The following is a 64,047-nucleotide window of genomic DNA, read 5'->3' on the forward strand; positions in this document are numbered from 1 at the left end:
CAGCTGCTTGCCCAGGGCTGGGTCTAATTGGGGTTTGAGTAGCTCCAAGGATGGACACTCCATCATCTCTCTGAACAGCCTGTGCCAATATCCTCACACTGTCCTTAGATATCTTGTCCTGGCCCCGGGCACCACAGAGCACAGTCTATGGTGTTCATACTCTCCCATCAGGTACTTGCACGTACTGTCTGGATCCACCTCAGCCTTCCCTTCCTCCAGGCTACGCTTCCCCCAGCACGCTCCGTGTAACAGATGTTTCTGTCCCTTAATCTTCTTTGTGTCCCTTACAGTCTTAGCCCAAAGCACGCATCACCAACTGCTTAGGGGGGAAGTCGTGTAGCCAATAGCAGAGCTCTTAACTCTGTCCTTCTCCTCCTCATCCTCTGCGCTGATGTGAGGTTTGTGCCCCTGAGCCCAGGAACCGGGTAGCCTTACACCAGCCTTGGGACGTCCAGGCTTTCCTTCTATTCCTGCACTCCCTCCCCGAATCCTTGGCCATGGTCTCTGAGATCGGGACGCTGCAGGCGGAGGGACCACCTCCACCTCCACCTCCACCTCCACCTCCACTTCCATGCACACCACACCCGTTCCCTGCTCAGTCTCCCTGCAGGGGGCGCTCTCCATCATAGGCAACCCGTGGCTCCGCCCCGTTCTCGCTTCCTGCTCGCGGATTGGTTGGCTGCCCTGCCACTCAGAGCCGGAGCGCGGCTGGCAGGTGGTGGCTCTCGCTCAGCCAATCGCAGCGCAGGCCGCTGGGCGGGGAAAGGGCGGGCCCGTCGCCATGGCAGCTGCGCTACCGCCCCAGACGCGTCCCGGGTTAAATCCCCGCCGGCGCCGGAGCCGGAGGAGTTCTTGCTCCGCCTGGGCGCGGAACCAGGCGGGATGATGCGGCCGCGCCGCGAGTTCGACCCGAGCTCCGTGTGGGCGCAGCGCCTGCGGCAGCTGGAGCAGCGGTTGCGCGTGAGGGGGCGCGGGGCGGGGCCGTGGCGGGGCCTGCGGGCGGGCACGCGCTGCGGGGCGGCGCCTCGGCCCCGGGCTGGAGGGCGGGGAGGGCGCGGCCGGGCCCGGCCGATTCCTAGGCGGGCATCCCGAGTGCGGCAGTGCGGAGCGGCTTGTTAGGCGCCCGTGTGTCGGAGCAGCCTGCTCCAGCTGGCGCTGGGATAGAAGTGGAGTGTCAGAGTAGTGAGCAGCTGTCCGCCGAGTAGGGCGGGCGCTCGGTGCTCTCGGGAGGCCCCCCCTGTGCTGAGGGAGCGCCTGGCGTTGAACGCCTCTAACAATGCTGCTGCCTTGGAAATGGAAACTTACGTGCTTATGGATAAATAAATAAATAAAATAGTGCTTTTCTAAGGAGCACGGTCCTGGAAAATGCCAGAAGGAGGTGGTTTCGCAAAGCAAAAGCGCTTGAAATTGTGTACCTATGCGTTGCCACACAAGCAAGCAACCTAACAGAAAAGATAGAAATAAAGGAATAATAACAGTTTATCCTAATTTTTGCATGCTCTTATACAAATACTGTTGTGATTACGAGATGGGGGTAGGTAGTCTATTGATCTCAGGAGTTTGAGAAACAGTGGAATATGGTAACGAAGGCTATCACAATGAAACTATATTAATCAGGCTTGTGTTTTTTAAATTTTCATTTTTGTGTATTTGGGTGGATTTTGTTCCTTAGACCAAAGAAGAAAGAATAGTTGTCCTGGAAACTGAAAATGCTGTTCTTCATCTAAAACTTGCAGAGGTGACTGGTTTTTTGTTTGTTTTTTTTTTTTTGTTTGTTTGTTTTTTTGTTTGTTTTTTTTTCCCCATAAAGAATTCTTGTGTAAATAGGAAAAAAAAAAACAAAAAAGCACAGAAATATCTGCCTTCCTCTATTCAGGTTTTGCCCTCTTTACCAGTTGGGAAAAGTCTCTGAACATCTAAGGCTCAGCATCTCTTTCTTTTCAAAATCATGAATGGTAGCAATAATAATAGGCTGATTAAGTAAATAGAAGTCAGCTTGAATTTCAGTATTTGCTATTGTTTTAAATCTAGAAAGCTGAACTGAGATAATGACTCTGGAAGCATTAAATGTGGAATATTTCTTTCTCCTTACAGGAAATATGTTTGTCTAAAAGACAATGGCAGACTTTTCAGGAATGCTTTTTAGGCACAATTGGGATGATGCTTTGAAAGGAACTGTTCGCAGAGTGCAGGAGAGACATTTCTTTAGGAGTAGACTTACCAGGGATGCCCTGCTGTGTGTGTTTTAGTACTGGTATTGTTGCACATTTGCCTTGTCACACAGCAATAACTGGATGCCCTCATTGCCTTGTATCCCTCTACAGAAGCATAGGTTATTCCTAGATCCTCACTGAAATAAGGAGAAGCCTGTGATAATGTTTGGGGCCTTCAAAGGTGGGGGGGGGTGGATTTCAGAGATCTAAAGAATTTTGAATATAGATGTAGGCTGCTAGAGCAGAGCCAGCTGTCAGTATTAGTGGTGGTGGAAACTGTTGGCCAAGAGTTTCTAATCTGGGCTGAAACATTAACTGCTTGGGTGACCTCAGGGAAGCCATTTGCCCTCCCTGTGGGTTTGCTAACTCCCGTGGATAAAAGTGGGTTTAACATTTTTCAAAGTCTAACTGGAAACAGGCGGTATATCTGAAATGAGTTTTGCTAGGTATACAGAAGAACACTAATTTATTCTGAGGAAATATTTTTATTATCTTTGTTCCTCTTTACCATATTCATTGAAAGCCTTAAGTATTTCAGCTGATTATTTTTTATCCTCACAAGCACAAGAAATCAATTTTTCTAGTCAGTAAGGTATATCAGATATAGGAGGGAGTTGTCTGTGTATCGGACAATGAAGTCTTGTTTTTCAAATAGAGCACTGCTTCATTTTATTGAAAAATCTGCTGAAAGAAATGGTCACCTACACAAACACAAAGAGTTTGGGCAGTGTTACCACCATCGGTCAGGAACAACGTCAAATTAAATCCTTTGCATTAACCTTGCACTAATGGTTCTTGCACTGATTCAGGCAGTTATTTAAATACACTTTAAAAATTTGCCTCTTCTTGGTTAATGTGCCCCAGCAATCTGAAAATGCGAGCTGAACTGACATCTGCGAAATAGTTTTACCTTAACTGAAGACTCTCTATTAAAAAAAAATACTAATTGAAATTAGTATTATTTAAGGTTGTGCAGTATTCCACCATATGTCCTAATATTCTACAAGCTCTGCTGGTGAGAAAAGCTACCGCCCTTGACTGTCTATCCCTGATCCTTCAGATCTGCCAGTGGAGCTGCCTGAGTGATTGAGCTGTAACAAGTTCAGTCACTGGAGCCAGGGTTAAGAGAGGCCTTATTCTTAACTTGCTAATTGGATTCATTTTGTTTGGAGTGAGTTGGGAGGCTTTAGAGACAAATTTATGAGGATTGCCGTAAATTAGGATTTGCAGTGTAAATGTTTGTCCATAGGTTGCATCAGTCTTATTAAAATGTTATCTCCTGCTACAGATCTTCCCTTAGTTCCTTGAGACAGTGATGAATTTCAGCACTTCTCCTGTGTTCTGCAGCCTGGTGTATTGTTATCCCAGCAGCATGCTGGAGGGGTTGTTACTGCACATAGGCACTCAGATTTCTAGGTAGTTCTCCTTTTTGCCTTGCTTTTTCTGTTTGGAAGTCTGTTTATGTACCTGCATAGCCCTTGCTTTTACTAGCAGTCATTGAGGTCCTGGTCCTGCAGCCTTCTTTAGGTAAAGCCAAGTCTGCCAGAATGGATCTGATTGCAAAACTGAGAATTCACTTTGGCGAACACTATTAAATAGTTCTGTTTCACTTCTGCTTATAATAAAGCTGACTATAAAAATGTTTTAGTCCATTTTTTGCTTTTATGCTCAAACACAGGTTTGCAAGTGCTGACCTATGAATAACTCTGGTGAATGTTAAAACTATATTAGTGGAGAAAACCCCAAAATCAAGGCAACATTTGCAATAAAGATGAACTTAATAGATGAAGTGATGCAATGACAGTAGCATGAACTTTCTGCTCTTATCTTAGTGTTTAGAAATGTGGAGGGTCATGGGGAATCTGTGCAGATGGTGCAGATTAGGTGCTAAAAGGAGGTTTTAACTACCCTAAGCTTACTTAACAAGGCTTGAGTACTGCAATTGCTTATATACATAAGCTTATTTTCAGGAGACACTAATTCTGGTGCACTACTAGTGTGCATTTTTGTGAAGCTGTTTGTGAATATTGCATCTGAGTTACATGAGTCTTGAAAATCTTTAGATTTTCAGAGTGTCTAAACACTGTATAGAATCAATCTCAACATCTGGGACGTTAAAGCCTGTAACAATTAAAAAAAAAAACCAACCAAATCTCTTCCTGCTATTTCTTCTAAGAACTTTTTGTAATAGTGCTAAGGTGGTGCATTGTTGTACAGAGCTTCCACTTGCTCCAGGATGTTGTATTGTTTTTGCCAGTATCTCCTGTAGTTAAACTGCAATTAAATGTTTGCTTTTTACCTATTATCAGATGATTAGAATTGAATCAAATCCATTGTGAGTAGATTTAGTTCTTTCATGTCTTTTATTGTACTCCTCTATGCTTTGCTAATTTAAATAACAGGGAATTACAATCACAGTGTGAATAAAATGTGGTGTGAGTAAAGTAGGATATAAGTCAGTGCAAGAGACAAGTGCATTTCAATAATAAAGAGGTAATTGATACTGGTTAATGAATGATAAATGTGAACAGGTGGCAGGGGAAAATAGCTGAATTTGCAGTTCATTTTAAGCACCAGGACTGTCAGAAAATTACAAAAATGCATTTTTAAGCGTTATGCAGATTCTTCTATATTGCAGAATTTCACAACAAGTCTCTACCGAGATGAGTCTTCTTGCATTCAAGCCTGTAAATATTTAATGTTGCATCATTTCTATTTTCCTTTTGATTTCAACATCTCAAAAAATTCTCAAGTGGCCGTAAAAATTGCTTTTGCATAATAGGTAATTTTAGACTGTTAGAAAGCATTCTTCTCCACAAACTTGAAAAATTGCTTTGGTTGCTGTAATCTCTGAAGGGCCAGAGTAGGGTTTTGCTGGCTCAGTTTGGCACCGTGGCAACCCCACTGATTGTAGTGGAGTTGGTGTTGTCAGGGGGCACAAAGCTGGGGGCTGTGTGTTACCCATTACTTCAGAACTTCAGCAGTTAACATGTATATGTTTGTCTTTGTTCTGCTTCACATCCTTCCACGGTGCTTTCTGCATTAAATCTTGTTTCCAGAGACTCTTAATGGACTGTGTATCTAGCCCTTTTCCCTAAGTGAAGGCACAGTTTTAACCTTTTAGATCCACATAAATAAGAGAGTTTAGGTACTGCAGAAGCATTTTAGTAATGTGATGCTCAGGTTTATGACCGAAGAAAGTAGAATTTTGTGATGTTGGTCTGTTACCATGAGGTGATTCTTCACATAACTCAGAAAAAGGTAAAAGCAAAGAAATTAAGTATTGGCAACATCCTATGTAATCAGATAGATGAATTACAAATATTTACAGAGAAAAAGGGGACAGGATGCAATAGGAAACATGAGTGCTTTAAGTGATTTTTTTGTGATCTTTTTTGAATAGTATCAAGGGTTGGCTGGAAGAAGCACTAATGAAGTATTGCAGCTCTATGCTGCTCATGGCCAACAGATGGAATTTCAGAAGAGTTCTGTTTTAACCCAGCTGCATGGAGCAATAAAGGTAAAGGCATTTAGTAATAATGTAGATATAATCAATGCCCTAAATATTTACATACTTATCAAATATAGTAAACCCCAGAAAATGGTGTGATATGGACCTGATCTGTGGCTTTATTGTATTCACAACAGGGCTTACAGTGGGGTGTGACAATGATTTCATAGTGGTTTTGCTGTAATAGGCTACAAAGTCACCTGAGAGGCTGGTAGAAATGGATGGTCCCAAACTCCAGGATCTTACATATAGGGTGCTGTTAATACTCGAGATAGATATTTTTGTAGACAAAACTTTACAATTCCCCATCTGACTATCATACAGACATCCCTGGAAACGGTAATTGTGATATACTTTAGCCAGGTAGGCAAATCCTTTGAAAAAGGCATTTGAGAACTCCACTGATTACTAAGAGTTCTCTGGCAGATCTCACAAGAACAGCAGTTTGCTGTATGCTCACTCAGGTTTTAATTTTGCATCAGAGAGACTGAAACTGTTCTCCTAGTGCCAGTACCATAATATCTGCCTTTGTCAATGTACTTTGTGAAGCTACAAATATCAGCTTTTCTCAGGGCAGCAATGAATGCCTGCATAAAATGACCAAAAAGTATCTCAGGAAAAAAATCTGATTCTTAACAGACAAAGGATACAGCTGAACTGGAGCATTGTTGGACTAGATGATTGTTGTATGGACCTATACTGTTTTATTCTAATTATAGCAGTTGTGCTTTGTAAATTTTTTAGTAGTATTTTACATTTTTGATTAGCTAGAATGGCAGAACTGCTTGTGATGCAATACCAGTGGATCGAGGTAGTAAACTATGAGATGTCAATGAATATTAGGAGGGAGCAAAGCTCTCTAAATGAAAGTCTAGATGAACAGTCATACTATACCCATAATAACAAAAAGATACTCCTTCCCATTTACATTGTATGGCTTTTGAGAGTGAGAAATGCAATGATTTTGTCCCTTTAGTTTAGATTGCCTTTTTATCATTGAAACAAATTAATTAATTCAAGGTCAGTACCACAGTTAGAAAAATAAAATGTCACAGAACATGTAACACTTTGTAACATAGACTGACAATAAAATATCAGTGTTTCTGTGGCATAAGGTATTGTTAAGTTCACCTTAGAGATGGTTTTATGTGTCCATTTCAGGACTTGGATGTCAAGAACTTTACTAATCCTAAAATCAGGTCAATTTGTTTTTATTTAAGTGGACTTGTAAGTGAATATAGGCTGATCTTACAAACATTTAAAAGACTCATCATGTATATTACGCTGAATTACATATGTAATACAAATACTTTTCTGAACAACATCAGTTTCTGGGTTTTTTTCAGAATACATCTGTTGTCATAGAACATGCCTCAACTGAATCCTAGCAAATACCTTCTGATCCAAGTGTGGAAAATGAAAGTAAGGGATATATGGATCACAATTTTTCATTGCTAATTCTGGGTATGACTTAAAAGTCGACAGAGCCCACACATACTTATTTTTGTCTGATGAAATAACAAAGAGACTTGGTTATACTTGAAGCTGTGTTACAGTCAAAATAGGTATGATAAAGTGATAAGGATCCATAAAATCTTGCTGAAAATTTTAGGAAATTACATTGCTAAATGTTTTGCAGGATTCTTCTCTAAACATACTGAAAGGTATTCTCTTGAAGGCTTCCTTTCATCAAATAGAGGGTTCTTCTTGCCTGTGATGTCTCACCGTAATAATTTTGGTTGTTATATTGATTCTTCTTAACTGCTGGTTCTGTGTCTTTATAACATATTTTTCTTCTTGCTGAGAAGAGACTTAAGCAAGACCTGAAGAGCCTTCATTCATTTGCTCTTGAGCTTTCAAAAGGCTTTCAACTTGAAAGCAAGACTTGTCTTTACCAAGTTCTGGCAGCAGTCCAGGGGATACAGCTGCAGAATGAAGCAATGCAAAGTAAGACTCATTGCACTTAGATTTCAAACATGTAACATCAACAATGTAATTGTTTAATGTTACTAATGTTAAAAGGTTGAGTTTGATTTTTGAGAAATGTGTCACTAAAATTGTAGCATTTGTTTTTTGTTTGACATTAAATCATGAAGGAATTCTGAAGCATTAGAAGTACTGCAGAGGTTATGACTGATAATTTGAATTTGTCTTTTGTGTGGATTACAGGTGCTATTAGACTGCTGCTGAGTTGGCTCAGCTGTAAAATTTTAAAACTGAAGTTCTCAGGCTTGTTATCTTGGCTATTTTAGAAGAGCCAAATAAAGAATGCATTGCTTTATAAAGCTGAAATTTGTCTGCTTTTGACTGTACCAAGAAAGGGCTTGGATTATTTCAGAGGTTCCTGAAAATGCTGCCTGAAATTAGGATAGACTTGATTTTTAATATTTCTGTGTATTTATTGAGAAAAAAAAACACAAAAAAACCTTCAAAATCAAAAACCAGTTGCATCTGCTGGACTCTAGATACTAACAGCACATGGATTGCTGTTTTGGAATTCAGACACTTCCTTGTTCACGTATACATAGGAAAGAGAACCAGTGCACTGGTACACTCTGCCCTCATCCCTGAGGATTAAGTGTATTGGTCCTACACCTGAATCCCATGGTGTGGAACTCTGCAGTTGCTTTCAATATCCTTGATTCTGGTGAAGCTCCTACCAGGCCTGAGAATCACATGACACATGCAATGCTTAAATTGTCTGATGTGTAGCAGCCTGGTGAACTACAACAGATACACATATTTACAATCAGAGGCCCTTTGTGATGCTCTGAAATCCATGTGCCACCATTTAAAAGATATGGCTTTTTTCCTTGAATTATTTCATTTTGGGACTGATTTGGTTCTGATGGGACTCCTCATGTCAATAGCAACAAACAGCACTCTTGGTGATGGGTGTTTACAGAACTGATTTCTGTATGTTAAGTACTAAATTATAAATAAAATTTATTTGATTACTGTATTATTCTTGTAGAGAAAATGCTCCTTCAAGGAAAAAATTCCAAAGTTGAAAATTAACTTTATCTGAAAAGTGAAGTTTTCTCTTATTGGAGCAGGGGTCTAAATGCACAGATATAAGATTGAGTTTGGCACTTGAGCTACTGTGGTGTAAATAATAAGTAGTCTTCAGAGACCTGGCAGAATTCCGTTGACTGTTCTCAATTTGTATTTCCTGGTGCATTGTTCTTTGAAATCATAAGTAGGAGAAACTTCCCTAACTATAACAAAATTACCATCCACTTTGGTGGATGACTTTTGTTTTGAATTTGGCTGGTTTTCAGTTCTCTGTCAGGTGTTTTAGATGGAGATTCTATTGTTAAGGTTAAATATGACCATTGGAATTGCCATCCTTAAATTACATGCAATCTTTTGTAGACAGAAAGCCCTAAGTATATATTACCAGTTTAATCTTAAAATAGACATTGAAAACAAGGGAGAAAATTACAGAAGAAGCATTTGAGTAGATAAATTTCAACGTTGTAGTTGACTGGCAAGAAGCATTAAGAACCCCCAGGAACTATGGGGACTGCTACACATCCATATCTCAGACGTGCTGTGGCTGTGCTAGATTACGCTACTCCTATTTTTCATGTTCCTGTTATGGAACTTTGTGTTATGTGTGTATATCTCTTTGTGAAACCACACACAGAACAGATCAGGGATTACTTTTAGACCTTTGTTTGACTGAAGAAAAAGTTGTGTGAGCACATCAGAATGTCTGGTGCAGCACTGAAGGGGAGGGAATAAAAAGCTCTGGGACTGTCGATTGAAGGAAGGACACTGTAAAGGTTACAGTCCTGAATATGCTTGCAAGACATCACAACTGTTAGACTGATGTTACTGTGATCAGTAACATTTAAACAGAGAAATTGCTGGCATTCCCAGCTCCCAGGAAATTTCCATATCAATCAATGAAATGGGCGAAGGATGGGGGAAAGGGATGTTTGTAATGGCTGCATTCATGTGGTGACTACTTCTCTTGCCTAATGAAGAGTGTGTCACTAGTATTTTAAAACAGATGTACCCAATGTCTATCCCGAGGTTAAGGATAAAAATGTAACGCCTGTATAGCTTGCATTTGATGCCAAGCAGAAAAGTAGGAAAATGTTAAATCAGTGTTTGTATTTGTAACTGCATAACTACTTTCAGAAAAAAAAAAAAAAAGTTTAGAAATACTTTATGCATCAGGAAACTTTTTTTCTTTCAGGACTGGAATGACGGAAGAGTACCCTCAGCTTTACCTTACTGCTTGTTTCAGAGACTTAGGGAACTCAAAGTGTGTGTACACAAATATGTAAATGGAGATACTTATTGTGAAGTTACTTAAATAATAAATGAAATATTACTTATGTAATCAATGGACTCTAACCTTGTGTTTTAAAAATTACAGTATAATTAGGGGCCAGTGACGGTAAGTGGCCCTTCTGAAAATTTATGGTAACATATTTACATGGGATGCTCCAAACCAAAGCATGCTCATGTTACTCCATTGGATACTCTCTTGCTGGATACAGAAGAAGGATTTTTCATAGTGAAACTCCTAGACATTGATTCCCCAGCTATTAACATTATGCTTCCCCTGCATGCATGCACTTGTTGACGAACACTGTGAGCTGGAGATGAGCAGCATGGGTATTAGAAAAAAGAGATCTTAGGAATCTCTAGTGTACACATGTCCCTTGAAATAATCTGTTTTTTAGTCTATACCAGAGAGATTAAATTGTATGTGTGACCATGCTGAGATACTAAGTCTGTTCCTTGCTCTGCAAGGTAGCACATACTGAGGCTGGTGGCCATATGGCTAATTCAGCTCTCAGACCCTGGTTTTGACTTCTTGATACAATATTGATTTCCCACTGGGATTCCTAAAAACTTGCTTTTTACACAAGCTTATAGTCGCATAATGTGTCTTCTGGGCTGTATGTTTGTTTTAGGCCTGCTCAGTGTTAATACAATTGGGTGAAATAAAACGATTTGTCAAGTTAGAAGGCTTTTATAATGATCCATAAAAGTCTTTTCAGTTTGGTGAAAGACTCCCTAAGGTTCAAATGGTCCATCTTTTCTATGAATTCCTCATGGAATGATGGACCTATCTTAAAGGGGAACCTTACAACTGTTGTAAAGGATTAGTAGCACTGTAAGTGAGGCTGAGGGTAGATGACAGGGTAACTTCTTGTCAAGTAAGCCCACATGAGTCTAATAAATGCAGATGTGGTATGAGCTTTGCAAGTGACAGCCCCATCTAGCAGCAGGCTGCTTCAAATGTACGTTTCAGGCTTTGCTGGCAGATAACATCACTCTGATTAAAATGACACATATGGGCTGCCTTTAAATATCTTACATTATTGATTGCTTTTCAAGACTTCACATGTATAGTTGTGGTAATAATTTGTAGCTTCACATAGCAAGAACTATGATCAGATTTTTCATAGATGTCTAGTAAATCAGAAACCAAGCCTCCTAACTGAAATTTGGTAGAAGTTGAGAAGGTTTGTGCTTATATTTCATGAGGTGCTACTGGACAACTCCTTTTGTAAAGTCATGGAGTTTATATCTCTGAAACTGCTTTCTTCTAGTGTTTCAGATAAAAGCTTTTGATCTTGAGCAGTCGCTACAAGAGGTGACAGAGAAATATGAGAATGAAAAGCAGAAGAGGAAGGTTCTACATAACAGCTTAATTGTAAGTATGTTTAATAACAGAACATTGACTTATTTTGTTGGAATTATTCCCATAATTTCCTCACCAATATAAATAGAGAATATAATTCACATGGATATATCACTTGCCCCAGCTGTCTATATATGATGTGTTTATTTGCTGAGGCACATTTGTGTTTTAGTAAAGCCACTTCTTTCTTTTTACACACGATCTTCCAAATGCTCTCATGTGACCTGTTGCCATAAGGAATATCATCCATTTTGAATAGTGGACAAAAGTTGAGTTTCATTATCCTCTTCTCTAAATTTTCAGCTTCTGAAATGGTTTTGAAATTCTTAAAATTAAATAACTTGATACTGCAAAGTAGTCATTTTTTTTCCCCAAATACCTCAAGTTGTATCCTGCTCAGCCATTAGTGATGGGGTCATTTGAGATTAAATTTTTCCTGTTTGTGCTTTAAATTCACTCTTCCTCCCCTCCCCACAAATGACTAGTTTTGGGTGTCCTGAATCAGGACCTGATTTTTAGAAACACAAGCCTCCTTCAAACAAATTTTTAAAAAGTTTTTCTAGCTGGGACAATGAATCACTTTGTTAAAAAGTACTTACCTTCTAAATTTTGCCTTGTGTTGCAGTTTACTGAAAGGATATTCCCCAGAGCAATGGGGTATTAATACCAGTGGTCAATAGTCCTCACAGGCCGGCTGTGTTCAGTCATGTTATAGGTAAAAATAAAAATAGACCCAGTAGTAATAAAAATTAAAAAAAAAAAAAATTCGCGACCATATTACAGTCCCAACAGCCACCAATCAAAAATGACAGCGCAGACCCCGGGATACAGGCTGGGTGAACGCAGATTCGGCCTCCATCGTACTGAATCCCCCTCCGTCCACACTTGCTGCTCCACAGGGACAGTTCTTATACTCTTTTTCTTGCCTGCGGCAGAGTCCCTTTGTCTCCTTTCAAAGTTCATCATATTCATGTTGGTTTCTTTCTTCACTCGAAGCTGCACAAAACCTCATCTGGGAGGAGACTGATGTTCCTCCTCTGATTCCCGGAATCCTGTATTCAGGTGGAAGGTGTTGATGGCCCTGGCTATCTAAGATGTGTATCTTCATGGGCCATCACCACTGGGCATCCACCTGAACAACCATCTCCTGTGCAGCCGAGTTTTCCTTTGTATGTTAATGCCGTGTTCCACCCTTGTCAGCCAGCAGTGGTTTCGCCATCCTAGGATTAAACCATGGTCCTCCCTTAATAACATGTTTAATACATATTTCTGTATTTCATAGGCATGAATTTCTACCATATCCCTAAGAAGTCATACAGAATGAGAACTGATCACCAACAAAATGGAGGAGATAAACATGTCTAAAATGTCCTACAGTAAAAAATCAGCTACTGGCTTTTTAATCATGTAGGAATACAGTGGAGAGGAAAATATACAACATATTTTATATTCCACATCTTCCTCAGGACTGGTGGAAGAGAAATGGAGTGTGTAATGTCTGTTGAGTTAATGCAAGTATCTGAAAAAGTTCATGTAAGGAGGAAGGAGAAAAAGGAAGGGAAGGGGAAAATGGCTCAGAGGTTTTTATTTTTGTCCATGTGACCTAGAGAAGGCTATACAATTCCAATGCTCTAAAGAGCTCATACTTCCTCAAGTACTTTGTCCTACCTTACTATGACAAATTATATTGATTCTATTTTTTCCCCACAGAGTCTAGGTCTGTGATGTGGTAAACACTGGCTTTCTTACACATGCTCATATCTGTTCGACAAATTTCAGTGTATTTATCCTCTCCAGTAACTTGTGTTAAATACAGCTTAATATTCTTATCCCAGGAACTGAGAGGAAATATCAGAGTCCACTGCAGGATTCGACCATTGCTACCTTTTGATGATGGTGCTGGACCTTCACAAGACAGGTAAACTGTTTTGATTGTGTTAGAGCCTATCTGACTCAATAGTTATGTTTATATCAGAACAACTGTGTCCTTGATTTTTCTGGTTTTATGTGTGTGGGGAGACAATGATGGTGTCATAAAAACTAATTGTTGTTTTCTTTCTCCTGCTAAATTGGCTCTAGCCAATCTTATCCCCCTGCCTAAAAGTCCAACTTAATAGAAAACCATAGTTGTTCTGCCAAGGCAGGATTATCCTTGGCTTGGCAAAAGTAACACAGCTGCAATCAGTTTAGAGTGTATTCACTATCCTATACAAATTCTGGGATGCAGTAATGTGAGAGCTGCCAAAAGTCGTGGGTAGAGACACACACTCAGTGTTACAATTGTTTTGTAATGCTGTAGAATACATTGGCTGTCACCACAAACATTGGTAATTCTACTTCAGTCTAATTGGGCTCTGCATTCCTAATTTATAAAACATTTACTGTAACTGATGCGTCAAAACATTGCAAGATCCAAAAGGAAAAGAGGGACTAGATGCAAGTATCTGCTTAACAGGCTGAATTCTCCATAGATGACTAACATGAAAGAAAATAGGGATTGAAGTGTATTCAAAGAAAGAAAGCAAGAAGGGGAAAACTAGGTGGGTGGCTAGAAACCAGTAACATAATTTGCTTTATCAGTAAATAGCTGATTTGGGGCTTCTTTTACTTTCACTGCCTGGTATTTCTAAAAGAGTACATTCAATGTTTTAAAGTTTATTAATTTTTGACAAAGTTTAAAAAATATTGTTTTAATTAAAGCAAAGTCAAAAATAACAGGCAAGATATTTCAAGAAGCCTGAAGTTGAAACTTGCATTAGCCTATGCTTGGTACACCTGGGAAGGAACCCACTCACTTTTTTTTGGTGCAGTATGAAATAGTGCAATCAGGTGCTGACTTGCAGTGTAAAACAGGATGGACTGGGCCAAACAAATAACTTTCATGGGTAAATTTCTAAATGTATCAAAAAGTAATTTAAATAACACTTATCTGTAAAACTATGGACCGATTTTCCAAAACCTTGCACACATAAATAGACTTATACACCTTAGTAATCCCAGTCAGTGTTTGGACTAATCATGGATTCAAGATCAAGGACAAATACCTGAAAAGAGGGTGTTTTTCACTTTAATTTTCTAAAGTGAAAGCCTCTTGTTGCAAACTCATGAAACAATCACAAAATAATAGAATTGATTGCCATGTGCATTCATCTTAATTTGGTTTGTTCTAAATGTCTTTTCTAAAGCAGAAAATTTTGCTTGATTGCACTTAAATTTTGCTTGCCTTCACTTTAATTTGATCTTTACTCAAAATTAGCTGTGATGTTAGTATGTACATAGGGTGCAATAATACTGGCAATTCTGAAAGGTACTCTTCAGACAGTGTGTAGTTCACAGACACTTTAAACATCGTTTTTTCTCAGCTAAGTGGAACACTTATGGTTTGAAAGGTACCTGTTCTTCCCATTTTTTCTTCCTTTACAGGCAAATAAACTTTTCAGAAAAAGTGGCATATGCAGCTGATGATGTGAGTATTTTATTGTGGAATTCAACAGTACATTCACAGATACGACAAGAAACAAAAGGGGCATGAGAATCATGAGTTTCAAAAAAACCAAAACAACAAGGCCAGGTGGTGCTCAGATTTGATTACTCGTGGGTGCAATGGCAGGTGGTTTGTGCTATTTTCATCCTGACTCTTTGTAGTGATAATAGCTTGGAGCTTCTGCTGGGGCAGCCATCCTTTAACCGGAGGTTGAATGTTTGCAACAGTCAAACTGCTGCTAACTTCCTGTTGTCAGTCCCTTTGAGCCACTTGTATGTGCTGTAGCTGTTTCTAAAATTACGTCAGGTTTTTTCATATTTCACTATTGCAACACAGCTAATGCATTGGGACAGAAATCTGATACCTTGTGAACCACATCAGCCTATGTGGTGCTGCAGTCAAGCATGTTAAAGTATCCTGGCTTAGATTAATTAGAGGAAGAATGGTCATTGAGGTTGCAAATCCAAATGGCATTCCAGGATTAACTGAGGCCATTACCAAGATATAAAATTTAAAAAGGCATAGTAGTGTGAGCTAAGGTCAGTGTATTAACTTGGGTTTTAATTTTCATAACTGCCGTAGTTCTTTTGGCTACTTACATGGTGATGAGCCAAATTCTCTGTTATAGTGTAGTGCTTGATATATTGCTGAAGTGACCTACAGTATGTTATGCATTTAAATCTCCCAAATTATACTTTCATTAGGCAGATCTCACTTGTATAATACGGATAATTATATATATATATATATCTGTATCTATATCTATATGTCTGCAATTAGGTAACTAATGGAACTCATAAAGAGATGAAGAAAGTAAATATATCAGGAGATAAAAACCAGGGACCTGTAATGGTAGACATAGTATTCTGGATATCCTGACACATTTATTGTACTATAAAATACTGCAGCCATTTCTGACCTGTTAAATTTTATTGCATAAGGATGAAATTAGGCATATTTAGGAATATTTAGGTTTTGGATTATTTCATATAGATATATGATGTATTACAGTATTGATATGTTTACAGGCAAGGCAGTATTGGCTTACTTATGCCAATTTATGAGTTTTAGTTTGTATGAAAGAGTGACCTTCAGTATGATAATCTTATTAAATATTTCAGGAATATAAATATAAGCACGGGATTGAGAAATGAAATTTGTAAAATGCTAACTTCCTGGTTTTGAAAAACACAACATAGACTCCAAGTGTTTTATTGGTTTGCCTGGACATTCACTGAGTTAAAATACTTGCCAGTTTTAATCAAACACCTGAAGTCTTTGTTAGTTTCTTCATATGAATTTATCTTTCTTTAAGAAAAAAAAATGTTGCAAGAATCCTTCTTACAAAAAGCAGTCGATTTAGACTAATCTTACAAAAGTAAAGGAAAATAATGTTTGTTCCCTGTTTACTTTGTTAGCAACTGAAGATGTTATGCTAGTGGCTAAGATAAATGTGCAATTTTCAGATTAAAATATGGAGCTTGACTTGTATTGAGCTTTTAGTTGCAACACAGTAAATGATTGTATTTCTGGAAACAAGTTAACCATTTCCCAGATAATGATTTAAAGGAAATTTTAAATTAAGGTGAAGGAAGACTGTGTGTGGTAGATGAAATAAATGGGCAGGAGATCTTTCTCCTTTTTAATGCCTTTATTAAGAAGAATCAGCTCAGGTGGGGAGAAATCGACGGGTTGTGCCCACACCGCCGTTGCTCCCAGGCGTGGCACGAAGAAGGAGGATGATGCAGCTTTGTCCACTGGTCTGCAGACAGAGCTGGGGACTCTGTCCTCACGGGAGAGTCGTAGAGTCCTTAGCTTGTTTGTTTAACACTCCGGGATGTCTTCTTAATCAGTATCTTTTCAGGTTAAGGTGAGAAACAAAAAGGTTCAAGCAGGTACGGGACTATGCTCCTATCCTTAGACGTTACTTAAGTCACTTGTTGGCTCGTGATTTTAGGGGTTCTTCTTGTAAAAACTGTAAAACTGTAAAAAAACCCAGGGTGCAATGCATTTCTCATTTGCATGTTGGCTCTGGTGTCACTGCCCATTCTCTTTACCCTGGAGGGTTTCTCGTGGTGTCTTTTTGGCAAGCGGCCAGCATCAGGGGAACAATAGTTAATCACCGGCCATTAACGGGCGATTAGGGACTTTTTCTTTGGCAGCACACCCAAAGAAGTCTGACTGGTTTGACTTGTTGTTTTTTTTTTTAACTCTGAAACTTAAAAAAAAATACAACTTTCTATTCATAACAGTAGAGACGCTGAGTTTATTAGTTTTGCTTTTTAAATCATGACTGCCTCCCCAGAATTTTTTTTCCTGAAAATATTTTGTGTGTAGCATAATCAGGCAGTTATTTGCCATGATTATGTTAGAAAGCAGTGCCACATTTGAGAACCAGATTCATGGAGACTACATGACTTGCATTTAGTCTCTGAGTGGGTTTTTTTGTTTAGAAATTCATATAATTCTTAAGATGCATGGTCTTTTCTAACATATTGTTCATCTTGTGTAGAGAAACATGATTCTGATTTTAAGTCTAAAAAAGCTTAAGATTTTACTAAGTGTAGCAGAAGAGTATTGCATTTCAGTTTTTGAGTTACTTGAAGGTTTTTGAAGTTGTCTTTTTTGCTGTCCTGTGTATGCTCAGCTCCTCAACATAACAACTGTCTGAGCCTTTCTTCTGAAGCTTATTGTGCAATAACTGTGGAGAGTGAGTACATACCACACATCAGGTTGAACCACTCCACACAGATTAGGACACTGAGCAGTGCTGGTATTGTCAGTACCCGAAGAAGCTGTGAGGGTAGTCAAACATTGGCACAGGTTGCCCAGAGAGTGTTTGGATCTCCATCTTTAGAAACATTCAAAGCCTGACTGGACGTGGTCATTACAAATGCTCATATGAAACTTCTGCCTGTTAACAGTCAATTCTTTTGTTTCTATGTTATGCAAATAGTGTTTTTTTTCCTCTTATTTCTCACCTTAGAGCAAGCTTGTCTGCAAGTATATTAGATATCTGAATCAGAAATTTATTCTGTCATTCTATATATTTTGCATTTTTTTCCTTTTCCCTTCCCCCAGAGCCTGTTGGTTACTGATTCTATTAGAATTTTTGTGTCAGACCATTTAGTTGCAATGTTGTACTGACATCTGTACTCGGCTAAATTTGCCAGTACTGGGGTGGGTAACATAGCTCGTTCTGTAGAGTAAGTGTTTTGTCATCATTAGTTTGATAATTATACATTTCTATTCTCCAAAGAGGTAGTGTCCTGGATTAGGGCAAATCTGGGAGAAAACCTCCAAAAGGGGGCCCCCCCAGAAAACAAACCCACACTGCCCCTCCCCCCTACCGGTTCGGGAAGGATTCCTCGGAGAGAAGTGGAAAGAACCTGTTTATTTAACAGGCAAAACATCCCCAGCACACAAATGAACAATACTGAATGACAACACTCTTTCACTGATCTGAAAAGGATGATAAATTCAGAAAATCTCTCCCGGGAGTGGTTGCTCAGTTGTCAGTCCCTCTGGCACTGGGGATAGCTGCTGCAGCCACAAGATGCAAACTCTTGGTGTTTCCCAGGTCCCAGACTGGAGCAGGTTTGAGTGGTTCCAAAAAAAAAGAAAGGAAAAACTGTCCAGGGAAAGATTTGGACTGCTTAGCTAAACTAACAAGCAGAAGCAAAAAGCAAAAGCAAAGCAGGAGCACAGCAGAAGCAAGAGCAAGAGCAAAGCAAAAAAGCAAAAGCTGCACTATGTACTGCCCCATCTCTGTGTCCCGCCAGCCATGGGGGAGCAGACTGATAACAAATCAAAACAAAACATTCGCTCTTCAGAGCCAGTCTTGAAGGCACAGAACATAATATCCAGTATAAACAGAACAAACGATTGGGGATACAATCATCATAACATCATCCTAGGACAGGTAGAAATACTCATAAGCTCAAAGGAAGAAATTTGATGTTTATTAGCCTTCTGCACACTGGAAAAGGCTAATACTAACATATAAAAATAACAACATGTGATTGTTATTTGGTCAGCTCTTTATAATTTCAGTCTGTGGCAATACTTATTTGAAGGCCACTAGTTCAGCACTCCAACCCTCTTGTCTGAGGCACATTAGGCATTTCAGCACTCCCATCAAATGCAGTAATGTAACCACAGGTTAGTAAGCTAGAAAATCTCTGAATTGGATGAAGTGTGCTGGAGAGTTTCTACCCAATTTGTTGTAAACTCCCACATCTTTTTCTTTGCTTTTCTCAGCAATTAAGCAGCATTTGCTATGAGTAGCAGAAGAGCACATAATTTGCTAGCTAAGCTATGTCAGACTGCTGTAATTGTACTCTGGTAATAGTTTAAAGGGCTGTTTACATATTTGTCAGACTTACAAAGTTACTGTATAACTCATCTGGAAAGCGCATTCCACTAAAAATTCACTGAATTCTACAGATTGTTGTAGTGCAGCTCATTTTCTTAGTTGTGGACTACCATGTTATTTAATAAAATGTGCATCTTTTGCTTAGTTGTAGGCAGAGCTATCTATGAAATCAATCTGAAAAGGCACTGTCAAAATTTGCCCAACAATAAAAAAAACACTCTTTTTTGCAATGATTTTTTGCCTGTATTGGCAGTTGAGGAGCTTGCGTTTACTTGCCTGTGCCCTTTCTAGGTCCAATAAACAGTTCAGGTAAGGGTTTGGATCTTTCTCTTGAACTTAAGTGCATCTTTTGTGTTGGTTGTTATTTAATAACCTGAATGGCTTTTGTTATAAATGAAAAATTAAAAATAGCCAATTTCAATAAAAAAATTAAAAATAGAATTTATTTCGCGACCGTAATACAGTCCTGACAGCCACCAATCAGTCGGACAGCATACCACCCCCGGGAGGTGATGCGGGTGAACGTGAGATTGGTCTCTCTAGTACCAGTTCTTCCCCATCCACACTGGCTGCTCCGAGGCAGCAGTTCTTATACAGTTTATTTTGCCCGCGGCATAGTGTTTTGTTTCTTTCTAAGTTCTTCATATTCAAGTTGGTTTCTTTCTTTGGCTCGGGCTGCACAAAGCCTTCGTCCGGGAATGGAAGAATACACTTCCCCGATTCCCAGAATCTGGCATTCAGGTGGAAAGTGTTGATGGCTCTGGTCATCTCAGGTAGGTATCTCATCCAGGCCATCATTGCTTGGGCGTCACTGGGTGCATGTTTCTGTGAATGCCCATCTCCTGTGCAGCGAGGTTTTCTTCACATGTAAATGTGGTGATGCCTCTCATCTCATCAGTTGGGCATCTGCCAAGGTTTCGCCATCCTGGGGAAGAATCTCTCCCTCCCCCTCTGTGTACCAGCCATTTATTTTATACATATATATTTTATACATCTTTTATTTCCACGAATTACTAACCATATTTCTAACAATTTCCTCCCCTCTTTTATCAACACATTAATTCGTGGATTATTCTAAAAATTAACCCACGTGTTTTATTTTTATCTTTTTAGTGAATCTATATACATACATGTGACTTGCCTTTTAATTGTCCTGAGGTATTTCCTGGTATTCCCTGAGTTCTGACCTGTTGTGCTCAATTTGCTTCTCAAACTGAGCTAGGGCGTTAGCTGCCCATTTATGTGGAGTATCCTCCTCTAATTTCATAATTTTTGACACTGGGTTAGTTTTCCCTGTTGCAAGTTCTGAGTCCATTGGCATGGCTGTGATTTAGTCCCTTGTACTACTGAGTGTATCAGTCAGATAAAGCAAGGGATCAGACAGGGTAGGAAGATGACTCCTGCTATGGAACAGAGAATAAAGAAGATTAACTTCTTCCACCATGCCCCATTAAACAGGTTGTCCCACCAGGAAGCATTTAGGATCGAGTTCCACTTCTGGATGGGCACATGGACAAACTCTTTTTATTTCAGCTGCAGGTCCTTGGATAGTCTCCCCATAATCATCAATTTCAATGTAGCATTCAGACTCATTGAATTTGCCACATACTCCCCCTTCTTCCCCTAATAGGTAATCCAATGCTATTCTATTCTGGTAGACAAAAGCCCTCATCTGGGAATGCTGCCTTGATAGTAATGCCAGGGCATCTGCAGTGTGGTTGGATACGATTTCTACCACTGCCTGGAGTCTGATTAACCGGTTCAGGAGATATATTGGGATACGGTAACCCCAACTACCATCCTGAGCCCAGGTAGCAGGCCCATAATATTCGATAATACATTCCACGGGCCATTCCTCTTCCCCCCATTTCTGGCTACCTTCAAAAATTGGGAATTTTTTTCTTACATCTCTCTTTTGATGGTCCAGGGTCTCATATAGGGGAGCCCCTAGCGAGCTGCTTTCCAACCGAGGCAAGGTGAAAAAAGCTGGCCTGATCAACCCCAGGGTGCATGACCCCTTCCATTTCAAAGGCAACTCACTATATACTTTTTTCCCACAAATCCATTATATTCCGTTCAGTGCTTTCCAATTCTTTACCTCCCTTGGTCTATCCCAAAAGTCTCTTAACCCCCCTAGGGATTGGAAAGGGTTAGCCCCAGCCTTCTTGTTCCAGCAGAGTCCTATCCTTTCACTCCATTTGCATTGGTTATCTTTCTTCTGACTCCAATACCCTGAGGGAGGTTCTGGTTGCCACCTTTGGCTTTTGTTATCTGAGTTTACGACCAGCTTGGAAATGCAGGGAATGAAACCTATGATTTCCGTATATTCCCTTCCTTCCCTACTTATACAAATTGTCCCAGTTACTCGCTGACCCAAAATCCCTCCCTCGGGTCATTGAAATAATCTGGAAATTTTGGTATGATTCCACTTTAACAGCTGTTCTGGGGTTAACCCTTCTCCTTTCAATGGCCACTTTTCGGCCAATTTTAACCCCCCACATATCCAGCAATTTGTTATACCTAACTCTGTAGCGATTTCCTGCATGAGGTCTACGAATAAGTTTTTGTCTGATGCTGGCAGACCAAACTCACTATATTGTTTTTCCAGTTGTTCATAGTGTTCACTTAAAGTTTTTAATCTTTCCTGCTCGATCCTGCGTTTTCTCATTTCAGATTCCTGCCTTTTTAATTCTTGGGTGACCTGTTGAATTTTACTTTCAGGGTCCACCCCTTCTTTATTCCGGGAAAAACAAAAGGTTTTATCATATTGGAGGCAAGCTCGATCATCGTGATCTTCGAGTAAACCTATGATGATCAGTTCATTTCCCAAAGGAATCTTATTCTCGTATTTTAGATTCTCCCCCACCCAATATGTTTTTCCCCCCACTGTACATGTTCCCAGCTGTTCATTGTTATACCATAACTTATTCACCTGATAATAACCCACAAAATTGAGTCCATCCTTCCCCCAGACCATACAGTATGATTGCACTTATGGCATATTTGAATCTTAACAGGTTCAATACCACGCCTTTTTCTTATATGGATTGACTTACCCATTCTGGACGCTACCTCTTGCGAGATGCAGGCTTTTTCCCCCTCTTTCAGACAAGCTCCATATTGAGTGCTATTTAATCAACAGTACCTGCATGCTGTGCCTTTAGTGCAGTCTCTAGAGGTGAGGTTAGGTGAAGCCTCCGCTTCACCCTGACCATCCTCGGTGCAAATTTTACAAATCCGGCTGGGGTCCCACCAATTCAAATCGGTTTGGGTTTCGGCATATGCGCTAGTCCTGAGGCACATGACTAGACTCAGGCTCATGAGGGTTACTCTGACTGTCATTCCTCTGCCCCCACTCTTGCCCACTGGGTTGCCACCAGCGGTGGGGAGAACGATCTTCTTGGCAGCAGGAATTAATATGTTGGAGATCATAGCTGGCCCGAGCTGCGTACTTTCACTTAAAAACTCCCCACAGGTTGAGTCTTACTGGCTGGGCACTGCAGGGTACTTTGTTCCCTTTCTGGCACTTGATCGACAAAATTTGGGCCCGATATTGAAGTTTTCCCCCTAATCCGTTCTGAAAAAGCCTAAACCACGGTATAGAGTCTGCTTCAATCACTCGCAGTTCTGTGAGGAGTGTCAAGAATAGGTTAGTCACACGCACTTCTTGGTTAAAACAATCTTCCCACAGACCCCTGGGCCTCACCCCCCTTTCACAGTGAGCCACTCACGTTATTTTACAATAATAACACCTAAACGATACAAATGGGTGACAAGGGCAATCCAGCTCTTGGCATTCTATCTGGTCAATCTTGGTCATTAGCGTGGTCTGCACAGAGTTAGCTTCAGATTTCCAGGAGGAGAGATGGCCTCCCACTTGGGTGTGTTCTTTTGAGATTCCACTCATTTGACTCTTGATGCATGCATCCAACCCTTTTCAGCTGTATCTGTGGTCGAAATAACAAGAAAAGGTCCTTCCCAATGAGGGGATAACGGTACGTCCTTCCAGGTTTTTATAAGGACGTGGTCTCTGGGTCAGACGGAATGAATGGAAAAACCCATAGGGGTCCCCTGCATTACAATTCCTTGTTTTCTTAGTTCTTGTAGGTTCCTGTTAATAGCTACCAGATAAGGTCTTATTTGCCCGTCCTCAATTCTGGGGTGTCCTATTGGCATTCCGTGTTCATAGGGCATCCCATATAACATCTCAAAAGGTGATATCCCTGTTTCTGAATTTGGCAGAGTCCTGATATTTAGTAGAGCTAGCGGTAGGCATTTAATCCAGGACACCTTGGTTTCTAATATTAATTTTGTTAACTGTGCTTTAAGTGTTTGGTTCATCTGCTTGACTTGACCACAGCTTTGTGGGTGCCAAGGGGTGTGATATTCCCAGCAGATCCCCAAGGCTTCTGCCATTTGCCTTATTACCCTAGAGATAAAATGGGTGCCTTGATCTGAGTCGATATATTTTACCAGTCCGTATCTAGGCACAATCTCTTCTAACAATATTTTCGATACCACATGTGCGGTTGCCCGGGAGCTAGGAAATGCCTCTACCCACTGTGTTAGTTTGTCTACTATGACTAGTAGACATCGGTACCTTCCTACCTTTGGCAGATCAGTGAAGTCGATCTGGACCCTTTTAAAGGGTCGATATGCCACCGGTCAGCTTCCCATTGCTGTTTGTTTTGCTCGGTTCTGATTGATTCTCTGACATATCATGCACCCCTGTACCTCTTGCTTGGCTAATTCATATATTCCTTTACACCCAAGGAATCTTAGAACTGATCCACTAATGCCTGGGTTCCCCAATGGGTCTGTGCATGTAACCTTTTCAAAATTTTCTGTGTGTATTCCTTAGGTACTAATTCTCTCCCATTGGGTAATTTCCACTTGTTTCCATCTAACTTTCCCCCTATCTTTTTATATTCCTCAATTTCTTTTTCAGAGAGGTGGGGGGGAAATTCCCGTATTTCCTCCTCACAAATCTCTGGGGTACTTACCGGTAGGAGTGCTGCGTGTTTAGCCTCCTGGTCTGCCAGATTGTTACCTCTTGTTTTAAACTGAGTTCCCGTTTGATGCCCTTTCACATGTACTATAGCGATGGCTTCGGGTTCTCTTATAGCTGCCAATATTTGTTTTATCAATTCTTCATGCACTAGTCCCTTCCCCTTAGTGCTGATCAGCCCCCTTTCCTCCCCAATTTTTCCAAATGTGTGAACTACCCCAAAAGCGTTTTTTCAGTCTGTGTAAATGGTTCCGATCTTACCTTTTAGCCTCAGCAGGGCTCTTAGCACCGCGTACAGTTCACACGCCTGAGCCAACCATCCTGCATTTAGGGGACCTGATTCTACCGTCTCCCCGGTTACCCCATCTACGATAGCGTGTCCAGTTTTTCGTTTTCCCTCTACAATCCGGGCTGATCCATCCACGAACCATTTTTCCCCTGTTTCCAATTCTTCCTCCTCCAAATCAGGTCTGATTTTTGTTTGCAAGTGGACTATCTCAGCACAATCGTGGGTGGGTACATCCGAGGCTTCCCCGTATAAGAACTGAGCCGGGTTTTGGGCTGTTGTGGTCTTCAATTCCAAATCATGAGAGTGAATCAGAATAGCCTCGTATTTCAGAAGCCTTGCGTCTGTGAGCCACTTCTCTGCCTTCTGTTGTAAAATATTCCTGACACTATGTGGGGACTATACCTCTAAAGGAGCCCCAAAAGTTGCTTTCTTGGCTTCTTCTACTAACATCGCTGTGGCCACTATAGCCTGGAGGCAAGTGGGCCACGCAGGCTGACAGAGTCTAATAGCTTTGATGCATAACCCACCGGTTTCCTTGATCCTGCCCAGTTTTGTGTTAACACCCCATACACAGTGTGATTACTTACATCTACAAACAGTTGGAAAGGTCTTTCTACATCTGGCAGACTTAATACCGGAGCTACTATGAGAGATTCTTTTAGTCTTCTAAAACTCATCTCATCCTGTTCATTCCACTTAAGATTTTCTGTAGTTAACTTTTCATACAAAAATTTTACTTTTTCACTGTATCCCTCAATCCATTGCCAACAGAAGCCCAAAAGTCCCAAAATCTGCCTCACCTCCCACTTTGATTGAGGTGAGGGCAGGGAGATAATCCCTGCGATTCTCTCAGGATCTAGCTTTTTCTTCCCCTTTACGAGCCAGTAACCTAGATACTTTACCTCTGGTTCCGTAAATTGGAGTTTAGTTTTTGAAACCTTTAAACCTCTATTTCCCAGAAAATTTAACAGGGTTAAATAACAGGTGGTTATCCTTACCCCTTCTTCATTAGGTCCTGCAATCAGTAGGTCATCTACATATTGCAGCAGCTTGGTCCCTTTTATTGGGACAAATTCACTTAAAAGTTGTTCAAGGGCCTGACCAAACAGGCGAGGTTAGGTGAGTCTACAAATCCCTGGGGCAGGGAGGTGCACCGGAGTTGCTGTTTATGGTTTGTCTCCGGATCTTCCCATTGAAAAGCAAAATAATTTCGGCTTTTCTCTGCCAGAGGGCATGTCCAGAAAGCATCTTTCAAATCAATCACACTGTACCAAATATCCTCTGGTGAGACATTATTCAATAGGGTATATGGGTTGGGGACCATGGGGAACAAAGTTTTAGTCTTTTGGTTTACTGCCCTAAGATCTTGTACAAGGCGATAGCTCCCGTCCGGCTTCCGGACCACCAGAATGGGAGTGTTATGCCTCAACATACAAGGTTCCAAGGTCCCCTTCTGAATTAGATCGTTTATTATGGGTTTCAACCCTCACCGACCCTCAAGGGGTAATGGGTACTGTTTTACCCTAATAGGATCCTCCAGCTTTTCAATTTCTGTACGGATAGGTTCCATTTCCAATTTCCCTGCCTCCCCTCCTGTGTGCCATAATTTGAGATTGATTTTTCCCTCATCTTCTGAGGTCAGCTTATATAGACTTACCACAAGCTGTGATTCCTGCACTATCAAGCTTATGCCTAAACCTACCATTAAGTCTCTCCCTAACAAATTATAATCGGCCTCTTCTACCAGCAGCATATTCCCTAAGCACATTTTATTCTCAGATTCCACCTCTACATTTTTTATCACGCGTACCTTAAAGGGTTCCCCTTTTGCTGTGATTACCATAATGGAATCTTCACTCTTTGAACACCCTTGAGGTAAACGTTTTACAGTAGTTCTCTCTGCACCTGAGTCTACTAAAAACATTGTTTCTTATTTCTGAGGTCCAATCCTAAGTTTTATCAAGGGTTCTCTCGGTGTTACATACATCAAATTAAAAAGCCCTTGACACCTCTAGTCCTCCTGGAGCATCTTCTTGTCTTTCATTCTTTTCTTGCACTCTCTTTGGAAGTGTCCCTTCTGTCTGCCATAGTAGCACTCCGGTGCCTCCCTCTGCCGGGGTGCAGGTTTCTTCAGAGGATGCGTGGGTTTTCCCGAAGGTTTCCAAGTACGTGCCGCTCCTCTCACGGTGGGATCTTTTTCTTGTTTCTGGGCTTCTCGGACTGCTGCTACTAGGACCTTAGCCTGAACCTTTTGCTTCTCATCCTCCCTTCGCTTGTATACCTTTTGAGCCTCCCACAACAACTCTTGCAATGGCTTTTCCTGCCAGTCCTCTAATTTTTCTAACTTTCTCCGTATATCCTCTCATGATTTTGCCACAAATTGTGTTTTTAATAATATGGCTCCTACCGGGGAGGCAGGGTCAGTACCCGAACACATTTGGAGACCTCTCCTTAGCCTTTCTAGCTAAGGTAGGAGTCTCGTTCCTCCCCTGGCATTCCCCCAAGGCTTTCCCCAAATTCTGCCCCTTTGGTACCGCCCCTCAGATACCTTGGATAACCATATTCCTTAGTTCTATCATCTTTTGTCTATCTTCCTCTATTTGGGCATTCCAGGATGGCCTTTGGTTGGGCCACTTAACCTTCCCGGTCCCCCGTGCAGATTCCTGTGTTCCCAATCCTTTATTGCAGCCACTGGTATCATATCTCGCTCCTCAGCATTAAATAACAATCTCATAATAGCACACATATCATCATACAAATAAATGCTATTCCCCAAAAATTCATCTAGTCGCTCTGCCACCCCCACAGGATCATCCATGATTTTCCCCATCTCCTTTTTGAATGCCTGCACATGCCCTGAGTTTATTGGTACGTTTACATAACCAGTGACCCCTGGAGCAGCTGGGACCTCTCTGAGTGGAAAGAGTCCTGGCTGTCCCTCCTCGTCTTCGCTGTCGTCTGCGTGTACTTTCCGGGTCTTACATCTTGTGCAGCTGGCGGGTGCGGATTCCTTTCCTGTTGATGGATGTGTCCGTGCAGTGTTCTCCTCGGGTTGCGTGGGAGGAGGTAGAAAGGACAGGGTCCGTTCCGATGGGGAGGGGTTCGCTGGTGCTGGCTCCTGTGGGACTTCGGGCGGCGGTGCCTGCGGTGTTACCGGGCACTGTCCAGGGTTCTCGGGTTTGGGGAGAGGTCCGTACATCTGAGGTTTGGGTACGGGGGAGGTAGATTCTCCAAAGGTTCCCAAGTCTTTACCGACCCCGTTGGCTGTTTACACGCTCTAACGGGGAACAACTCGACATTAGCGTACTCCCATATCCGAGCATATTCCATTTCCTCCTCATTAGATCCTTCCTCAAACACAAACTCCCCTAATGCCCTACATATTTCCTTATTAAACGACCTGAAAATGGGCCAAAAATACGTTTTCTGATTTCTACATCAGCCCACTTCTCCATACAGTAGTAGACTGCCTTTTTCTTAGATTTTACCCTTCTAGTAGGGCAGTCTTCCCAGTGTTCTAACATCCATCCCAGAGGACTGTACCTTGAAATGTCAGGGAGATCAAACCTTCTCTTTCTCACTGGTTTATCAGGATTTTTTTCCTTGATTTTACTCCTTTTCAACCCCATGTTTTACTCCTTACTTACCTCCTTTAGGCCTATTTAATTGCAGAATTGCCTTTTTCCTTTTTAGTGGTATACCGAAAAAAAGCTTTTGCTGACCTACTAATCACGTAGCGAACCAAACTGCAGATGTTTAGTCAACAGACTAGTGAGCTCTCTTACCTGTTCCCTGGATCCAGCGAGGTCCCATCATTCCTCCCGATCCAGCCAGCGATCGATCAAACAACCCCCTTTTCCCTCCCTTTCAGCTTCCCGGGGCTTTTTGGGTTGGTGTGTGTGTTCCAAACGAGCTTTCCACTCGCTTCCCCCGCGACTGACCACTTTCCTCGCGGAAGAGTGGAACTGCGATCTTGGGGTCCGCACTCACTTCGTGATATTTATCACGTCTCATACAGACTGGGTCACTCCCCACTCAACCACGCAATACTTACGGTTCGTTTTCCTGCGTGGATTCTTCGTGCACGTTGGTTTTACGAGTAAAAATAGCCGTCTTCCGGAGAACTATCTCCGTCCTCGAGAGCTCTGGGCCTGTTCCCACCTTTTGATTGTGGCTTACTTTTTTGGCTACCAAAAAGTTCATTTTATCTGATTGGTTCTGATGAGCTATCCCAATCTTGTCTGGCCGCTGAATTCAGCGGGGCGCCGCCTGGACCTCGAGAGGGGACCCTGCAATCCTTACCAGATCACGTTGGGGTCACCAAATTGTTATAAATGAAAAATTAAAAATAGCCAATTTCAATAAAAAAATTAAAAATAGAATTTATTTCGTGACCGTAATATAGTCCCGACAGCCACCAATCAGTCGGACAGCATACCACCCCCGGGAGGTGATGCGGGTGAACGTGAGATTGGTCTCTCTAGTACCAGTTCTTCCCCATCCACACTGGCTGCTCCGAGGCAGCAGTTCTTATACAGTTTATTTTGCCCGCAGCAGAGTCCCTTTCTTTCTTTCCAAGTTCTTCATATTCAAGTTGGTTTCTCTCTTTGGCTCGGGCTGCACAAAGCCTTCGTCCGGGAATGGAAGAATACACTTCCCCGATTCCCAGAATCTGGCATTCAGGTGGAAAGTGTTGATGGCTCTGGTCATCTCAGGTAGGTATCTCATCCAGGCCATCATTGCTTGGGCGTCACTGGGTGCATGTTTCTGTGAATGCCCATCTCCTGTGCAGCGAGGTTTTCTTCACATGTAAATGTGGTGATGCCTCTCATCTCATCAGTTGGGCATCTGCCAAGGTTTCGCCATCCTGGGGAAGAATCTCTCCCTCCCCCTCTGTGTACCAGCCATTTATTTTATACATATATATTTTATACATATTTTATTTCCACGAATTACTAACCATGTTTGTAACAGCTTTTGAGAGCCTTTCTTATGGTTTTGCAAGTTCACTGCATTATACATGCTCTAAAGCCTCATGAATTGGTGACTGCTCGAGAAGGGCCTTGGACTTCTTGGTCCTTAAAGTTGTCACCTTGTCACTGTGGCCCTCCAAGTGTCCACTTGGAGTCACCCAGCTTGCTCCGGCACAGCGGACAGCGGGAGACACTCTCCCATTGCTCGGGAGGTTGGGAGGGCAGCTAAGACTTTTGCCTTACACGGGCAAGACACTGAGCAGCACAGGTAAAACGAAGGAGGGGGTTCAGTCCAGGTTTATTGAGGGAATATAGCAGAGGAAATCCACAATGCAGGGAGTCCAGCCAACAGAAATCCAGCCAACAGAATACACGAGGTGCCCTGTGCAACAGTTTATAAACTGGGGAGGATACAGGGGCGGGGCGTGCCCATACACCAGTGGGAGTATATGGGGATGTGGAGATTGGGAACACAGACAGTTGGGAGAATCATTAGGGGTAATTCAGGGGAGGGACCCCGGTGCCTAAACCTGTCACTTGACGCCCCTGGTAGAAGTTTCTAGAGAGAAGGGATGGGCTGCTGAGTGATGGACAGGACACTGGGGATGGGTTGAGAGAACGACAGAACACTTTTTCAGGGAGTAGCGGGTGTAGGCAGTGAGATTTACAAGGGGGAAGAGGGAGGAGCAACAGGGGAAGAACCATTAGTAACGGAGAAAGTGGAACAAATCCAGGTATAATTTATCACAACTAAATCCTACAAAAACACAATACAACATTATCTGATACATTAAGATTGAAGAATATTTGGTTTTGTGTGTGTGCCTGTGATATTAACTACAGGTAATCTACTTTTTTCTCTTAGGAAACTGTCCTTGTCAAGTGTAGTCGTCCTGGCCATGTCTCAGTAAACAAGACTTTTCAGTTTGAGAGGTGGGTAGTACTGTGTATCAATCTGGAAATCTGAATTGCTGGAAGATTTGTGTAGTGAAGACAAATATTTTTAGTAGACATTAGCTAGAGGGTAATGCTCTTTTTGGTTGCAATTTTTGAGTAGGGCAGGTGGGAGGAAAATTCCTGGGGTTTTTTAATGTGGTAATTATGTCCTCCTCCGGACAGAATAATGCATTTCAGGGAATAGATAACTCTCAGTTAACCCTGCTAATACAGCTGAGTTTGAAACCTTTATAGAGACTTGACTCTTTTCATAACATGAGTAGCTGTCCTGATTCCTGCAACGTGTTGCAATGTAGCAGAATGTCTTAAAGGTAAGGAAGCCTTGTTTGCCCTTCAGTACTTAGAGGGAGCTCATAAGAAAATGGGGCCAAACTTTGCATTGAAGGGCCTATTGCAATAGGAACAGGAGTAATGGTTTTAAACTAAAAGAGGGTAAATTGAGACTAGATATAAGGAAAAATATTTTCAGAATGAATGCGGTGAAACGCTGGAATAGGTTTCCCAAAGAGGGGCTAGATGTCAGATTCCTGGAAACATCTGAGGTCAGGTAATATGGGACTCTGAGCAACTTGATCTAGTTGATGTCCCTGCTCATTGCAGGGGGATTGGACTAGGTGACCTTTAAAGGTTCCTTAAAACCCATACAATTCAATGGTTCTATGAATTGAGGTGGATTGCAAGGTTTCAGCATTTGATATAGAATTTGGCAGAAACTGGACTGTGCACTTGTACGAGTTGATGTTCAAACAGCCTGACCAGAGGCAGGAAGGCAGAGCAGTGGCATGGGAATCAGTGCTTCCCAAGGGAAAGGCTACAGTGGACTACTTTCCATATTGAATGCTTGAAAATCCACACAGATGAATAGGATTTTGAATGCACCATTTGTGATAAGGGTTTTAATGGGACACTGGAGTCACTGCCAGTCTCTGTCAGTGAGACAGAAAACTGCTGGGAGTCAGACTGAGGAGTGTCTTCTATTCTGTTGAAATAGTGCTGACTTGGACCTCTGAAAACAGGAATGAAGAGTTAAATAATACAATGAGAACTCTGCAAATGACAAAATACAAAATTTTACTCCAATGCTTTTTTTTAATGCAAACTTTGAATCTGTATATTGCAATGACTCAGGAGGCTGTCTACCCTGAACCATGATGCAAAACCCTCTGGAAACAGAATACAGGAGGACAATTTCATGCTTCCTTGATTTAAAGTCAGATGTACCTAGCATGAATTATCTGTCCTGGTTTAAATTTAATATGTGAGCCTTTTCAGCTGAAATTCCTGTAGGTTTGCTAAACATTGTTAGATTTTTACCCTTTCCTCAAGGCGTTCTTGTAAAGAGCTGCAGTTTTCTACTCACAGGAGAATGGGGACTGCTGTCGTGCAAGCCACCAAGCACCTGAAAAATCCTGAGAAAATGCAGATCATGGGGAAGCTTTACTGATCCCACAGGTTATAGGACATCTTTGATTCAAGGCATAACAGATCTCTTAGGGTGTATGGCCCCCTCACATGTTGCTAAGCTACTCAAAGTAGTTCCTTTCACTCTTCAGCTACCTAACCCAGCCATATCAGTTGAAGTAAACACAGAATAATGCTGGAATTCAACTCTGTAGAGAAGCACAGTTAATGGTATTGACACACTACTCCAGAGGTGCTGTGATTCTGGAAATGTGGTGTAGCTCCTGGTAATCAGGAAAAGGGTTAAAAAAATGTAAATCCCCTAAAGAATGCAATTCTCCAGGAATGTTTTTTTAGTGTCCCAGTACAGCTATTTTTTTTATAAACAGAAAAGCATATGTTTCTTATGAACTCTAAAATGTTTATTTTTTTTAGCAATGTTTTATGGAACTAATAAATGTCAAAATATTTGATTTCAGCTCAGGAAGAAAATTCCAGCTTTCAACATGTTATGCTTTTATAATTTTATTGGCAAATCAGTTAGCAAAATAAAAAGGAAGCTCAGAATTTTCAATGTGAAATTCACATTAATCAGTGCACAGGGACAAATCTATCATTTGAGTAAAAATACATGGGGCTTTAGAAAGGGATTCTTTGGATTTGCACCATCTTGCATGGTTTCAGATAGCTAATGAAGTGGGTGTCCATGCTTCAGCCAAGATTGTGGTTACAGTGTAGCATAAACTAGTTCGAGACTACTTTAAACCACTTTATTTCAGTATGGATAGCATTTGAACCGCAGCAACCAATAGTGGCAGTAAAAACCGTTTAGGAAGTCGACTGAATATTTGAGTTGTTACTGTAACGTGGAATCACATGCCTTTCCTCAGGTCAGCTACCGAAGCCTGGTCCTGCCATAGCTGTACTGACCCCAGCTGTAGATGTGCTTGGAAGAAATGGCCTCAAGCTGAACTAGGGCTTAGGTGTGTGTCCAGCCTGTGCTCAGGTTGAACGTCAAGATTTTCTGCACAGAAAGGGTGCTTCAGCTCTGGAACAGGCTGTCCAGGGAGGTGGCGGAATCACCATCCGTTGAAGTGTTGGATGTGACACCTACTGTTATGGGTTAGTTGGCAAGGTGGCATACAATCAAAGGTTGGACTTGATGGCCTTGGAGGTCTTTTCCAAGCTAATTGATTCTGTGATTCTACTTTGCTGTGCAAATGAACTGCTAAGACTGATTGATTCTAGCCTGTGTTGTGGCCAGTAGCAATATGTTTGCTTTCTTAGGCAACAAAAGCCATCAGCAGTGAATGTTTTAATCATTAAAATGACTTTCTTAGCGTTTTCTCTTTCTTTTTCTTTTTTTTTAAATTTACATAGTAGCTCTGAGATGTTTTGATTTGCAAAGAAAAAAAATTTCAACACATACTGAGTTAGAGATCTAGTTGGTTAAGATGGAGAATTGCATGCTAATGAATATTTCATCAATTGCAGACAGATGAAGCAGAGAAAAGTGTTTGGAAGTGCTTATGCTGTTTTATATTGACCTTGCAGATTGGATGTGCACAGTTTACTGAAGAATATGCTCATGTGCATGCAAAGCAGGGACAGAGTATTCAGCGCCTGTGTCCTTCTGGTCTGAGCTGTGCCACATCCCTGCGTATTTGTTGGTTTCTCAGTGCACTGTGATGGCACATCAGTGCAATGGCAATACAAGCAGTATTTGTCTATCAAGCCAGACAAGTGCTCCTTTCCTGATTAAAGAGAGTACGTGTTCATGCAGCTTACAATTAGACTGTGGAACACGTTGCCACAGGATGTTGCTCCGGGACAAGAATTTAGCAAGATGCAGAAAGAAACTGAATGCTAATTCTAATAATATTTTTTCAAAACAGAGATTCAACTCATATTTCAGTTTTGAGGCCAGTATACAGCTTTTAAGGATTAGGATGATGCACAGAGATGAATTATTGTGTCGCTGGCCACCGTATTGTTTCTTGCTCCTTCTTCTCACTGTTGTCAGGAAAAATGCTGAGTTCAGTGCATTGGCTCCAATTCTGTATCTGTTTATCAGTGATCCTTCTGTATAATCTTATTTATGGAGATCATAAATACAAAAAATCTATTTGTGCAGTCTATAGACTGTACCAGACAGATCATGGTCAGATATACAAAGAGGCTTATGTAAATGCTGAAGAGCAATACTTTGTCTTTATTTGGTTAACCCTGTAATGTCCCATACAATCTGTGGGATACTGTTAAGTGAAGTGTACTGGTGTACTGTATACACAAAGAAGTGACTACACTTTGTAACGTTGGCTGCTACCAAAATTCCTGTTTCTAATTAGCCATTTTCTGTGAGCTATAAAGAGCATATATCACCTATTGGAAAACAGAGCTAGACAAAAAAAAAAATCACCACAAAAAGATAGCAGAAAAAGAAACTTTTTCAAAAGGTAAACATTCATACCTCAAATATTTAACTGTGGGTAAAGACATTCATGTTTTAGATTCTGTTCATCTTGTATAAACAATAGGTGCTGCAGGCTGTAATCTTGGTGAGGATACATTTTTGGTGTGCTACAGGAGAAATGAATGAGTTAGGATATCCATGTTTTATGATCAGAATTTCCTCTCTGATGATTTCCTATTTTCAGATTTTGATTTTATGTTGTACAAACCTGAAAGGGTTGGAGGAAAGATTTCTTTGAAGATAACTGTTGGTTTGGCTTTTTTTTCTTCTTGCATTCAAAAATTTTGTCACTTGTTTCAGACATTGTATTGCCCCAAGTATTGAAATGTTATTGTTCCTTTCTAAGAGGTAGAATAACTCATGCAATTTAATTGTCTTCCATTCTGTTTAAACAGGTCTTCATTCCACATCATTATGTAAAAAAAAGTCTTCTTTTGAGTGAGAAGTATTGATTTCAGAGTTGGTATTTCATCTAGGGATGGAAATACCTTAGGCTGATACTGCCCACAAAGATAGTACATCCTTAAATATGACCTTCAGAAGCATTCTGATTACTGCTGTGCCACTGAGTCTTCTGAGACAAGTCCTCAGCAATTTTGCAGTCTCTGTACCTCTTTTTTTTCCCCCCCCAAACTTTACCCACATCTAAAGGTTATTACAACCTAACCACTGTCTTCCATAAAGTGATATATACGAATCCCAGGCAGCAGGGATATTTCACATTCTAGTAGGTGTGAAAAAGTTACACTGATCCAGTACAGCCTAAAAGAAAGACTCTGTGGGCCAGAGGCGCAGGCAGGAGGTCTAGGATGAGCTCAGTCCACAAGGATACACCTATGTATTGTTCTCCCCAAAACACATCAGCTGCTCCCAAAATGTGAGTGAGGACTTTGGAGTTCAAATTTTCAGTTTTGTGTCACAGAAATGTCAGCAGGTCCCAGATTATATGTCACTGGCTTACCTTTTGTATGGTCTGTGTTCTTGTGACAACATTTATATTTTTCTTTGGTTAATCATTACACTTTGTTCCTCAGAGTTTACAATGAACTGGAGTCTCAAGATGCAGTATTTGCAGATGTGTCCCCTTTGCTAACATCTCTCCTGGATGGGTAAGTTAAAAAGGTTGCACTAAGAAAGCTAAAGCACAATAATCTGCTGAAATCTGTCAATTAAAAAAAATACTTAATAATGGTGATCTGGTCAAGTTTTATGTCTTTGCAGTTCCATTTTCCTGTTTTCTTTCTACTCAGCACCAAGCGAATGCTGTTTCTCTGTATAAACAGTGAAAATATGGTTTATAAAATTTAGCAAAGCAGACAAATCTGTAAAAATAAAAAAATCCCAGTTTTTTCTTCTGATCTGCTCCTGTCAAACCGATGCTTCTAACGGAAGATGTTGTCTTTTTTCTTTGTGTTCTTTAGGTTATGCTTTATAACTTTGCCAGTTGCAGGCATTGTATGATACATCTTTTCCAACAGTGTGTTCACTGTGAACATTGTGTGCAATGTGAAGGGCCTGCCAGGGCCACTCTCTGTTCTGGTTTTAGGTCCAGCAGAGGTGGTGCGATCGATTCCTAGTTGAACCAGAACTGGGCATTCTCAGTCATTCTACTGCTCCTTCAGGCACTGGGGTAAAACAGAATTTTGGTTATAATACAAAACTGATCAGTACCAAGCACTAACAAATACATGGAATTACTTCTAGCTACTGAAGCTCATAAAGTGTGATTTTTCATAACTACTGAGCCAACTTAAGCTACTGTTGAAAAGAGGCTTTGATGTACATATAGTTATAATCCTTGAGGCTTAAGCTGAGTTTTATACAGAACCTTTTTCCTGCTCCTTTTTCATCCCTGTTCCAATACCGCTTAATTATATGGTAGAGCTGTCATGGACCTTTTGCTCCCTGGAGGGGAAAAGACAGTCCCTTTCCATTCACAGTGGCATAGTTGAACAATGGGAATCCTTGTTCCCAGCAGCCTGCACACTGGAGTTTCCAAGGATCCTTTTGTTAAAAACATTCTAGAAGAGATATCTAAAGATACTGTGAATATTGGGAATTCCATATGCCACAGAGAGGCCCCCAAGGGCTCCCTGGCTGAGGGAAGTCATAGATTCCATTATTCTTGTTTACCAGTGATGAGTAACCTCAGTTTCTTTAGCTGACCAACCTAGGGACGACTATGTTGCAGGAGTTTAAAGAAGTCTTAAAAATACTGCTTTCTCTCCCTACTTTTCCTTTTGCAATGATCATAATTTTGCCTTGGTTGAACAGGTCCCTTAAGTGACATATCTGATCTGTACCTTGATCTGCTGTACTTCCCACTTCCTAATTTTTACGTGAGGAGAGTCCTGTCCTAAAAGCTAAGATTTTTGTATTCAGTTAGGAAAAGGTCTGTTATTGAAAACAAAAGACCTGTCTTGTTCTCCCAGAAGTGCTGTTTAAACAGAAGCAGATTCTCAGGAAAGGCAAGTCTGTGCATATGAGCACAGCAGCCTTCCCACTGTAAATGGGAAACAGACATACTTAGTCTGAACCTTGAACCTCTTTTCAGCTCCTGATTGTTTTAGTCTGGGTTCCAAAGTGGTCTGTAACAACTTTTAGCTTGAGTAGAAGGGAGTGTTCTCTCATTTTCCTTATTTTTTCTGTTTTTCTTTCTTAATGGATTGTTTGATTTTTCAGTACAAATATACAGGAAGAAAAGATTGTTCCATATGTAAACCAGACAAAGTATAGCAGGCTTCAAAGTTTACTGTGAGCCATACAGGGCCAACAGGGGAGTAAGATAACTTTTCTTTTCTTTACAGCATTGAAGAATCCAAATTATTTATTTTAAAGAATTAATTTCTCCTCCTTTCATTTCCTTTAACAGTTTTCTCTCCTAGGGTAACTTTGCTAGAGTGAACACCCACACTCTTTTCAGGAGAGAAGTGCTACAAAACTATTGGTATTTTAGCTTGACAATATTCTAGCTAAACAAGAATATAACAGTTATATATAATAATAAAGTGGAGAAGGAAAAATATCAGGGCACATAAGTGAATAATAGTGAAAAATCTTCAGGCTTCTCTATTTGAAAGCTTTGTGCTGGATCTAGAGCTAAAAAGTCTAGCTAAAAACAACAAAATTAGTGTAAGCTTTTCTACTGAGTTATGTCAGCAGTGAATACTTCAAGAAATCCCTCATTTCAGGTTTACAGCCCTGATTGCTATCACATTTAATTTTGCTGTAGTACTCATTGTTTTCAATTACAGTTATATCAACTCCTTTACTTCATCAAATCTATGACTAGACTATTTTATACTCTGCAGTGCATGCTAAAATCTGAAGGGACCTACTATAGATTCATTGACTGCAACTTTGACTTCACATTCCCAGAAACAGTACCCAGGTATTTTCCATGTGGCTTATCAGCTCACACTTTTTTCTAACAAGTGAAAGCTTTCAAAATAATACTCCTGAAATAATTGCTTCTAGGCATGTTTAATATGCATGTAAGTATCTCATGACTTGAAACCATACATTTAAAACAATTAGATGAGAGGCGGTCATTGAAATATGCTGGCATGTGCTTGAAACTATATTTTTGATGTGAGGTAAAGCATCAGATAATCAAAAGCAGCTGTTTCAGGTCTGCCCACAGAGGAGGTAGCTTAGGCAGTGAAATTTTATTCCCTGGCAGAAAACGAGCAAGCCCATTCTTGCAACTCTAGTATAGCAGAAGTTTTTGCAAGCTGTGAAGCACTTCTTGTGTAGTTTCTGCTAATGTTGTATCTCTGAACAAATGAGATATTCCAGGGAGAGAGCAGTCCTGTCAGCATAAATGCACGTCTTCCAAGGCTTGGCTGGGACAGTACTGTGGTCAACATCGAGTTGCTGGCAGGAGTAGCAGAACAGACACAGTCTAGGAGGGGCAAAGCTGCACAGCACAGTGTTGGTCCTCCATGTAAAGCAGTACTGTGGTTGGATGCATCTGTATCCACCCACTTATTTTGCTTAAGATGTTGACTTTGATCTCATTGTGTTAGTAACACACTTTCTAGATAGGATTCATACATTTCAGTTCAGATCCCTGTGGCACAGATATCCACAACAGTGCTCACAGCTGTGAACAATTCTTTTTGTATTATTTTCTGTGCAGCCAAGAGGCATTTTCAGAGTTCTGGTCATTAGACATATTTACTTGTCTGCTTCAAAAGATGATGTTTCACACATGCCTCTTCCTTTGCACTGATACTGTACATTTTCATTTTCTACTTGTCCTTATCAGAGCAGTTCCTGCCACCTTTGTTCCAGAGCAGTCATTGTGTGCATGCTCATTCTCAACTGCTGCTCTTGGTTTAAAATTTGTGCCTTCTATTCTTAGGGCTGTCTGATGAGCCTGCCTGAAAAAGGCTATGAGAGATGAAAAGTTCCCAGCTGTTAGGATGCAAGTGCAATGGTTTGCAACGCATCACTGTAACACAAATCAAGCCCAGAAATAGTTTACTTTAAAATGCTGTACTGTAAACTGCAGTGGTTCAGGATCTGATTAAAAAGCAGCTCTGTAGTGCAAAAGCTGAAAGTTGGGCAGGCAAGGAGGTCTAACAGCATCAGTCATTCCAAGCTAGGGATCCTTTAAACTTCTACTTAAAAGCATCCCTTTAACTCTGCTTAAAAAATAAAACCTGTTTAGGTGATGCTATGAACAGTAATTACTGTCAGACTTTGAGATCTGTAGAAAGAAATCAGGAGCAGTGCTTTTATTTTCTTGTTTAAGTTTGTGTTCCCATATTGTTTGAAGTTTGACTTGCCACCTAATAGAGACATTTGGTAATGGCAAAATAAATTACAGCACTTGTATTTTTCAGGTACAATGTGTGTATCATGGCTTATGGGCAAACTGGAAGTGGGAAGACATACACAATGCTGGGACCACAGTTAGAGGGGAACTTAGCATTCGCCATAGAAGAGGAATCAGAACTTGGAATTATTCCTCGAGCTACGCAAGAAGTGTTCAGGTAAAAACTAAGTAAAGGCTTTCTGTCAGTGACAGTCACTTTAAACTGTATAGAAAGGATGAAATAATGTTTGTAGTGTATTTATCATTACAGATTTCAGCTTCAAAATGGTTAATATTTGTAGCTTCTCTGACCATCATTTGATATTTGAAGTTTCATATAGATTTCTAGTCTCTCTCCTGCTTTATCTAATTTTCTAAGACAATAAGATTATGCAGTTTTACTGTGTATTATCTGTCCATCTGGCTTTCAGACTCTAATTAAACTTCTGAAAATGTTTCAACCATAGTTGTGGGAGTCCAGAAGATAATTAAGTTCTGAACGGTTCTGTGAAAATTTACAACTGGAATAGATGAAGAGAATTCAGTTTAGAACCCAGTCCCAAGGAAGAAGGATAATAGCATTTTTAACTACAATCTGTACTTGTTTTAAGGGGTCTTAGATTTTTTTCAGTTGAACCTAATACAGAATTGAACTGATATGCTGCTATGTTATAGTAGAAGAGCCATTAGAAGTTTTTCCGGCTAAGCCTGTTTGTTTTGGAGAAGGGTATAAGCTAAATCAAAGAACCAATTTTGGATGAGAATAACTGTCTAACTGTAAATACTCTCCTGAATAGAGAAGCCCTTAATTTATGGATTTTCTCAGGCTTTTATCAGTGAACAGATAACTTCTTCCAGATATAGTTTCCCATCTCTGTTCATTGCTTTCACTCTGCCAGATTTTATATTCTGAACTCTGAGTGCAATAACTGCCAGCAGAGAAATAGTATTTAAAAAATCCTGAGGTGGGAGGCTAGTGAAAAAAACAAGCTGGCACAGCTGTTTGGAAAATTAAATTCTATTTACTTCCTCAAGTATAAATAAACTGTATATTCTGAGTCTTCAAGGTAACATTAGCATATGGATAAGGCAATTCCATGGCTGCAGATACTTAGTAAATGCTTTTATCAGATTGTAATTATATTACAATTAAAGAATAGATCTCTATTTGCAGATTGTTAATTTGGGGTTTGACTTCAACTTTTTGGACTTTTGTCTTCAAATTTTTTTCTCTTTTTTTTATTTGCCAGGCTCATTTCAGAAAAGCCACCAGGAAGTTGCTGGGTTGAGGTTTCTGTTGTAGAAGTGTATAATAATGAAATTTTTGATCTTCTGGCCAAAGACAGTTGTGGAAAACTGTTTGGCGTCAAGCGTGATGTTGTCACAACCAGAGAAGGGAAGAGTGATGTGCCATTGCTGACACATGAGTGAGTACACGGCTTGCTCCTACAATCCAAACACTATCTGGTGTTAATGCTGTGTAGAGCTGTCACAAAATTGCATTACAGGCACCAGATTGCTTCTTAACAATGAGTCCTTACCATATGCAAAAGAACAGTTCTGTTTCTGTTAGCTTAGTCTATTACACTGCAGTTGACTTCAAATGTCAAAATACTTCCAGAAATAAATGTACAATTACTTTGAGTTATACTCCTGTGCTAAGTGCCTTCCATTCAGAATGCCTGGAGATTGCTGCATATATTGTTGTTGCTGGATCTATGGCATCTTGTCAGCTGTAGAAAAAGAAAGGATAATCTAGTCACAAATCGCTTTCTATTCAGTCTCATTGAATCATAAAATTTACAGATTATAATAGAAATTTATGTACCAGTTGTAAATAGTTAAGCAGCTGTAGGGTGTTAGCTTTTCCTTTATGCATTGGAGTTACAAAAAATTAGAATAAGATTTTAAGTGATATTTTAATACAAATACCCGTCTTAATATTACTTAAAGTTCTGTTTTCATAACTGGATGTGTTAAAACTGGAATTGTTATGTTGGCATTTGAACTGGTAGGTCTTGAAAATCAAGGTTCTTCAAACTGGAAGCTAAGTAGCAAAGCTTCTCACCATTCAGTTTTAAGATGTCCCTCTCCAGCATTGGTGTATGCCAGGTTTGATCCTTATTTACACAACTTGACAGTGTAGGGAAAGCTAGGGTATTTAAGGCTACAGCTATACTTAAAGGCCTTCTTTTACATGCTAAGCATTACAAAGATTTGTTTTAGTGCTCATGAGAATTATTCTTGACATTATGTAAGTGTGGCATACAAAGCAAACGTACAGCGCCTTCTTGTTATATATAAAAAACTTTCCTTGGGTACTTAGATGTTAAAAATCATATGTTCATAAAATTTCATCCATTAACAAGAGGGAATCTGTTTCAGATGCTTCATTTTGGTAATGGCTGTGTCGTTTATCATAGAATGTCTTGAGTGAGGAGGGGCCTACAAGATAACATTGAGTCCAACTCCTGGCCCTGCACAGGACAGCCCCAAGAATCCCATTCTAGTACCTAGCCACCCTCTGGGTGAAGAACCTTTTCCTAATATCCAGTGTAAACCTCCCCTGACACAACTTCTGGCTGCTCCCTCAGGTCACCAAGGAGAAGAGGTTGATTCCTGCCCCCCTGCTTCCCCTCACAACGAAATTGTGACTGCAATGAGGTCTCCCCTCAGTCTCCTCTCCTCCACGCTGAACAGACCAAGTCACCTCAGCTTCTGCTTATGTGGCTTCCTCTCTAGGCCCTTCTCCATTTTTGTGGCCTTTCTTTGGGCCTTACGCTAGTAGTATCAACATTAGCTAGAAAAAAAATAAAATTAGGACAAGCAGTTCTAGTGGCACCAGAGAGGTGATGGTATCCAGTGGAATTAAACTGGACATCTCTCTCTGAGCACCCAGCATGAAAACAGATTCCAGAAGGGAGCATGTGCATTATTGAGATGTCACATAAAGAAGTCCTGCTCCTTGAGTAAATAACATTTGGGAAAAGAAATATGTTGCTCTATTGAAATGTTTAGAAAAGCATTAGTGTTTTCTATGTTTCTGAGGAAATGCGATGTTTTTCTTTGCTTCTCTATAATAATTCTTGTCATGGTCTAATCTCTATTTTTCCAAGGGGAATTAGCAGTCAGATATGAAATGCATCCCATGCCAATTAAATAAAATGCACCACCATCAGTGGAGATAATTTTGTCCTGTGGGACTTAGTCACATAAGCAGACCAGTAGTTTGTTTGTGTGGATTTAATGCTATTCCTAGCAAGCTTTGATAAAAGTATAAGAATGTACTGGAGGATTGTACAAGTGTACTTTTATTCTACCTAGTGATTTTATTGATTTATTGATTTGTACTTTCTAGCAATTTAATTGCTCATAGAAAAGTAGGAGCCCAGAGAAATTGTCAAGTGGTTTTCTTCACTGTAGAAGCTGTAGGACTCTCCTTTCTTTCAATGAAGCAATAAGCACTGCAATATTTTCAGAAGTATTAACATTTGTATCTGGGGTTTGCCTGCTCTTTGGTCTTGAGGTTAAATACAATTTCCATAGAAATTCTGCAAGCTTGATTGCACTCTGCATGCACCAGAAGAACATGGAATGAATGAAAAGTGATTGGAGCTTAAAGTGATGAATCCTTTTGCCCTTTCTGTCTGTATTATGCTGACTAGTGGGTTTCTCTATGTCTCTATTCTTGTATTTCCCAACTGTGACTTTACTCCAACTTTTAGTGCCTAGTTAAGGCTCTGCTGTCAAAGAAATTAAAAACTCCAGAAGAGTCTGGGAGCAGAACTTAACCTGTGTGTGCTGAATCTTTCTTGGGGGAGCTAATCTTTTTCCTTTGACTATACAGGAAAGGAGCCATATTAGAAAGTGAAGATGGGTGCATGTAGTGTGGACATGCTGGGAGTTGAACTTTTCCTGTTTTCATCAAAATCTCCAAGCCATTTTTAATTACGGTATTTCAGTAACTAAGATGCTGGCCTGGCATAATTTTATTCCTGAAAAATGCCTGTTCGATTTCCCAAGGGAGCTTTGCATAGTTAGTGGGTGACCCATCTCTTTTCATAGGTTTTGGGAAAGGGAGAGGCGAGAAGCAACGGGACATGTGCCATAGAGACAAAAAAAGAGAAGATTCAATAAGGTTTCATTTGTCCCTCCAGTTAATAAAATGGCTGCTCTGTTTATTTCTGTAAATTTTAATTTATGGCAAAGGAACCTGGTGCCTTGAACTAAAACTCTTAAAAGCCACTTATCTCGATCAGTTAATACTAAATGCTAATGCAAACATAAATAAAAACATGGACTTGTATCTCAGTTACAATGCAAGCAGTGAAAAAAGTCCAATTCATAAACAGGCTATATTAATAATTACATAGAAAGGTTAATAAGAAAAAACAAACCCAAACAAGGTAAAGGAACCATTGAATGAGGCCACCCACCTGCCTGAAATCTAAAGTAAACAGCTGGTGCTTTGAATAAAAACACATCCTCATTTATGATAATATTTCATCTAGAATATATTGGCCTGCTGGGTCTCATTGGCTTCTCCATATATCCACTAAAGTACAGTAGTTTCTTTCCTGCTAACATGTTCATCTTACTGAATCATGAAAACCTCAGTCTCTTTCTTCTTTTATAGCTTGGTTGACTTTGGAGAACTTTCAGCATCAAATTTTTAATATAACTGCAACAGGGCTTCTCTTTGTAGAATCTGGTCCTAGAACGTGCGACACATGAAGCATGGTGAAGTAATAGACATTATACTACAATACTATTTCTGTCAGTCCTGTGGAGGAGCTACTGTGTCACATTTGCCACACTGGGCAGGGGATGTTGCTTGTCTTCAAAGCCAGCTGCAGCTTCCCAGCCATAGGTGACCAACACTGACAGCACATCCTGAACCCTGTTTTCCATGGCAAATGCAGGGATGGGGCAGCAGCTTGGAGCACTGACCCTTTGCCAGCTCACAGCAGCAGCTTGCAGAAGCCAACTTCCTGGTGCTGCATCCTAGCCAAGGCTGCTTCCCCCTCAGGCCTTTCAGTCCTGGCTGACTAGCCACTGCAAGATGCAGTTGATGGCTTGGGACGGCAGGAGGTGTGCCTCCTTGGATGTGTGGCATAGTTAGATCACCCCATTGTAGGAACTGGAGCCACTACCAGGTCAAACAAGCAGGAGACATCCCTGGTGGCTGCCCAGAGGTGGCTACTGTGGAGGCTGGCATGTGTGGCTCAGGATTGATAGGGGAAGTCTGTAGTGATTGTTTACCTCATGCAGCCCTGTATATACAGGGAACTGCAGTTAGATGGCTGCTTCTCCTAAGTATCGGTAGATATGGTGTAGCCAAATGCTTTTCTGTGCTTCAGATGCCCTTGCTTTGTTTTTTGAGGAAATTGTTTTAGTTGAGTTTGCTTTCTTTTGTTCTTCTGTCTCTAAACTCTTCAAGTATGGCTCTTAGCATAAAATAAGTTTGTGCCTGGTCTGACTTTTACTGAAATCAGCCAAATCTAAGTCTTAAAGTCATTGCTTTTTATCACATCCTAGCTGCTAGTGACTGCAGCATTGTGGAACCAAGCCTTTGGCCTGTCATAAGAATTATTAATGGTTGTGCTGTTACAGAGCATTCAGTGACCAGGCTATCATATACAGTCATAATTTATACCCCCACCTAAAAACAGCTGTTTAGGTGTTCTACCTTCAGTGATTATTGAAGAAGGCAACACAGTGAGGGTAAGCACTCTTATCTCATTTGTTTTCAACATTGCAAACATAGGGAAAATCATAGTGGGTTTTTTCTTTACCTAGCTAGTTTATTTCATTTTCTGTATTTATTCCACTGTGTGTGCTAGGTCTTTGCCCTTGCATTGATCATATTTGCAGTACTTCCTTTAACAGGGAAAGAAAACAGATAGTGTGAGATAAATGGTCTATATAAATTCACATCTATTTATTCTGACGTTGTGCTCATTGAACAGTGGAATTGGACTTTTTTCAGGGATTCTGGATTTAATTCCAAATGTGAAATATGACTTCCAGAGGCCCAGAGAAATTTTGGGGTCTTTTGCCTAATTCTGTACATAAGAAAATGAGCTACCTCAGCATAAATTGGAGAAATCTACTTCTGTAAGACCAGAGATTCCAGCAATGTCTAAACCTGTGTCTTTTCTTCCAAAGTGTGGAGATATAGAAATGTCTGTTGCTTCAAGAGCTCAGCTATAGTATCTATGGACCTGCAAGGCTGGCAGGGCAATTCTGCAGCACTTTCAGGACTGCATCACAGCTTTTGGCTTGAATTTTCATCTTTATCCCACCTGAAAAAGTCTGTTTGTGCCGCTCAAAATTGAGAGTAGTATAAGGAGAAGAGCAGGAAGTGGAAATGCTGAGGTTCTCATTCAAGTTGTCAGCTTTCTTGTGTGATTTTTCCTGTGAGTCAGTTAAATATCCTTTCTGTTTCTTTACTTCTTAGGACAGTTGAAAATGCATCTGAATTTTTGCATCTAGTCAACAAAGGCCTACAGCTGAGAGTCACACACCCAACACTGGTGCATGCTCATTCCTCTCGTTCTCATCTGGTAGTGACATTGACCATAACCACAGTTGTCTTTGGAGATAACTTTGGTAAGTAGGATGTTACTAAAATACATCTGGAGCCAGTCATTTGTAGAAAAACAGTCTGTGGACTGGGAGGTTTTCATATTCCTTTTCTTCCTTTTCCAGTGTTTGATACATTCCCTCAGTTCTTTTCCATTTTTTGAACTTCTACGTTCCTTCTTAAATAACGGACCATTTTCATGTTTGAATGCTACTCGAACTTTCAGTTTCACAAAATCTTAGCACTTTTCTTTACATGCCTTGACTTCCAGAGTTGTTGAAGTTGTGATGCATGAGGCAATTAATGAATAAGTGTTATCAGAAAGTCATAAGATAAGGTATAAGACAGTAAAGACCTTGATAAGGTCTCTTACAAATAAAGTAGTCAAATAAAGTAGGTAAATAACTTAGAATGAATAAGTACATGTCCTACAAAGTTTGTGGTTAAGCTAACCATAAATTTTAGGCATCATCACATGCTTTTGGTTGAGAAAGAATTAAATTTATTTACTTTCTGCCTTGCAAAAATGTCCTTTAAATTCAGAATCTTTTGAACTGTTAATAATAGGCCACTGTACAAAAAGACAAAATACTTGTCCTGTTTACTATGGCAACATTGATATTTTTCCTTTCCACTACCACATCAATACTTAGCAGTTTATTAGTTAAGGAACAACTTTCTTCTGGGGCTCTTGGGGGCAACTTTTGTTTTCTTTTGCTCATGTTATAATTAAGCTCTCTGCTTTCAGTGCTGTGGTCCATCTCCTTCATACTCTGCAACAACAATATGAAAGTGGGAAATGTTTTAGAAAGTGGGAAATATTTAACATTTTTTCCCTTAGACTGCTATCAGAAATTAAACCAACAGAATAGCAGAACAAACAGTGCCCACTGTTACCTATGGGCCTTGCCAAAAGACACAATTATTTTATAAGTTGCAGCTCCAGCATTCCTGATGTTAACTCTAGTCAGCTCCAGATTCTTGTCAGTTAGACTGATGTTACTTTTTTAAACTCAGTGCTTGCACCATTAGCACAGCAGCCATCTTGTCTGGTCCAGAATTCCTTTGTCACTTCTAATTGCAGCCACCCCACTGTGCCATGTTGCCTGGCAGCGAAACTCTGCAGAAATGTCTAATTGTTATTGAATGCAGACTCTGGCTTTTGACTCACAGCACGTAGGAGAAGATGTGCACTGTAATGAAACAGAGAGAGCAGCGCTGCAGCTGGGACCTCACTGCAGCAGTGTGTGACAGCACAAACTGGCTTGTTTAAAAGGAAAGGATCCCAATTTAAAAGCCAGGTGCCATTGTCAAATATCTCAATGTCAGATACCTTAGTCGCTAAAGAAAAAGTTGTAAAGTCTGAGTTCTGCACCTAAAACCATGGTTGACAAACCAGCACTTTTTCAGGTTTGATTAAGGCATTTTAGCATTTTGATCAGTATTATCTGTTGTTTGAGGAGAGCTGTTTCTTAATTTCATTGTCTAAAACTGAAGAGGAGTGGGAACACTTAGTTTGACACTGTATAGCCTGAAGCCATTTATTCTGTGTAAGCCAACACAGCTGCTCTGCCTACACTGTGAAGAGCTGGCTCAGGATTTAGCAGCAGCCTACTTGGAGAAGAGTAGAGCTCTGTAATGCAAGTCAGTCTGCTCCTTAGTCAAGTTTTGCAGTTGGAAACTTTCTACTATTCCAACTAGAACTCTGTAAGCACCCAAAGAGGTCTGTTGTCTCTATGACCTGTAGCAGAATATGTGCCTTTTATTCTTTTGCTCTTTCAGAGACAGAAAGAAAGAGATAGATGAAGACCAAAACACTAAGAGAAAAAAAAAACCCAAAAGAACTGCTTGGTGAAATCCATTTTGCATATATTCCTGCTAAGCTAATGTGAAAGCAGCTTTCCCAGACAGTATTTGTCTTCCTTCCCAGCAAAGAGAGAAAGCCAAATGCTTCTGCTGAGGAATGATACTAGTAGGTAACCTACCTGAACAAGTGGGAATAACACTATTGAGGCTAATAGCTCATCATGTGGAGATCTTGCAGTGGGATATGAGGGCTGGAAGAAGTCTAGGGGGAGCAGCAGCAAAGGACAAAATAGAAGAGGCACAATAAAGTTGGGTTGGTTTTTGTTTTGTTTTGGTTTTGGTGGGTTTTTTTTGTTTTGTTTTTTTTTTTTGGTTTTTTTTTGTTTTTGTTTTTGTTTTGTTTTGTTTTTGTTTTTGTTTTCGCCAGAGCACCAGCAGGTGATGTTTCAAATACATAGAATCTGTTTTCAGAGCCTCCTGCTCCCAAGCATCCAAAATTGCACTTTGGTGTCAATCAGTCTAAAACTTAAAAAAAAAAGCCTCTTTAAAGTCCTTACTGCACTCCCATTTCTTGTTTTCCACACAGATGTGTCAACAATGGGATTATTGGATACAACACAATCTACACCAAAGCTTGTTACCAGCTGGTACAATCAGTTTGATGAGTAAAACTTTAAATAACATAGAAAAAGTCATTCATCCTGCCTGTGCCATGGAGTCTTGCTTGTACATTGCTTCTGTTAGAATAGCCTGAAGCAGCAGATGCTCTACATCCCCCTATTGATACCCCATTTTTCCCCATCTCAATTTTCAGTGTCAGTGAGAAGCTCTCTTTTGATTTTTCCATTAACCAGGTACTTTATGGGAAGATGAACAAACCAGTCAGAGACTAAATAAAGAGGCTTCCTTCACCTTTCCACAAAAAATGAAAGACAATAAATCCACCTCTTCTTCCAGAGCCTCTTCACCGGTGCAGCTTGAAGCAACTGAGAAAATGAAGCAAGTCAAAACGAGACTGCAGCTGGTGGACCTGGCTGGGAGCGAGTGTGTCGGTGAGAAAACGTGTCTGTTTGTGGGCATGGATCTTTATGGATCTAGATTACAATAAATGCCTTAGTTCTTTATGGAGGGATACACGCTGCTCACAGGGGGAGTTTGAACCCACAGATCTTGGTATAAACAAAATTTTGAGGGCTAATTGATCTGGTTTTACACTGGTATAGTTTAACTCAAAGCATGACTGTATAAGCTTGAAATAAGCCCAGGACCATATAACAGAAACACAATTTGTTCAGACTGCTTTTATTAGGCCTGTTTTTCTATTCTGAAAATTAGCATGTCTTCGGTACAGAAATGTTTAAAGGGCATAACTTATTTAAATATTACAATTATCTATAATAATTGATATCACCATGTGTGGATTTTTCTGCTTTATTGTGGAAAAGGTCTTGGAAGAATTAGTGTGGAAAAGATAATATTGTTTTCATTGTTTCTTCAAAGCATTTTCCTTCTGCCTCCTCTATGCACACAATAATTTGAAAAACTTGATTATTTCCTAAAGGACAAACTTTCTTAGCAAGAAGTTTCTTATCATGCAGCCAAATGTATCATTCCAGAAATAATGTTTTGAAAAGTATTATGAAAGACTCTTTTACTTTACTGCCAAGAATGCATCCTTTTGCTCACTGTTAAACTTTTGTTCTACAGAGAAACCTAATATAATACATTATTTTTTCATTTGCTCTAAATGCTGAAAACATGTAATTGAGCAACAGGGCGTGTGTTTGTTCTCTCAGTTAAACCAGGACAAACATTTCCTCCCTTTGGGGGTCGGCAAGCCAGATCCTCCAGTGAAGCCAGAAGAGTTGTGCTCACATCAGTGTTAGATGAGTTAGTTAGTGGCAGACTGACCTCTGCCATCAGATGTGTATCCATCAGATGTACTCTGCTGAAAGTGAAGGCAGTGTTAACTTGTAATTGTTTTAAATTGTGGTAAATCTAAGTGAGCAGCAGTACCCCAAGCTTCTCACATATGTCAGCACCCAGCCCTGTTGGCTTTACAGCTGGCCTGGGCAATTTGCAGCATTTACAAGCCAACTTGTCCCTTTTTAGCACCTGTGTTTCACTTTGAAAACTCAGCTATAAATGCTTTGTCAAAGTTCATCTAACCAAATGCAGATAATCAGTAGTTTAAATATGTACCCCTTCCCCTGTTTGCAGTTTTCTCCTTTAGGGGGATAACTTTTTTCCCAGGAGTCCGCTTTTCCTTGATATACAAGCATATAATGACCCCAGTAAAATTACCTGGAGTTTCATCCTATCTTGGATTGTTATCCACCCTTTGGCAGTGTTTTTCAAACTGTGTTGCTCTGTCCCTCTCTGACAACTGGAGACTCTACCACTCCAACCTCATCCTTTCCCACAGTTACAGTTCTACAGCCCACTCTGTCCAGACTCCTGAAATTTTTGCTATTACTGTACTTTTTCACATTTTCCTCTTGAGCTTCCCTTTGCTAGCCAGTGCTGGCCTGAGGGGAAAATAAGATCTCTAGCCACTCCCTGAACCTGTCTAGAAATAGGAGAGTAGGCAGCAGAGGAAGCTGTTGGCCCCATCTGATCCCACTGTCATCAGCTCTGCCTGACATGGATCACGTGCTCTGGGTAAGAAGTGACTGAGGGTTTATCTGTACCTCATCCACTACACTCAAGAATTTGAATTTGAATAATATGATGCTAAATGCTAAAAGCAAATTTCTCTTCCCCAAATGGCAAAGGTAAGGACAGCAAGAATTAATTACTCTTAATTGCACCCTCATCCAGACTGATCAAAGAGTTGAACTTGCTGCACCTCTTTGAATTGGTACAATGTGTTGCATAGACCAAACCTTTACTGTGTTGCTGAGGGGCAGCATAGCTACATACAACCATGCTGGGTGGGTGGTAGAGGGGCACCATTTTCCTTTATCCATTTCCTTACAGCAAATCATGCCATAAAACACCACTCCACAGGCTTTGGTGAACACAAACACTTCACACTTGTGGCTGTTGTACAGTTTTCTCTCTGCAGCTTACATCATCAGTGTCTTATCTCTTTTTCCAAAGGGATACAAATGGGGCAGCTAACTATTATTAAAAAATGGTGGAAAAAACCAGGCTTCTCTTTGGGGCCATTGTGCACTCATGTTTTCAGAAGCAGTGTTGTCTTGTCTAATCTAAACTTTCTTGTTTCCTTGTTCTTAATACCTATGGAGCAAAAAATGCATTGTACATCTGCAGAGATCAACTTTAACATGAGATGTTTTGGACCATCTGTAGACATTGAATCTTCTTTAACTTTTCCTCCACATTACAGTTTTGAAGCAGATTTGCTTACTGTTACCAGTGCCTTTTTCTACACTGTACCAGGTATGTCTGGAGTGACAGGAGCAGCACTGAGAGAGACTTCCTTCATTAACCGCAGCCTGTCCGCCCTGGCCGACGTTCTGGGAGCAATAGCAGAGCAGCGAGCTCACGTCCCATATCGGAACAGCAAACTTACACATCTGCTTCAGGACTCTGTGGGTTAGGGATTATTCTGACTTTTGTTCAACAATATAGATTTCTTCTCCTGATTTTTCATCTCCTTTGCTGTGTAAAACTAGAAGATGATCTTATACTCTTTGCATGAATTTGCCCTCTATTTCAAAGACTCTGGCTCGGGAGAGTGTGAGCACACAGTGACAGTTCTGAACTCCTGAATCAGGCTAAACCTTGCGGTTGCCAAAGCTTAGTTGAAGAACAACATCTCAATAGGATCATATAAAGGGTAAAAATTGCGTTTCACCAGTGTTTCATGTCAGGTACAGTTTAAAAGTAAAACTTCAATCTTTATTACTACAGGGTATAATCGCCTGCTTGCACATTCCTTAACGATGTGCCCTGCAGCAGCAAGACAAAGGAGGAAGACATGACATGGCACTGTGCTATAATTTCCGATTGTGTTGGGATCACTTCCTATTCTTTAGCTCCTCACCAATTCAGAAGTAATTTTAAAGCAAGTGTTATGCCTGCAGTAATGTCAGATTTGTACCCATATGTGTAGTACACTAGTTCATTTTTCTTCACCCAGAAAAAATTAGCCCTTATGCTTTTAATCTCCAGTTCAAGGCATTGACAGTGAATGAGGTAACAGTTCTCCAGAGTTTCTGAAATGCTATTAATTTTTTGCTTAAGCTTTGATTTTCACTTCATACTGGAGTCCCTACTGTGAAAAGGGAAAGCCAAAAAGAGAAGTGAGAGCTATGTTGTACGGGCACTCAGCCTGATTTTAACGAAATCTGTTACATGACTTTGGTTAAGTGTTGAAAATGGCCATTTCTTCCTTTGTTTAATCATTGTCTATAAACTTAAAGTCTGTTTTGTTTTATTGTCAAACAAGCCATTTTGCCATTACCCAAAATTTACAAATATTTGACAGAACTTAAATAAGTGTCCAGAGCCATAACATACATGATGATTAACTAATGAAGCTGCTAATAGGGGAAAAAAATTGTAACATTACAAATTGTGAAACATTTGGGGGTAAATATCATATTGTTAGATACAGACTCCCCATGAAGGAGCTGTCTGTTTCAACAGCCCTTTTCAGGAGCAGTCTTCTGCTTCATGAAAGCAATGGTAACCTGTGCTCATGTTGTACAGATCAGTATGGTAACAATGTATAACTTACTGAAAAGAATGAGGTAAATAAGTATGTTTTGTCTTTCTCTTGCTTTTAGGAGGTGATGCTAAACTGTTGGTGATGCTGTGCATCTCTCCTGGCCAAAAGTACTTAACAGAATCAATGCAGTCTCTGGGATTTGGAACTCGTGCTCGGCAAGTTCAGAGAGGACAAGTCAAGAAAAAAAATTTCCCAGTGCTGAGTAGAGGAAAATAAAACCTAAGACTCCGGTGGATTAAAGTATCATTAATGAGTTCCTCAGACTGAAATGTATATTTTTGTCCTTAAGCCATTCTTTTAGATATCAACTGCCAGCTGAAATAAACAATCCTCAACATGGCATTAATAAGCAATAAACCTGCTAATGATGTTCTTACTCCAAAGATAACAGCAAGTATTAACGACAGCTACCATGGTGGAATGGTAGAGAAATAAACTGGCTTTAAAGATGTGCCTTTGGTGATGTGTTTCTTTAATTCTACTTGACCTAAGTCAACAGGACCCTGATTTAGGGTGTTTTGCTTCTGACAGGCCAAGGGTGCATTCTGTCTTCTCAGTAGAAGTCAGGAGTCTAAATATCATTCCAGTGCTTCATAGCAGCAAGTGAAATATGTCCTCCCAGCTTGGATTAAATGAGACATACCATTTTTGACTGTTCTTCTATCTGGTATGGATGGGGTCATTCCTAATGCACTAGCAACAGGTAGGAGTGTAAAGGAACCCATCAGTTGTACTGAATGGAGTTTTGTTCTCTGGTTTTAGGTAGGAAATAATGGCATTACTGAGATGGAGAAAAATAAATAAGGTTATACCTGTTATCCCTCTGGAATGTAGCTTAGAAAGCAAATGAGGGATTACACAACTTTTTGAAAACACACTTAAGTTAAATAGTTGGAATGAGTCCCAGCTCTGCTGAGTTCATTAAACCCACAGCTTTGCCTGTTTGGGGGGTATTTTTGCTTCATGAATGCTGAGAGGCCCTGAACTACAGATCCTAATGGGACCCAACTTCTACAAATGTAGCAATCTGGCCTATTGTTTCACTTGAATTTCTGAAGCAAGTTAAATACATCACAATCTTGATGCTGTGCCTTCAGATTAAAAAAGGATAACCACACAAATAAAACACCAAACACCAGCTTGTGATATGCTGCTTGTCACCTGCAAGAGGCTTTCACTCTTTTACACCAATGGAGAGACAACATCATGCAGGGTTTGTGAATGAAGGGACACGGGGAGAAGTTTCAAGAAGTTTAAGCAGTGTTAGAGGTGAGAAGTCGGTCTGAGATGAACAATTGGGGTCAAACAACATCTGATGTGTTCTGTGTACTAAATTACTGCTCAGCAGAGGCCTCAAGAGCCACTCAATTTTTTTTCCAGCAGCAATTATTCTGCCTGTAGACTGGGAAAGAGGTCATTGTCAGGTCACTGCAAGAAGGCTTAAATTGCAGTGGCCTCCCCCAAAAGCTGGAGTTTATAGTACTCCAAGTCACTTAACCTTCACAAGCACAAATATTTATCCAGAGATTATGTAGCATACTATTATTGGAATTTCACCCTTGAATATATAACAGCTGCTGTGTTGCTTGCAGTGCCCTGGTGCTCAGAACGTAAGTATTGAACCAGAGAGCTGTAATAACACTTGCTTTCCTAAATAATGTCATGAGGATAAAAAAAGCCTTAACTTTACCTGATTCCAGCAGTAACAGAGTGGTAGAAAACAAATCTGGCCACGGGTATTTAGAAGCTGAGTGGTCAGTAAAACAATCTGACGTGAGAAAGTGTCAGAGCAAGGAATGTCAGCCTGGTAAACAAAATGCAGGAGTAGCTTCAAACTCACCTTAGTCTCTGGACAACTAGGTTACTAAAGCAGCCTGGATTACAGCTCAAAGAGGTTAAGTAACAAGGGCTGATTCTACCAGTAGTTAAAAGTAAGCTCAAGTATTTTAAGGATTTGACATTTTTAAGTGTTACACAGAAGCGCAACTTGCCATGAGCTGTTTTCTTTTTCTGAAAAACTGCCCTTCAAAACTTTGGATTTATTTATAATCTTTGTTGTAGGAGAAAAGCAGCAGTACTTATTGTTGAAGCACAGAAATAAACCCCTCAAATATGAGCAAAAAGGTTAAGTTTCTACATAAACATTAACTCTGCCAAAGAGAGTATACAACATTCCCTACTCCTGTTTTCCTTGTCATATGACTCACTGTCATATGTCTCACTGTTTGACCTGCACAACAGAGTGTACAGGATATGCAGGGCAGTAGGGTTAACATTTTGTTCTAACAACTTTCAGGTTTGGAATTTCCTGGGTTATAGAGATGAGATTGCTCAATCCCAGTGTCAGAAGGAAAGAAGGGTAAAAGCTGTAAGGGTGAAATGGCTTTACTCACGTGTCTAAGCTGAATTGCCTTCTGCCCTAAGAGTCACTCAGGCCTGCCAAAGGAGGATATTCAGACATGTAACTTATGTCTTGGGGAGCAAGAAAACAGCATGTGCAAGGCCCTTTACTTCTTTGCTGTAATTTTTCAGTGTTTAGGTCTTTTGTGCCTTGAAATTATATCTATTTTAGAAAAGCATATGTGATATTCACAGAGCTGACCTCGAGGTTTCCCTCGTTGACTAAAGCCTATCCTGATAAACCAGTCCTCACTATCTTGGCACTGTAAAGCTGAAACACACATACCAACACTGGGAGAAAGAAAGGTGATGTTTGAAAGAATTCTGAAATATTGAGATCAAAGGGCATAAGCACCAGGGAAAAGATGGTTGTTCTCAAGAGTGCTCATGTAGTCTATATGCTAAAACAACTTTGCGCTCTGAAGGACAGAGGCACAACCAAATGAGAGTAGAACCAACATAAATCAGGAGAAGATCCTTTCAGTGAAGTCTGTGAGTGCATAATGCAGCATTCAGCTGGTGCCTTGGGGCACTGGAGCTGGAGCACTCTCAACCCTGCTTCAGACAAGTCATTGGGTCACTGTCTCAGAATGCTGCCCAGTGTAGAGGGGTGCTGTTTCCTATCCATGATCCACATGCTTTGGTGGCAGTCAACATGTTAACCTTCCACTGCTGGGCTCTCATTCTCCTCCTCTGGGCCCCGACTTTCTCTTGTGACATTTCAGTTGGTGCTCACCTATGTCACACGTTGCACTGTCCCCTGGCTGGCCCTAGGAAATAGGCACACATCCACATGATGCTGCAAGGTACCACAAACCCCAGCTACCCATAGGACTGGCCTTCAGGAGCTCTTCTTGAATTTATGCAGCTCCCTGTAGAGGAGCTGAGCAAATAATTTCAGCAACAGTATCCAGAAACCTCCAGCTCTTCCTCAAAGAGCCTGCCGACTGCAGAAAACACAGCAAACACAAGAGAATTTGCTCTCGTGAATACTTTTGGTACTTAGCATCCTGGTTTAGTGTCCAGGTGGCCAAGGAGCCAATAGTGTGAAGCCTGACCAGCACAGCACCTGCCTGGGAGGCCCAGGGTCCCACAGTCATGCAGATGTACCCCAGAGCACCTTATTTAAAAGTGGAAGTAGCTTCCACACTCCTAACCCACAGGCCAAGCATCCTCCCGCAAAGCAGAAACTTCAGATCCAGTTCAAAGACAAATCTTTGAGCTCCTGTCTCTCCCAGTACATGTGAATGCTCTGGCTTGAAGATCATTTAGCAGATCTGAAGATGGAGCAAGGAAAATGGGACTCTGCCAGACCAATCCCCAAGGCCTAATAGCAGCAAGTGCTTGTCTAAGGTAGCTTGTCTTTGTATAGGTTTACATGTACACAGATGTGTACATGTAAACCTATACAAAGTTAGCAGAAATGTAGACTTATCTAGAATCATGCACTGACCTTTAAAGTACAAGTCCAAAATTTGGACAAAAGTACAGTTTGGTGCACATATTTCTCTGTGGATTTATCGTTACAGACTGAATTTATCAGCTGAGGTTGGTGGTTGGCCTTGCAGCCAAAGGAAAGGGATTAACAGGATAGATCCACTTTCAGCAAAAACTCTGCCTCCCTAGTCTAGCAAGGGAGTTCAGGCAAAGGGTTTAGAGCACCAGTTCTCAGTTTGCCATAGCCAGGGAAACTGATTGCTCAAGAACTTGATCTTGAAGAACATACAACTGCTTTGGAGGATTTTTACTTATGTTTTGCAGCCTTGAAAGCTACTGTGCCTGCCCAGCTCTGCAGTGCTGGTTCACATGCCTTTCAGCCTTTGCAAATCTCTCTACCCAGCTCCCTTGCAAAAGTCAGCTTTCTGAACAGGGCAAGGTTGCATGAAATGAGGCAGAGCAGATCACGTGGCACAAGACCAGGTGTCCACCAGTTCTCTCTGAAGATGTTTTACTTGGCACCTGCAAGATACATCTTTGTGCAGGGCAGTTCACCATATATAGCTTTGAGTGCTAAACCCACACTGCAGTTCACAGCACTCTACACCCCCTCCAGACAAACCCTTAATCTTCCTCATCACCTAGGAAAACTCTTATCACCAGAGCCCAAGAAAGCACTGTGATTCACCATTGCTTAAGAGAGCTGCACATCATCACAGGGTTAAAACAAACCAGTAATCAAACAAGACAGTGTCTTTAGCCCACTCTTAAGCAAAACCTTGACCTATGCTGATGTTTGAAAATTATATATTTAATTTCCATATGTGGCTTCATGATTTGGCAGCAGCCACACCACAAAGAAAGCCTGCTTTTAGCCAGGCTAGAAAAACCATAATCAGCATTGGAAGGTTCACAAAAATTTGTTATTAAATTGCTGATTCTATTTTATGAAGCGCTTTTCCAAACGCTTGCAAAATGTGAGGAACAGGCAGAATGAAGCGGTTACTGGCAAAGGCTCTTGGCTCTTGCTAAGAAGAAACAGTCGCAAGCTGATGGGCTCGCAAGTCCCTTCCAGCCAGAAGAAGCAGCAGCATCTCATCATGGAGGAGCAAACAGACCCAGAGAGCAGGGATGCCAAAGGTTCCACAGCCTTTCACAAAACCAACTTGGCATTTAAACAAGGACATTAATCATAGACGCAGCCAGAGGAAAATGCCAAATGTCATATAATGGAGGACACAGGGGGACCTAATTGAAGGACATGAGAGAAGAGGATACACTGCCTACAACTACTTTTGCTCTCTTGTACACGCAATTTGATCACACCAGGTTTTATCTTGCAATGCATCTTCCCCTTTTCATTTTGTTTATTTTTAAAAAAATCTAAGGTTAAATTTGAGCCTTCTTGAATTTGTGCACATATCTCATGAGATTAGCACATCTTATCCACAGATCTTCAGGCGTAAAGTTGCACCTCTTCTCATTTCCCTGGGGAACCTCAGTTAAGTCAAATTATCACCCCCTTCTTCTCCCAGGTTCCCTCATTTCATTTTTGCAAGTATCTTCTCTGTCAAGTAACCCCTCTTACTCTTTCTGTTACATGAAATTGCTATCCCGCCTGGGATGAGTCAGTGTCCAGCAGTTCACTTAAAAGCAGTATCAGGAGTGCTTTTCCTTTTCATTTTCCTCTGGACTTTACTAATTACTTGTGTCCCTCTTCCACATAAAACAAGACAAAACAAATAAACCACCAACAAAAAAGCCTCACCCCACTACTATAAAAAGTTTTGGTAGCTACATCAGAAGCTTTGAAGTTCCAAGAGAAAGAAGATGATAGCTCCCTCCCTCACTTCAGATGTCTGGGTTTTTTATAGCATGAGGCTCCTCCACCTCCTTCTGAGCATGCACACATACTCAGAGACTTTGCCCACTACTGACTCTCAGCTGTTGTTTTAAATTATACAAGCTTCAGGAAAAACACACAATTCAGAAATGGGAGCATTTTGCAGGGCAACTGATACACTAGTGAGCTCTGCTTCTTTAAGCTTTAGTCCTGGGCCTCCAATAATTCCAGCCTTTTGGCCAAGCAGCACCAATGTTGCTGTCACAATGTGCATTACACATGCTCTGATAAGTTTTTTTGAATTTGAGATCCAGGTGTCTACAGCTCTTTTCTCCTGACCCATGTCCCACACCCTCCCCAAGGCAGGCCGCTCGGTGTGGGTTGGATGCATGCACTCATCCATGTGCTACCTAGAAAGGAAGTCAATGAGGAACCCATGCTGCTCTGATGGGCTCTGCTGCCCAAGGCTGAATTCACTGAAAATGGTTAGCAGGTATTTACCATGCATATGCAACTAAGCTTAGGCAGTCAAATCTGACAAGTTAATTCACAGTCTCTTTTTCGAGGGAAGCACTTCCCAACAGAGACAGGACAAAGTTCACAAGAGGCATTTCAATATTGCAGTGTCTAAACAGGGACACCTCATGGAGATGGAACAGGGCTCAGCCCAGAGGGACAACAACCCAGGTGTTGGGAAGGTGCCAGGCAATGCAACAACCTCTGCCTGGGCTGTCTCCAGTGAAGACAAGGGGCTATAAAGGGCATTGTACCTCTGGACAGCCCCCACTGATGCTGCCTTATGGAGACACGTGCCCAGTCTCCATCCAGAAGAAAGGCTGACTTCTGCTTCCTTACCAGGATCTGGTTTACCTGCTAGATTTGGCATAACACTTGCAACAGCGAGGGGCAGAATGTGACTGTGATGCCTGAACACAAGAAGCTGTACCTTCACATTCAGCAGTATCAGCTCTTTTGTTTGCTCACATGAACAAGGAGAAAGCACTTCTGATTGGCACATTGATGTGGGCACCACGTGGCTGTAAGAAACTCACAACAGCCACTTTAAGGATGTGGGATGCAAGAAGTAGGCCTACATTTTTCCAGCACAAGTAGGCCTATGTTAAACCCTTCTTAGGAGCTTTGTCCCATAAACCCAGAAAAACCAAAATGTCACAACATTTGTAGTCCCAGCTGCATGTCATGAGCTCAGCTCCTGTGGCATACAGACACAAGGCAGAAGAATTGGTGAATAACAAAAGTGTTCAAATGTGCAGTTGCATGGGGACATGGAGCAGAGGACAATAAGCAAGCTACCTGCACAGTCCCAGGAAGGATCCTGGTAAAGAAATCTTCCCAAGTTACACAGCAGGGAAATGCAACACCCGGGGAAGAACACAGGTACTGCTCCTGATTCTCACATCACCAGGATTGCATCCAGTCTGGTTGTGGACCTTGTATGAGCTTAGAAGCAGTTACAGGCCATATTCAGGCCAACAGAGCAGCTGCTCTCTCCACTCATTTTTCTCCATCCACTTCCTCTTACTGGAGGTGAGTACTCATGCTTTCATGCTGTGTCTCTCCTGAAGTGAGCCCTGCACCTCCATGGCATGGTGAGATGGTCCCTCTGCAGAACATCCCTGTCAAGCCAGGGAAGGGGCGGTGCCAGTGAGGACACCTCTACCTCTTTGCAGACAAGTCTGGTGCTGCACAAGGCAGGAACAACTGCCATCTCCCAGGACATTGTTTTGTAGAGACCAGCCAAGCACAGAGGATCCCAACATCCCCAAATGCTCTGGGAGAACCAGAGAAGGTTACACACTACAAGGCTGGGCATGGACAGCACACAGGAGTCCTGCAGCCCGGTGTTCTCTGGGCCACACACAGCGTCACATTTACAGGGTGGTGTGGTGATGGGGAGCTTGTGTCTGTGGTGAGGTTGCTTGAAGCAACCTCACCACAAACACAAGAAAGCAAAAGCACCCAGACTCAAAAAAGGCCAGGGACTTTTGTGCACCATCTACTTCCCAAAAGGAATGAAAGAGAAAAATGGAAAATGCCAGAGTCCTGAGGGAGCTCTGATAAAGTAATGGCAGGCACAAGATGGTGGAGATGCCATGACACACCATCACTCATACAAATGTTGACTCACTGAAGTCCTGAAAACAACCCTGGCAGATTAGATTTCATTGGCACTTAGCACCATGCAGCTGAGGTCCCAATTGTCATTGCTGAGATTTTGCCAGATCCTGGCCAGAGTCTCAGCTTAGGAACGTGCTTTTGACAGAGCAGGTCTGAGAGCCCCCTAAAGAAGGGCCCCAGTGTCTCCCACCCACTCTCACCAAGTGGCACTGCCACCAGGCCAGTCCCTGCAGGTGTCCCACTGTGACGTCGTGCTGTCCCCTTCACCCTGCTGCTCACGCTGTCAGGCATTTGTGGCCCACATCCAGACAGGGCTGCTCCCAGTTTGGACTCAGCAATCACAGCACATGTACCTTGGGAGAGGACACTGTTGGACAATTGACATGTTTGAGGCCACGGTCCTCTGCAGCTCAAAAGACCAGGACTACAGAGCTGTTCTCACACAAGAATCCCAAGCTCCAGGCAATACAAGAGCCACATACATGATAAAATAAGGGCAATCACAAGTAAAATAAGCCCTGGCTTAATGATGCAGTGAGCACCATTAGTGCATGAGTGCAGAGAAGACCTATCAAGGTCCTGCCAAGTTACTGCTGCCTGTAGTTACCCGTGCTGCCTGTAGTCCTTGCAAGTTATTCCTTACACCAGCACATCCCAGGGAAGAGTCAGCAGTTATTATTATTCATTATTATTATTAGTTATTCATTAGGAAACACCACATACGAGGAAAGTAGAAACAGTTTGCAGGACACATCCCAGCAACTAATATGGCTCTTAGAGTGAACAACATTTGGAAAAGACTAGGAAGGAATCAAGCCCTACCCCATTACCCCAGAAAGGCTCTCCTTCTCTCCTGGGCAGCTCATCCATAAGACCACAACACTGTAGCCTTCTGGTCACCTCTCACAGAGCTTCTGCTGAGCCCTTCTCTCTTACTTGGCTCTTAGCCTCAGAAAGACAGTTGATTTCCTGTGCCTTGATTGCCTTCCTCTGGAGCACCCTCCTCCTGGACCTGCTACCAGCTGCAGCAAGTTAAACACCTGAGCCACTAGGAACACTCTGTGATCCTTGCTGTCAGGTGCAGGAGAGTGGCTTAGAGACACCAGAAACCACTTCATGCTCCTCCACACCTGGGATGTCACCACTTCACTGTCCCTGCTGTCACCATGCCTTGTGAGGATCTCTGTTTTAACTATTCATCCTGAAATGGGAAGAAATTATATGGAGCTTTGTGGGCACCTGCTTAGAGCTACACGAGCAGCTCTGAGCTAAGGACAGCCTTGATGAAGCAGGGCCAGAGTGGTGGCAGTAGCAGTCTGAGGCAGCAGCTTTGAGGAGTCTTTAAAGTTTGTTAACCATAAAGATACTGGGTTGTCCAAAAGCTCAGTTGTGTCCTTGGGAAAAAGAAGTCTGTAAGAGCTCCTATCTGCCTGTGTTTATCCTGAAAACAGGTTAAAGTTGACATTATGGCTGTGGAGCTCTTCCTAAGTTTGCCTAAGCTGCCCTATGTTTTTCAGTAGTAATGCTGAAAATTTTGGAGCCCAAATGGTTTTGCACTGAAGCAGATTAGAAAGCAATGGTTTGTACCCTCTCTATTATTTGCAGAGCACATGTTAAGCAAAGTCATACCCAGCTGCTCCCACAGCAAACCCTGCTGCTCATCCCGTTACAGGATGTGGCTATAGCTGAAAACCAATGCTGCCAGCCAGGCTGGGGGCACAGCTGCTCCAGAGCAGCTGTCCACACTCCCAGTGTCAAGGCATTGTGTAAGAGTGGGCTTGGATCTAGATGTTCCAAAACATACCTGTACTCAAGGCTCTCTACTGCCCTTCTGGCATGGGTCCCTTAAGCACTCCTATTGCCAAATTTTCTCTTCAGCCAGGTATGCTGTGAAGCATTCCTTGTTTTCCTTCTTACAAGCCGTAAGTCTTATGCAGAAGCATGATTCAGGGTTTCCAAAGAAAACCTAGAGCACTGCAACACCTGTACACATGTGGGGACAAAGTTGGCAATACTAACACCGTCCCCTGCCCTCAGGTGCCTCGCTGGCCTTAATGCACCCACTCTGGTGACTGGCACTTCCTTCCTGACCATCCCAAGAACAGGAGAACCCAAAAATGCATCACATAATCCAATAGCACTTTAACATAGGAATTATGGGTGCCCTCTCTTCACATCTGACTAGAAAGACCATAGGCAGAAAGTTTGCATTAGCCACAGAAAGAGCACATGGGCAGAAAACCCTCCCTGATAGCAGTAGTGGTACACTATGTGCACCAGAGGAGAGGAGCGGGACACTGCTGGTGTCAGTGGTCCTGCAAACACAGAGGGTTTTAGGATCCATTTCAGGGGACAATACAGGTAAAACCCAGGCTGGCTTCCCAAACCTCTTCCATACACCCAGAGAGCCATTTCACCCATGAGATAAAGAGTGCAGCTCATAAGCCAGAGAGGGAAGATTTCAATACCACTGTCAGGTACAACAAAAAACTGCATCTCAGTCCTTATTTCCAGCAGTGGGTATCTCAGAACAGGGCAAAAACCTCCTCCCTCTCATCCCCAGAAGTTACATATGGAGGGGAGAAAAGTACCTGGCTTCCTGCAGTGCAAGATTTTGCTCAGGAATCTCCATCCCAATAGCCAGAGCTCTTTTGAATGCACTTGAGTTTGAGAAGGTGTAGAGTGGAGGGTAACCCTACAGCCTGCACTGAGTAGAAAAGCAGGGAGGGACTGCTTTGATGCAACTCTTCCAGTCTGAAGGCCCTTGATTTGACAGAGACCCATAGCCAAGGCTTCCTTTTTTACAAGGGAGGAGAACATGGATGAGAGAATTTGTCTCCATTGCGACGATTGTCAGACAGCTCAGGCTGTTTGTCATCTGGTTGTAGCAAAGGGGCTGAATGCTTTCTGTGGTAACACAAAATGATTTTTCCTACACTGAATGCACTACTGTTACTAAAGTGGTATTTTCCATGTGGTGGCTTGAGACCCAAGGCTGCAGATTGGAAAGCAGCACATACCATATCGAATTATCTCACTGCATATGAGAACGGCATTGACTGGAGAAAGAAAAACACAGATTGGTATAAATGTATTTATGAGATTTAAAATAAAAATGTGATGTTTATATTTCCAGGAGTAAAACCAAAACAGAATTTTAGAATGCCACAGCTATGCTGTACAATAACCCATACTCAGCTGCCCCTGCAGCCTGCCAGAAAGGATAAATATGATTTTTCATCATTACATCTCTGCAGTAGAACAACAGACTTCCCATGCAAGGCTTGCTACCCGGATCTTAGTCTAACAACTACAACCTCCTGCTTGGAGAGACAAACTCAGGGTTCAGAAGGCCAGATACAGCCAGTACCTGGCTGACTGGCAGCATGAAAATACAGCACAGCCATAGGCTGGGGTGTGCCTCCAAAAAAATGAGCTTCAGTGCCAGCAAAGGAAGGACGGGACCTACTTTGAGCTGGGTTTACTTTATAAAATGCTGTTTGGATGAGAGAAGTGAAACAAGACCCTTTTATTTCAAGATCCTGTACATTTCTCCATCATCTCCTTGCTCCCTCCAGCCCATCCCAGCTGTTCAAAGGCATTCTTGCTGACACCATACTCACCCTCTCCTGTGCTCCACTCCTTCTGAAGCCCTGCACCAGTCAGGGCTACCACAGAGTGTGCTATGCCAGGAGGGTGTTGTGCAAGCGGCACCTGTGCACTGTCTCGCCGAGCTGTGGGCTCAGCCACCATGCCAGCTGCCCCTGCTCCAAATGGGCTAAAGGCAAGGGCAGAAGGGCCCAGCTGTGAACAGACAGCAGCCCAACCCTAATACTCAGCTACACAGGGGGGCCATGCAGCTGGAGTTGGATGGTGGGCAAGTGCAATGACACTCAAATGTCATTAAAAATTCAGTATTGAATTAAAAATTCAGTACATCTGATTTCCTTGGTGCACCTGAGG

At 41.3% G+C, this 64,047-nt stretch overlaps 1 protein-coding gene across 4 annotated transcripts; it reads left to right on the forward strand.

Annotated features, from left to right (window-relative positions):
• The first annotated feature begins 779 nt into the window (after window positions 1-779).
• Window positions 780-52,716, forward strand: KIF25 (kinesin family member 25). 4 transcript variants are annotated; one of them, XM_039707188.1, is made up of 16 exons: window positions 780-960; window positions 1,673-1,738; window positions 5,617-5,733; window positions 7,533-7,671; window positions 11,301-11,404; window positions 13,228-13,310; window positions 14,816-14,858; window positions 30,387-30,454; window positions 32,770-32,862; window positions 35,387-35,461; window positions 39,203-39,352; window positions 40,425-40,601; window positions 45,635-45,786; window positions 48,421-48,618; window positions 50,972-51,127; window positions 52,324-52,716. In XM_039707188.1, exons 1-16 carry the CDS (start codon window positions 883-885, stop codon window positions 52,479-52,481), a joined length of 1,857 nt encoding a protein of 618 aa, XP_039563122.1. In that variant the 5' UTR covers window positions 780-882; the 3' UTR covers window positions 52,482-52,716. The 4 variants fall into 4 exon arrangements, with proteins under 4 accessions (XP_039563122.1, XP_039563123.1, XP_039563126.1 ...); XM_039707192.1 differs by having other exon boundaries at window positions 832-953; XM_039707189.1 differs by lacking the exon at window positions 32,770-32,862.
• The last annotated feature ends 11,331 nt before the right edge of the window (window positions 52,717-64,047 follow it).

This window comes from Passer montanus, unplaced genomic scaffold, assembly GCF_014805655.1.
Source record: "Passer montanus isolate IOZ18808 unplaced genomic scaffold, ASM1480565v1 scaffold2, whole genome shotgun sequence".
In the NCBI taxonomy this organism is placed as follows: domain Eukaryota; kingdom Metazoa; phylum Chordata; class Aves; order Passeriformes; family Passeridae; genus Passer; species Passer montanus.

Coding starts and splice junctions, on each gene's coding strand:
- KIF25 (XM_039707188.1), top strand. CDS start 883: ATGATGCGGCCGCGCCGCGAGTTCGACCCGAGCTCCGTGTGGGCGCAG. Junction 1,739..5,616: donor TTCATCTAAAACTTGCAGAG/GTGACTGGTTTT, acceptor TTTTTTGAATAG/TATCAAGGGTTGGCTGGAAG. Junction 35,462..39,202: donor CTAACATCTCTCCTGGATGG/GTAAGTTAAAAA, acceptor TGTATTTTTCAG/GTACAATGTGTGTATCATGG.